Here is a 69,230-nt window from a genome sequence, read left to right as displayed (position 1 = left end):
CTAGGGTGCGTCTAGATCTCTAGGCTACATTGACTAGTAACATTGCTCAAAAAGTTGCCCTGTGCATAATCACCATAAGTGCATGTACTGTAAAATAAAGTGCAACCTTTTTTCTTTCATGAAGACTTTATAATCAATCTATTCGTGTTTATGAAATAACATGGTCCCACTTTATTCTAAAGCCGTGTTTCCACAAAATTTCCCAAAACAATTTGTCCCAGAACTTTTTCCCCAGACTTGATGCTGCCTATACTGTGGTTTAAAGTACTGAGAAGGTTAGGAAAATTAGTCCGGTGATGAAGGACTTCGCGCGATTTTCCTGTTCCGGCTGGATTTTGTCCTCCGCATATAAGTTTAAAGGTGTCATGAACTGGCTTTTTAATTTTTTTATACTGTTATATAACGTTCGCGTGGTTTTTACATTCAAAAACATCATAATGAACTGACTTTTAGGTTGAAATAAATCACTACGTGAATTCAACCAATCAGCATGTTCAGCGCCCAAGTCCCACCCCCGAAAGTTCCTAAACGTTGAAAAAGTACTACCTCACGAGCAGGGACTTTCTGAGGGGGAACTTAGGGCGTTTTCACACCTGAAAGTCCGCACAAAGGTCCGAACCGAAGTTCATGTTTTGATACTTTTTATATATTCGGTTAGTTTTGGTTTGGTTTCAAATTGCAATTATGTGAGCGGACTAAAGAACTTTACATGACGCACTTGCGTCCTGTCGTCATCATCTATGTGGGCGGCATCTGGACATTGATTGGTTTGTAAACGGACGTGCGTCTGACGTCAGCGTCTTTGACAAGTTGAATGAACGGACGCATATCGTTGCCACTATTGAAAAGTGCGCATTGCTTGACTATTTTTTTATTCGTTACGTTTAAAAGTGGACATTTCAAGCTTTATATACACATATTTCTCATGTTTGTGAGGCAAGTAGCCTGCTGAGTTTCGGTTTATTTGAGACGCTCCAGTTCATGTGTAAAGCATGTGATCGCTCCCGTGATTATTGTCTGCTATAGACTATTTGCTTCTTATTTATTAAATCCAGGCATTTATCTGATTAAACGTTGATTAAAATTAAGATACAATTTATACAAAACGAAATTCACATTAAAGAAATGCTTTCTAAGCAAAATCATACAAAATTTAGTTCAAAATTATTTCTGACTTTCTGTCTACTGACATATTGCGCATATTTTCACTTTTTTTATAATCAATGTAGCCTAGATTGAATTTAAAAATAACATTATAATATTTAAACATAAACAGGAACTTCCTGTAAATGGTCTGAAAGTCCGAACCATACAGAAAATGCTTTCACACTAGAAACAAACCGAACCTTTGTTCAGTTTGATCCGGACTGAGACTACCTCTTTTCGTCGGACCAAATTTCGTCAGTTTGGTCCGGACCGTGGTACGGGGGAGGTTTCACACCTGCAATTTTGATTCGGACCAAACTGAAAAGTCCGAAAATCCGGACCAAACAAGGTAGGTGTGAAAACGCCCTTAATTTATACCCTGGTCCTGTGGTCGAAACAGACAGAATACCACCCCAAAGTCCCTAGTTCCTGGGGAAAGTTTCTGTGGTGGAAACATGGTGTCTTTAACTACTAGGGTAACACTTTATTTTGCAGTGTCCTTGTTAGATATGCGACTTGTACTTACCATAGTAATAACAGTAAATTATGCATAATTACATGCAACTAACCCTCAACCAAACCCTAACCCTATAGTAAGTACATGTAGTTAATTATTATTACTCAGTACTTAAATATATAATTACACTGTAACAATGACACCTTACAATAAAGTGTAACCCCATGTAGTTACTAACCTTTAAATTAATAATTTGATACAATGCACTTATTGCGTACATGCATGTTTTACAGTGCATCCAATTAGAGCTGTATTTATTTTAAATATCTTAATTATCTTACTGTGTACTTACATACAAGGTGACTACATGGGTTAAGGTTGTAAGGTGTAGGTTCAGGGTTAGTCCCAGTTTTTGTAATAACTATAATAAGTACATAGTATGTACATGTGGAACAGGACTGTAAAATAAAGTGCAACCATGTTATCTGACTTAAAGGGTTAGTTCACCCAAAAATGAAAATTCTGTCATTAATTACTGACCCTCATGTCGTTGGACACCCGTAAGACCTCCGCTCATCTTCAGAACACAAATGAAGATATTTTAGTTGAAATCTGATGGCTCTGAAAGGCCTCCATTGGCACAATGCACGGTTCACTCTCAAGACCCTTAAAAGGTACTAAAGACGTCGTTACAAAGTCCATCTCACTACAGCGGTTCTACAATAACTTTATGGAGTGACGAGAATAGTTTTTATGCGCAAAAAAAACCTAAATAACGACTTATCTAGTGATGACGATTTCAAAACACGGCATCATGAAGCTTCGAAGCGTTATGAATCAGTGAGTCAAATCATGATTCGGATCGCGTGTCAAACTGCTGAAATCACGTGACTTTGGCGATCCAAACTGCTGAATCGACTTGCTGATTCATAACGCTTCGAAGCTTCATGATGCCGTGTTTTGAAAACGTCATCACTATACAAGTCGTTATTTAGGGTTTTTTTGCGCACAAAAACTATTCTCGTCGCTTCATAAAGTTATTGTAGAACCGCTGTAGTGAGATGGACTTTGTAACGATGTCCTGTATTAAAACTGTAAAGTTAAATATATTTGCATCCACACCAGCTGTTCTCTTTATTATGAGCAAATGCTGCCTGTCTTGCTTTAAATGCTCAAGCTCTTTAATGCAGGATGGATTCTGATTGGCTGTTCTGAAAGTGATTCCAATGATATTGTTTCTCTGTGCCGTTATTGTACTTGTGGTGTAACCTCTGCTCTTCTTTTATATTTATAATGATTTTTAGAAATGAAGCTATAGCGCAAGTTCTGCCAGGAAGATTCAATGTTACATCACTTATTACAATCAGACCTAAGCAATCATGTCCTAAATGCTCGGAGTATAAAAGATTGATACTTACACATGTCTGAGTTCGCAGATGCTGACGCCACCATTTACCTCCATCCTCCCCACCACCGCCAGGATGGTCCCCGCCTATACGTGCCGGGGGTCTAGATGTGAGCTACGGACAACGCCAGAGAAACTCTAAATACAATATTTGCTGGTCTGTTAATAAATGTGTTACTTCATTGTACTTTATCTGGCCTCCCGAGTCTTTCTGGTAGAACTATATCTTTATCGTCCTTGGTGTGATTGGGCCTTTAAGGTGCTCAGCAACCCAGTTGTCTGTAGATGGCATCCCGTCCAAGAAACCTGCATTAAAGGGATAGTTCACCCAATGGCAGTGAATGGCAGCCCAAAATTGCCCCATAAAAGTGCATCCATCCATTATATAAGTACTTCACACGACTCCAGGGGTTAATAAAGGCCTTCTGGAGTGAATCAATGGGTTTGTGTAAGAAAAATATCCATATTTAACACGTTATAAAGTAAGTTTTCAACTTACGGAAAAAGCGCAACTTGTGCGACGATGGCGCGTTTTGAAACGCGAGAGGCTTTACACCTTCTTTCTAAGTCGAATACAGATGGCAGTCCGCCGGAAGCTAGATATTTTACATTATAACATGTTAAATATGGATATTTTTCTTACACAAACGCATCGCTTCGCTTCAGAAGGCCTTTATTAACCCCCCAGAGTCCCCCCTGGAGCAATTTTATAATGGATGGGTGCACTTTTTTGGGGCTTCAAATGCCATTCACTGCCATTATAAAGCTTGGATTAGCCAGTAAATTTTTTAATATAACTCCTCATATACACCTAGGATGTCTTGAGGGTGAGTAAATTTTTGGGTGAACTATCCCTTTAAAACTTCCATAGTGTGTGCTAGACTCTTGCTTCCTTCAAGACACCACTCCCAAGTTACTGTTTACAGTTAAACGGTTTATTAGCGGCCGGCGTGAAGTCACTTCAGAGTCAGTCAACTCAGAAAATACACATTTATACCTTGCAGATAAGTTAAAAATACTCATGAGACGTGCATGTGCTCCACAGCATTATTGTGATTGGACCTTTTCACGTTTATCAATTTTTTTCCATCACATTCCCCCCTCTGATCATATTTCATCTGCTTGCATTATCTCACAACATGGATAATGAACATTTCTCTTACACTTACCGCTTAACCCTTCCTTGAACCTACACTGTAAACCCTAACCCTAAGTAGAGCCAACTCAAATTAAACAAATTAGTTCAATCACATGAACTTTTATGAGTATTTAGAACTCTCTTTTTCTTTTGAGTTCACAAAACTGACACATTTTAAGTAATCTGAATTGTTTAATTGTTTTGAGTTTTATGAACTTGTTTCTTTTAATTTAGACTAACTTAAATTTAACTGAAACTGGGCTGGGATTTATATTTCCCAGCATGCTTTGCCATGACATTCGAAAGGGAGTAAATGTTCAAATTAAGTGTTATATAATGTGCAAGATTAAGTCATTAAAAATGACTACAACATAAAAATCTGCAAGTTCTGCTTACCATACCTGTCAAGTATCCCGTTTTGGCCGGGAAAGTCCCGTATTTTACCCTTCTTTCCCGCCGTCCTCCCGTATTAGTATTTTCCTGTAAATCTCCCGTATTTTAACCTGCGTTATTAAAAAACAATAATACCGGAGTAAAAAAACAAAAACATTTCCAATCTGAGCTCTGTAACTAGCCTCGCGATAACTGGCATCTGCAGTAGCCTACAGTATAGGTGTCAGTTGTCGCGAGGCTAGTGTGTGACGAGTGACAATGCGGGAAAAAAAAAAACAGAGACGGATGATGATGGACGTAACGATAGAGACGGATTAAGGCACTCCTGCCAAAAAAAAACAAAAAAAAAACCCTCGTGTAAATACCGTGATCAATGGGACAGCGAATTTAATTATAAAATGTAAGTGACTTAATGTTAATTAATTGTTTATGGAACTGGCGTATGAAATCAGTGTCATTTCCAGTCGTGATGGTATTCTGGAAAACAACACTCTTGTTAGTGTAATGTTGCTTAACTGTATCATATGTTATATGAGTGATCATGAGTGATCATATGATCTGTTGCCTCTGTTGCCTCTGTTGCCTCTGGCTTGGCGTGCTCAGTTGGGGACACTAAATTTTTCAACTAAACATCGAAATACATCTAAATAATAAACTAAATTAACCATTTAAACTAAATTACTGATCAAATTATTGATCTAAAGCCCACACTGTCACTGTATGATACTTGAAATTTTTCCAGAATGGCTATACAGCTGAATAAAATTATGCTGCATTATTTTCCTGTTTAACACTGTAAAGCTGCTTTGAAACAATCTACATTGTTAAAAGCGCTATATAAATAAAGTTGACTTGACTTGACTTGACTTATAAATATAATAACTACACCATTTTAACCGTGTATGTTAACTGAGTTTCTGTGTGTGAGCGCCGCTCATTTGTTTTCGATTTTCTCTTCGAGAGGCTGCGCGAGCCTCAACCACTCAACATTGTTGTCAGTTCGTTTGATATTATTATCCACTATCGATCGCCACTTACACTAACTGAATGCAGAATCATTATTGCACTTTGGTGATTCCCTAGTTATTTTTTTGTTTTGACATTTTACTCAGGATACTTGTCTGTTGGTCAAGTAAAATTTTTTCACTTGCCCCTTCAAAAAATCCACTTGTCCCGGACAAGCGTACAAGCGTTCATGTCGAGCCCTGCCCATAGCAATGCAAGTTCAGAAAGGGTATTTAGCATGGTACGAAAGATTGTTACAGAGAATAGGATGACATTAGACAACAGAACTGTTTGTGCTCTACTCTCATGTAAAATGAACCACTCTGGCCCAGCCCACAAATACACTCCTTCCAAAACAGTCTTAAAGAATGCAAAGTCTGCAACAAATGTGTACAATAACTCACTAAAAGAGTAAAGAAAAGTTGTGTGAAATGAAAAGAAAAGAAAAACTGTAAAAGAAAAGCAATATGAAATGAAAAGAATGTGTGGAATGAAAATAAAATCTAAAGACAAGCAATTTTAAATGAACAGAAAATATGCAAATAAGCCTTTAAATAAATGCTCATTATATATACCCTTTTGTGTTTTCATTTGGGCTATAACACCTGTCTTAAAATGTAAGGGATACTGGAGCTTGGTTGGGGTGGTGGGACTGCTTGCGGTGGGCGCCGAACAATTTCCCTTATTTTCAAATCCAAAACTTGACAGGTATGTCTGCTTACTTTAACTTTAAATGTCTTAACTTAAATCATTTGTTTTGAGTTTAGCAAACTTATTTGGGTTTACAGTGTACCCACACTGAAAAAAATGATTCGCTGAATTTACAAAAACATTATCGTAAGTGGTCGCAATCAATTTATTTGATCTCAATTTAAACAAAAACACATGCAATTCCCATAAAACCAATTCATTTTTTAAATTAAAATCAAAAAACTAAATTTAAATTATTTAAATGAGCACAAATTATGCTTAATTTAATCGGGCCATAATCATTTCAGTGCATACCACCAAACCTGACATTAACATTACCCGTATCCCACCTCAACAGCCGCAAAAGTGTTTTGCAATACAACAAAAACACATTGAGTACATTCCACCTAACTAAATTGAAGTATATAGTGTTAAAGACACAACATAACGCATGTCCATAAAGCTCATTTCTTTCCTTCCAAAGTCAAAGACTGAATGATGTATGTAAATACAGTCTGGAGACGACGGGGCTCTTGAGTTTCGGGGGCGCAGACGGAGAGCTATGAAGATTTATCAGGTCACCTGGGGCACACTGACAGCCTTTGAGCAGGACATTCAAATGGCTGTTGGGAGAAGGAGCAGGTGATAACGCTCTCCAGCCCCCTCTCCCAGCATGCTCATATTGTGTGTGTGTGACAGAATGCGAGTGCTCTTTGTATGTCTACCTCAAGACAGGGGAAAAGAGGGTTACAAGGGCATTCAGAAGCAAATGAGCAGAGAACCGGCGTCCAGAGACTGTCAGAGACAGAGAGAGAGCAGTGCGAGAACCTAAAAGCAAGAGTAAAGCAGTGTCGTTTGTCAACTTACCGTCGTCTATGATATTCATGGATGGTGTTGTTAAATCAGCTGGTGCCATGAAGAAAAGAGCTCAAGTGATTCTCCTAGAAACCAATGAGAATAAAAGGAAAATTCTCTACTGAGAAATATGCTTGAAACCAAATGAACTGAGCTGTGATATCACACTCTAAAAAATGCCGGGTTAAAACAACCCAACCGCTGGGTTTGTCCATTTTCAACCCAACTTATTATTATTTTTAACCCAGCATTTTTTAGAGTGCAACATTCATTTAAAATTATTTCAACAATTTTAATTATTTCATTTAAGGAGAAAACATCTGAAAACTATTCAGAGCTACATTGATATTAATATTTAAAATAATTTAACATTGATCCTTATTATACAATACACTCTAAGAAATGCTGGTTTAAAAACAACCCAAGTTGGGTTGAAAATTGACTAACCCAGCAATTGGGTTGTTTTAACCCAGTGAATGGGTCATTTTAACCCAGTGATTAGGTTTATTTAACCCAGCAATTGGGTTGTTTTAAGCAAACATTTAACCCAACCGCTGGGTTAAAACAACCCATTCACTGGGTTAAAACAACCCATTCACTGGGTTAAAACAACCCAACCGCTGAGTTTGTTCATTTTCAACCCAACTTGGGTTATTTTTAACCCAGCATTTTTTTAAGTGCAACATTTATTTAAAATTAATTCATTAATTTTGATTATTTCATTTAAGGAGAAAACATCTGAAAACAATTCAGAGCTACATTGATATTAATATTTAAAATAATTTAACATTGATCATTATTATACAATACACTGGATTAAAAACAACCCAAGTTGGGTTGAAAATGGACTAACTTAGCAATTGGGTTGTTTTAACCCAGCAATTGAGTTGTTTTAAGCAAACATTTAACCCAACCGCTGGGTTAAAACAACCCATTGTCACAATTCCACTGGAGGCAAGTTGAAGGACCCATGTGCAGTTCTTTATTTAAACGTAATCCAAAGACTCGACTCGACTCGACTCGACTCGACTCGACTCGACTCGACTCGACTCGACTCGACTCGACTTGGAAACACTCACCAACAGCAGGTAACAACATCAATAACAGACAAGGACACACGGCAAACATGAGGGCTTAAATACACTGACTAAATGACAAGACAAGTGACACCTGTGAACAGTGATTAAACAATGAACCAATGACAGGACAACACATGAGGGCATGGGAATCACATGACAAAACCAGGAAACTGAAAGGACAAGACAAACTAGAAACATGACAGTAAACTTGATGAACTAAACACATGAAACATGAACCAACACCAAAACACCATGTGACACCCATTCACTGGGTTAAAACAACCCAACCACTGAGTTTGTCCATTTTCAACCCAACTTGGGTTATTTTTAACCCAGCATTTTTTAGAGTGCAACATTTATTTAAAATTAATTCATTAATTTTGATTATTTCATTTAAGGAGAGAACATCTGAAACCAATTCAGAGCTACATTGATATTCATATTTAAAATAATTTAACATTGATCATTATTATACAATACACTGGATTAAAAACAACCCAAGTTGGGTTGAAAATGGACTAACCCAGCAATTGGGTTGTTTTAACCAAATGAATGGGTCATTTTAACCCAGCGGTTGGGTTAAATGTTTGCTTAAAACATCCCAATCGCTGGGTTAAAACAACCCAATTGCTGGGCGTGTCCATTTTCAACCCAACTTGGGTTGTTTTTATCCCAGCATTTTTTAGAGTGTACATACTGTGCATGTATACATTGTGTAATATTATACAATTAATGTCTTTATGGTCCCACACCTTAGATTAGGCTACACATATTCACTATTAACTAGTATTTTCCCCCCAATAAAGTCCTAATTGATATAGTATATGTATACAGTACCGGTCAAAAGTTTGGAAACAATTACTATTTGTAATGTTTTTTTTTGTTCAAGTCTGCATTTATTTGATCAAAAATACAGAAAAAACAGTAATATTGTGAAATATTATTACAGTGTAAAATATATGTTGATTTGATACTCAGTTAATATCAATGTTGGAAACAGTTTGTGAAATCTGTGATGTTTTTTCAGGATTCATTGATGAATAAAAAGTTAAAAAGGACAGCATTTTGTCCCCCAATAGAAATCTTTTCTAACAATATAAATCTTTACTATCACCTTTTATCAATTAAACACATCCTTTGTGAATAAAAGTATTACTTATTTCAAAAAGAAGGAAAGAAATAACAGTAGTGTATATTGCTACAAAAGATTTCTATTTTAAATAAATGCTTTTCTTTTTTCACTTTTTATTCATCAATGAATCCCGGAAAAAGTATTCAGGAAAATATTGATAATAAATCATCATATTAGAATGATTTCTGAAGGATCATGTGACACTGAAGACTGGAGGAATTATGCTGAATATACATAAATAAATAAATAAATAAATAAATAAATAAATAAATAAATAAATAAATAAATAAATAAATAAATAATATTTTAAAGTATATTACAATAGAAAATCATTATTTCACAATATTACAATTTTCTGTATTTTGATCAAATAAATGTGGGCTTGATGAGCAGAAGAGACTTCATTCAAAAACATTAAAAATAGTAATGTTTTCAAACTTTTGACCTGTACATCAAAAGGAGGAATTCACAATTCTCTCACAGTGATCAGACTGATTATTGTTATTGATAGATTGAAATATTCTGATGGATGGATTGGGAAGACGACTTTTTGGATCTAATAAAGGGCATCACATCTGTTGTCAACACATCATGTTTGGTTCGCGTTAATGTCAGAATATAACATCATGCCCAGCATGGCAACAATATTTAACAAATTGCAATACACCGAAAAACTCCAAATGCAAATGGCTTATCCATTTAAGACCACCATGGCATTGTCAGGATGACTGGAAAACAAGATGGATGATTCCATTCCTCCATTCTAATTGGCTTTGAATGTTCTAATTCTCCATCTGGCCCTTTCGGAGGTGACAACGTAAACAACATTCCTAGAAGAAAGTGAACGGTGGCAACCCTGACTGGGAGAATGGGCCTGCCTGATCAATCAGCCAACACTGATCCCCTTTAGCACATGTGTAAATATGGCCTGTGTGCCTCTGTGTGTGTGTGTGTGTGTGTGTGTGTGTGTGTGTGTGTGTGTGTGTGTGTGTGTGTGTGTGTGTGTGTGTGTGTGTGTGTGTGTGTGTGTGTGTGTGTGTGTGTGTGTGTGTGTGTGTGTGTGTGTGTGTGTGTGTGTGTGTGTGTGTGTGTGTGTGTGTGTGTGTGTGTGTGTGTGTGTGTGTGTGTGTGTGTGTGTGTGTGTGTGTGTGTGTGTGTGTGTGTGTGTGTGTGTGTGTGTGTGTGTGTGTGTGTGTGTGTGTGTGTGTGTGTGTGTGTTTAGTTTGCATGTGTATATGTGATTGGGGGGTAATGATTGGGGAAAATTCAATGACCATGTTCAGGGTGTGAATTTTGGGTGGTGTCGAAACTCCTAATTAAGGCTTGAACCCTACTAATGAAAGACCAAACAAAGGATAGATAGATAGATAGATAGATAGATAGATAGATAGATAGATAGATAGATAGATAGATAGATAGATAGATAGATAGATAGATAGATAGATAGATAGATAGATAGATAGATAGATAGATAGATAGATAGATAGATAGATAGATAGATAGATAGATAGATAGATAGATGATGGATGGAGGATGGATGCATGGATGGATGGATGGATGGATGGATGGAAGGAAGGAAGGAAGAAAGGATGCATGGATAGATAGATAGATAGATAGATAGATAGATAGATAGATAGATAGATAGATAGATAGATAGATAGATAGATAGATAGATAGATAGATAGATAGATAGGAAGGAAGGAAGGAAGGAAGGAAGGAAGGAAGGAAGGAAGGAAGGAAGGAAGGAAGGAAGGAAGGAAGGAAGGAAGGAAGGAAGGAAGGATGGATGGATGGATGGATGGATGGATGGATGGATGGATGGATGGATGGATGGATGGATGGATGGATGGATGGATGGATGGAAGAAAGGAAGAAAGGAAGGACAGAAGACAATTGGGTGATGGGATCCCACAAGACATTTGCATTATGCAAGATGAACCTCAACCAATTGTGCCCTGAAAATCAGGAAAAATTCCTTTAAAAACTCAAATAAGCCGACATCACAGAATTATGTATAAAATAAAGCTTGACTGTGATTTTAAATTTAAAGTATGTCTTAAATGTTCAGAGGAGAGGAAGTGTTGGGGGTTTGTCTGCTATGTTTGGTCTTCACATGGCCCTCGGCGGCCTGTCCTGCTGCTGAGGTGCCGTCTCTTCCAACGACCTCTATTATGCGCTGGCTTTTTTTCCTCTTCTCAATGCCCTTGGCTTCAATACATGTGAAGGCCTGACGCAGGCCACCCCTGCACTGCGGCGGGACCCTGTTTCTCTTCATTTGCGGATCACTAAACAGGACAATCACTCTATCCATCTTTTCACGGGCTATTGTGGTGCCACCCTGCCTTCAGAAAAGGGTCCCTTTCAGTGGGGAACATTTTTTTTTCTCTTGTTCGATCTTTCCTTTCCTTTTGATGGGTTTTCTTGGAAGTGGGTGGGGAGGATTTTGATGGTGTAAAAGCCACACACCCCCCCCCCCCCCCAACTTTGTGTCTGTTATTTCTAGGGTATTTTTTTAGCACATGTCAAAGATTTGAAGAGGAGTCAAGACTTCAAAGCCGAAGATGGTCTTAGTGTGACAGTGACCTCCCCCCAACTCAACGATCGAGGTTGGATCAGAGGTCAGACTTTGGGGACAAATGGTTATATATTGACTAGTAGGCCAAAATAACCCTTCATGGCTACACTTTAGGCATTCGACTAACTGTAAGTAACTTTGCAACTACATGTCAACTAGCTCTCATTAGAGTATTAGTGGATGAGTAGAAGACTGTTATGTTAGGATTCAGGTTACTAGAATAAGTTGACATGTAGATGCAAAGTTAATTATAGTCGGTAGACTGTCTGTTGGGGAGCATCAACACAAAGTGTTAGCCGATATTAAGTAGACCGTCTACTAATAGCCCAGATCCGGCCCACATGTGGAATCCACACATACCAGATGTGGGCCGGATCTGGGCCGACACTATGTTGCTGTCTTGGGAGGACCATTGAAATAAAGTGTAACCCCATTCATTACTTTAAGTTAAAGGGTACATAACACACACAGTTTCTGCCAGTCTCATGTTAATCTTAAAGGGTTAGTTCACCCAAAAATGAAAATTCTGTCATTAATTGCTCACCCTCATGTCGTTCGACACCCGTAAGACCTCCGTTCATATTCGGAACACAAATGAAGATATTTTTGCTGAAAGCTGATGCTGAGAAAGGCTTCAGATAGGCCTCCATTTGCATTCAGTACATTTACACTCACAAGACCCATAAAAGGCACTTAAAATGTCGTTACAAAGTCCATCTCACCACAGTGACTCTACAATAATTTTACGATGCGACGACAATAGTTTTTGTGCGCAAAAAAAAAATCTAAATAACACCTTTATCCAACTTGTTCTTGTCTTCCGTGTGTGCCTCCACGACGCATGCGCGAGAATATGACGCAGATCCGAAGATGAACGGAGGTCTTACGGGTGTCGAACGACATGAGGGTGAGTAATTAATGACAGAATTTTCATTTTTGGGTGAACTAACCCAAGTAAGTATCTATAGAGTAGTCGTATCTCCAAAGAGTCTTTAGTTGTATCATATTTATAAAAGACGGATACGCTGTACAGATTCTTTCTGAAAATAGCCCAGCTCGTGCAGGCAGTGCAGTGGGCAGAGCTAAAGAGCACACACACACACACACACACATACACACACACGAAATACATCATGGCATTATCCCTGGACAACTTTTGATTCACTATATGTTCGTGTTGTTTACATTATATGTAGCCTAGAAATCTAGATGCACCCTAGCCTCAGGGTAGTCAAGCAACTCTCTGTTGGCTCGCGAGCTGGAAAAAACAAACTCTGGTCAGGCCAATCACATCGTGTATAGAGTCGGTGGGCGGGCTTAACATAATGACGGCAGAGTTGCGGCGGTTCCGCGTGCTACTCGTAAACAAAGAAGCTGGCGAACAGCGGCCTTTCAAATCGGCTTTGGCCAGGACTCTGGAAGACTTGGAGTTACGCTTTTCTATGAGAAAAGATCAAAAAAGGAAGATGTGTTGGGAGTTTTGCCGACCGGATACGGCAAAAGTTGAATCTATCAACTTGCTCCGCTTCATCTTCACCTTTTTCGTTGCTCTGGTTGGTTGTAGCAATATCCTATTGCGTGCAGAGGGAATTTGAAAGACAACCGTTTATCCCGCCCCTCGGATTGAGCCCTGCCAATGGTGTGTTCCCAGACCCAACATCTTGATCTGGGTCTGGCTTGTCAGGCTACAATATATGCACTTGCTCAACAAAACACAGACATTTGATGCAGTTTCACTCACCGCCTGCGGGTTTATGACCGGGAAACAAAAACAAACACTTGCAGAACTCCGATGCTCCATTATAAACCACATCCACTGTTCCCTTAACTCTGGGTTATTTGGGAAGCTGAACCAGGTTATCTTTCCCTCACAACCAGAAACACACTTCTTTAGTGACATTGTTGATTTCAAAGCCGATGGCTTCTGTAACCTGAACGATGCTTGTTGATGGACATGCTCTTGCTCTCGCTCTGGTTGATGTGCATGCGCTCATTCGGGAGAAGTGCCCATTCAAGGAAATCCGCCTTTATGACATCATACAGGGCCATACTCGGAAAAAACTTTCCAAAACGTGTTCGAATCCTGAAGGAGTGTATTTGGCACAGAAATACTCCGTCATACGTCCAACTAGTTTTTTTACACGTTGGCCATGTTTAGCATGAGAATCAACTCTTTAACAGTGTAAATAATGCTGCCTTCACGAGCTATCGGAAATGACCTAATTCCCACTTCAGAAGTCGTGATTACGAGCTTGTTGCATTCAAGTGCTTTGTTGTCGGAATGAACAGGAATCATGGAGGACACCAGGTTTATTCTTGCTTATTTATTGGGAAAATCTTATTAAAGCCAACATCATATGCACTGTGCACTGACAACTAAACCTTCCAGATTCTGCAATTTCAGTCAAATGCAGGCTATTTTCGCTGTGTATCAAACATACAATACACTTCAAATGATTACTCGTACATGTAGGCTAAATATGCACTACACTACATTAATGTCAAGACAAGACGATCTAGCTGTTTTGGGGGGGAAAACGAATGAAATCACACCTGCCACAGCAGTAGTATTCCCCGCCACCATGTTTAAAGGGGTCATGAACTGGCTTTTTCAATTTTTATACTGTTGTCTGAGGTCAACCTATGAAAATCGCGTGGTTTTTACATTCAAAAACATCATGATTAATAAGTAATAGGCTATTTTCTGCCTTGGTTTTGAGGCTCTCTGAAAAACGCTCTGTTTTGAAGGGCATGCCGCACTGAAGACTGTAAATGCCCACGGCTAGGATTGGATAAGATTTGCATATTTAATGAGCTTCAGCTCCCCTCAGTACATGTGGGGATTGTTTTGAAAGAGTGTGGGGAAACGCTCACAGGACTCGCAAAATATCTTTATCAAACAAACACAATTATTCATCTCTCATCCACCCGCGATTGATTGGCATGTTCTTTTTTTATTACTTGGCTGGCCCGATCGGTGAATATAACCGTACACACACACACACGCAATGTTATTTTTGTATTACTTGGCCAGCCTGATCGGTGAATATAACCGTACACACACACACACGCAATGTTATTTTTGTATTACTTGGCCGGCCTGATCGGTGAATATAACGCGAACCGTACACACACACACACACACACGCAATGTTATTTCACTATTTAAGATAGCCCGTTGGCAGGCTGGTGATACGTTTTGGTAGCCTGTCTGAAAAACACAAGTTGCGAGGCCTGGCCCATAACGTTACAAGTCCGAGTTTGATCACGAATTAAGCAATAACACTTCAAATAGAGGATCCTGTGACAGCGTGCTAAGGTATGTAATCAATAGATATCAAACGATCTGTAACAATGCAATACTAACACATATAAAAAAACATGTTTTACTCACATAAGTGTGTGTTGCACCGTTCCTGTCGGATCCAATATAGAAGGCGCGCAATGTCTTGCGCACGTGGGCTGGAACCGGCATGTTTATTGCTCGGTATCGACTCGTTTAGCTCCACGAGTCGGTGGCTGGCTTGAGGCGGCGCTTCTGCATTCTATGACGTCAATGGTCAACATATTCTGAGATGTCTCGTTTTCTGGGCCTGGTGTCAATAAAAGCTTTTCTTTGACTAACAAGGACGTTTTCAGCACCGAAACTTACAGGATATTCTTATATCACGATGAACTTTTATATATCAAAGGCTCAAAAGAAAGTTGATTCCTCAATTCATCACCCCTTTAAAGTTTATGGCACGCCAACTTCCCAGTGGTAAACATGACATCAGAGGGCGTTCATGTGCAATTTTTACCTAGGAAACTTTCCAATAGCATGTGAAGGCAGCATAAGTCAGAATGCATGAAATAACATCAGACCCCCCTTTAAAGATTCCAAGTCACTGCGTGTTACATGGCAACTTTGCATATTCTATATCCACTATAACTTCTTACCAACAGCGCAACTAACCATTCTAACCATACACTGTTCGTAAGGGAGATTAGACTTATGTATGTGCTTATGTGATCTCCAAATACACAGTTATTAGCATTCTTAAATATAGAATTGTCAGATAAATGGGCTAAAGCAAAGTACTGCTTTAGCAAAGCGGGAATTCTTTGAAGAGGCTCTCAAATCCTAATCTCATGGGCAAGCATTTGCACTAGAAGACGGTGCATTGTCTGTGATCTGGTCACTGAAGAGGCTTTTCTGCAGTGCAAGGTGACCCCTCGTGCCCCTGTCAACACCCACCCGGCAAATTACAGACTTAAGTCATACAATTATGCATATATGATAGCATGCATTGCATTCCTCACTTGATCGGAGGATGTAGCCAATGAAATGCAGTGTTACTGTATGTAGTGCATGTGTGCAAGACTTGCCCCTTGAACCAACAGATACTTCTGGTGTCAAATAATGGACATGGGATAATGCTTCCTCTATGTGTGTGCATTGACATATCTCCAAAGACCAAGGGTCCATGCACCCAGTTATCATCTTAACAGACTGTCTTTGTTAAGATGGCCAAAAAGCTGAACACAGGCATGTTTTAAGGCTTCTGGAGAGTTACATAACACCCCCAAACCATCTACTAAAAACATGAATTCATTGTATATCATGCATAATATCAAATCCCCAAATATCAACATTGTGCACAATGCATTTATTGATTCAAATGCCTTGAAAGAGTTCGAAATTTCTATTTTCTTATTTAAGGGTGACTCTACCGCTCTGCATGGGTGTTGGGAAATCCATTTGGCACCACATTCATCTTCATCACCATTAGTGGAATAAAAGGTAGCCACTGGGCGAGAGTGCGCTGGCTTTGGGATCGGAATGGATCCTGTCAACAAAGAGGTTTTGGGGGCTGAGACTCCACTTGGGCCTCATTTGACTTGATTGGCTGTTTTTCTGGAAATTTTGCTAGTTCTGCTCAAAAAATGTGCAGAAGAGCATTACGGAAGTGGTGTGAAATGATTGCAGAACTAAACAAGGGAATCTTTGGATTATATCATCATGATTATCTTGCAGAAAAAAAGAGGAAGCCTCCATCCTTCCTTTCTTCCAAATTTAGAAATCAGCTGTGAAAGAGCACTGTTGGGCCCTTAAAGTGCTTTGTGAATAGGCAACCCGTTCTCACTCCAAAGGCATCAAAATCTGAAGCATGGTCAAATGCCTTCAACGTCACAATGAAGACGCTAAAGGTACCCCTAGGCTTCATTTTTCGACGTGCAGGGCGTCATACACAGAATGTTATCGTCATGATGAAACTATATATTGGGTTATGATTTTGCCATTATGACATGTTGGAGTGTGTTTCTCAATTTCATCAGCCAGCATACTTTTAGTTACAGTTATTTTCTTTTTGTATTTACGCTATTTAGACACGTTTAACACGTAACCCAATCCCAAAACCGTCCCTAAACCTAGCCATTTGTGTATTATATGATATAAAACCATAGACTGTATAAAAAATATGGACGTAGTGTCTTTGACGTCACCCATAGGATTCTGAAGAGCAGTTTTGAAGTGTAAAGTAGGGACGAGCTGGACGTTGCCATCTTGGTAGCGCGTCACTCCCGGATAACAGAAAATGGGCAAAGAGGCGGGACGAGGGGCGGAGCTGAGGTGATGCGATAACTAACAGACAGCAGATAAATGGCTATCCACATGTCCCTCAAAGTGGCCACGCCCTTAATTATGCAGAACTTTAAGGCTTTATATAATGTAAACGAATGAGTTATAAAAAAATTCACCCCCCTCAAAGTCGTCATGAAGGGCAAAATTAGACATATAGACCAAAACCACAATTTGTACCGGACTGTAAACATGTTTTTTTCTGCTGTAAAGTTGGCCATTTCAACATGAGGCTCAATGAGATTCTGCTCCTTCTGGAGCCTCTAGTGGCCCGTCGATGAACTGCAGTTTAAGTCACTTCCGTATTGGCTTCAAGAGAAACTGCGGAAGGTTGCCGCTTGTATAAAACACAGGATAAAACAGGCAGATGCGACTGCAGGCGCAATTTATTCAGAAAGTACAAATATTCCAAGTGTTTCGAGGCCAAACGATTGATTTGTGTGAAGAAAATCCTCAAAAGCGATCAGCATCTCCATCCGCCGAAGATCATGAACACATTCAAATTTTAAAAATTTCTGCCCAAAGAAACGTTACGTCAGATTTCACAGTGAAATTGCATTGGCTCTTGTACGTCTTGTGACCAATTTACATTTACATTTATGCATTTGGCAGACGCTTTTATCCAAAGCGACTTATATTGCATTCAAGGTACACATTTTACATTTTGTCAATTCTTGCTTTCCCTGGGAATCGAACCCATGACCTTGGCATTGCTAGTGCCATGCTCTACTGTCTGAGCTACAGGAAAGCACAATTGCATCATTATGTCAGCTTTGATTGTAAAATGTCATTGGCTCTCGTGTGTCTCGTGACCGATCGCGTCATGTGTGTGTGTGTGTGTGTGTGTGTGTGTGTGTGTGTGTGTGTGTGTGTGTGTGTGTGTGTGTGTGTGTGTGTGTGTGTGTGTGTGTGTGTGTGTGTGTGTGTGTGTGTGTGTGTGTGTGTGTGTGTGTGTGTGTGTGTGTGTGTGTGTGTGTGTGTGTGTGTGTGTGTGTGTGTGTGTGCGTTCACGGAGTGGCAGGATCATCATTTCAGCGATTAAAACATTAAGATCAACTCTGTTCTTTACATGAAGAGACCACATTAGTGATGCTCGTCTCATAACCAGGGTAATCTGAAATAAAATAGTTTAGCCTATTAGATGAATACAAACACTTTGTTGAAAATGAAATGGTGAACATGTTTATCATTATCTTATTAATAATATGACCTGATTTATTGTTCATATTCATAATAATCGTATGTTGTTGCCAGTTTACAGGGCGATGTTTCAAAGCACTTTCAGGCTGAAATAAAGACTGTTTTCATTTACATTACAATGGCTAGTATGTCTATTTAATGGTCGCAGGTGCGTGGTGGGGCGGGGTGTAAAAATGGATACAGTGGTGCGGTGCGGGCTTGGGTGGGCTAAATAATTTCATAAAAGCGGGGAAAAAAGCCGACCCGCGCATCACTAGACCATATGACTTCAGAAGACTTGTAATGCAACATGAGTTAATACTTTTATTCTGTTTTTGGTCAGTTTTTGCAATAAATTCCTGTGACTATAGTTTTATTTGCCTGTTACGTGTTTTATATTTTTGAGAAGTGGGTAGGTTTAGGGTAGGAGTTGGGTTAGTTGCTCCAAAATATAAAAGTAGCCTATAAATATTCATAAAATCATGTCTGCTTTTACAAATGCAAATAATTAAATGTGTCTTGATCTGACATCTGAAAATGTACTTATTATAGTATTCAATTAAATTCACATTTATTTGTATAGCGCTTTATCACAACACATATCATTTCAAAGCAGCTTTACAGAAAATGCATCTGTTATCAGAGGTGACTGTGTCCAAGTAATGCATTTCAGAAATGTACATATGAGCGAATCTATATTTGGAGATACATTTTGCATTTCAAAAAGTTAAGGAAAAAAACTGTTCACTAACTTTTAATAATTCAGTGCTTGCCAAACACAACTTACTACTTTTTTACTTGCAATGAAAAATTATTTGTTTGACAACTCTGTTACTGTCAACATTGTCATTTGACAGTAACAGGATTAACAATTTTAAACTTTTAGCCTATCTCCACTTGCTAGCACAAATGCTAAGAGCACATGGCAGTAATGAAATCATGACTAAATGACAAAACACAACAATAGTAGCTATACTAAGTCAAGAGTAAATCTAAAGTAAATGATCAAGTACTCTCTACAGCTCTTTTGGTTACACTTTATTGTAAGGTGTCATTGTTACAGTGTAAATATATATTTAAGTACTGAGTAATATTGATTAACTCCATGTACTTACTATAGGGTTAGTTTGAGGAATAGTTGCATGTAATTATGCATAATTTACTGTTATTAGTACAGTAAGCACATTTAACATATGTAACAATGACACTGTAAAATAAAGTGTTACGCTCTTTTTTAGTCACTAGAACTCTTGTGTAAGTGAACTATACTAACTAAGCATTTGTCAGTACAACATACTATTCCTATTTCACGTTTTTTTAAGGCAATCGGTTTGCATGCTTTTTTAAGTAAATCTAACTAATTAGATTTTACAGTGTAGAGTTGATACAATTTGTGTTATATGATCATATTTTCTTGAACTAGTGAGAACTCTGGGACTAATTGTAGCTTGTTTATTGAGGATGCAGGACAACCGATTAGTGATGCATTACAGTAATCCAGTCTAGAGGTCAGGAACGCATGAACTAGCTTTTCTGCATCAGAACTGATAGCATGTTCCGTAGCTTAGAGATGTTTCTGAGGTGGAAAAAGGCTGATAGCATATGAAATATGATTTTCGAGACAAGTTGCTGTCAGATATAACACCCAGGTCTTTTACTGTAGAGGATGAAGTAACAGTACATCCTTCTAAATGCTAATTGTATTCTAAGAGATTCTGTGTACGGGTTTTTGAATAAGAAAGTCTTATACGAATTTAATAGAAGAAAATTATAGGTCATTGAATATTTATATATTTAACACACTCTGTCACTCTGGATTTCATCTGGTCGTGATGAAATGTGACCCTGGACCACAAAACCAGTCATAAGGGTACTTTTTTTATGTTATGAGAGGACAATATTTGGCCGAGGTACAACTATTTGAAAATCTGGAATCTGAGGGTACAAAAAAAAAAGTAAGTATTGAGAAAATCTCCTTTGAAATTGTCCAAATAACTACTAATAAAACATTTTTGATATATTTACAGCAGGAAATTTACTAAATATCTTCATGGAACATGATCTTTACTTAATATCCTAATGTTTTTGGCATAAAAGAAATATCAAAAATGTTGACCCATACAATGTATTGTTGGCTATTGCCACAAATATACCAACTTATGACTGGTTTTGTGATCCAGGGTCACAAATGTATACCAGGGTTATTCAACTTGGATACCTGTGATATGTCGCTTTTCCACTGGTTTTTATGAAGATTTTATCATGATGGTGCAAAACATCACGACTCTTCGTCGCAATATTCATTCGTTCTCAATTCATTGACATTCCGAGCTGTTGTGCCACACACACACTTCAATTTGAGAGCACAATGAAAGCACCTGGATTCAATGCTTGTGTTCGAGTAAGCATCCCATCCCAAGAGCTAGAGATTACTGGCCTGTTGTTTGCTAAAGGACGGACAAGATCAGTACTTGTACACCTGAGGGCACAGGACAAATAGCCAGGGCTTAATGAGAGGTAATATGTGGTAAAGGACGAAGACTACAGAAGAGGAGAGAGCCTGCAGGTAAAAGTGATTGGTGGAGGGATCAGCTTAAGTGATTGATGACCAGCAATCTGCTCGTTGGGTAGCCATTAGCTGCACGCTAACATCTGAGCATTGCAATACTGCTACGAGTCCAGTATTTATTACCCGATGTAATGCAGGCTGCTGTATAGTAATACGATGAATGTCACATTTCCTGAAATATATCTACGCCATCCGATAAATACGCACAGTGTCTATTATAGTGGTCATTTTTGTACCTTTTTTAGGGTGTGATGTTACATCTAAACCACAATGGATGATTACCTTCAACCTTTACACATAATTCTATATAAATGGAAACTCATTTTGTATGGCATCTAAATGAACTGTTTTTATTCAAGTCAAAAGCTTATTTAATGTAACTGAAACAGCCTAAATACAATAGGTTAATTGTACATGAGAATATGTTTAACAATCATCTCTGTTATTACAGTATGGTGATGCACACACTACCTCTCCGAGATCTACATATATATTGTTCCAGCAAGCAGATGTTTGACTCTCTCTCAAATAGATCGGGAATGAGATTGTGTTCCTGTTTTGAATTAATAAAAGATATATTTCCTTATGATTTAATAATTAATGCATCCAAACTGTAAATTGCATATGCGTGCATGGTAGAGTTTATGTGCCCTTGCCATTGGCATGATGGAGTGTCAAACTAAAGATATAAACGATCCAAAGTTGGGGGAGGAGATGGGCGCTTATTGGCAATTGACCAACACCCTGTTTGAATACTTGAAAAAAGATAGTCCTTTGTCTGGCTACTTTTGTTTCTTAATCTCAGTGCTCACCGGGAGTCGTTTGCCTCTAGGTAGCCAGAGAGAGTTATTTATTGTGCCCTCATCCCTACATTCATGCGCAGGCTTCCACATTCACCCTAAACCTCCCTGATGGTTAATGTGCTTAAGACTCCACCTGAACATTACCTGCTCTTTTGTTTTATTTTTAATCCCTTAACAGTTGTTTTTAGGGAGATCCTTAGGATGTGTGTAGATTACAGCTGTGCCTATATATATATATATATATATATAGTGCTGATTGAAAGTTTGTGAACCCCTTGCAGAATATGTGAAAACGTATATTGTATATGTATATACACTCACCTAAAGGATTATTAGGAACACCTGTTCAATTTCTCATTAATGCAATTATCTAATCAACCAATCACATGGCAGTTGCTTCAATGCATTTAGGGGTGTGGTCCTGGTCAAGACAATCTCCTGAACTCCAAACTGAATGTCAGAATGGGAAAGAAAGGTGATTTAAGCAATTTTGAGCGTGGCATCGTTGTTGGTGCCAGACGGGCCGGTCTGAGTATTTCACAATCTGCTCAGTTACTGGGATTTTCACACACAACCATTTCTAGGGTTTACAAAGAATGGTGTGAAAAGGGAAAAACATCCAGTATGCGGCAGTCCTGTGGGCGAAAATGCCTTGTTGATGCTAGAGGTCAGAGGAGAATGGGCCGACTGATTCAAGCTGATAGAAGAGCAACTTTGACTGAAATAACCACTCTTTACAACCGAGGTATGCAGCAAAGCATTTGTGAAGCCACAACACACACAACCTTGAGGCGGATGGGCTACAACAGCAGAAGACCCCACCGGGTACCACTCATCTCCACTACAAATAGGAGAAAGAGGCTACAATTTGCACGAGCTCACCAAAATCAGGCAGTTGAGACTGGAAAAATGTTGCGTGGTCTGATGATTCTCGATTTCTGTTGAGACATTCAGATGGTAGAGTCAGAATTTGGTGTAAACAGAATGAGAACAGGCTGGTGGTGGTGGTGTGATGGTGTGGGGGATGTTTTCTTGGCACACTTTAGGCCCCTTAGTGCCAATTGGGCACTGTTTAAATGCCACGGCCTACCTGAGCATTGTTTCTGACCATGTCCATCCCTTTATGACCACCATGTCCCCATCCTCTGGTGGCTACTTCCAGCAGGATAATGCACCGTCATAAAGCTCGAATCATTTCAAATTGGTTTCTTGAACATGACAATGAGTTCACTGTACTAAAATGGCCCCCACAGTCACCAGATCTCAACCCAATAGAGCATCTTTGGGATGTGGTGGAACGGGAGCTTCGTGCCCTGGATGTGCATCCCACAAATCGCCATCAACTGCAAGATGCTATCCTATCAATATGGGCCAACATTTCTAAAGAATGCTTTCAGCACCTGGAATCAATGCCACGTAGAATTAAGGCAGTTCTGAAGGCGAAAGGGGATCAAAAACACAGTATTAGTATGGTGTTCCAAATGATCCTTTAGGTGAGTGTATATGTGTATTATATTAACAAAATAAGAGGGATTGTACAAGATGCAAGCTATTTTTTATTTAGTACTGTCCTGAATATTGTACATAAAAGATGTTTATATACAGTCCACAAGACAAAACAACAGCTAAATTTATACAAATGACCCCGTTCAAAAGTTTACACACCCTTGTGTTGTTCCTTGATGATCGATGGCTGTGTGTGTGTTGTTAGTCTCTTGTTTGTCCTGAGCAGTTAAACTGACCAACATTCTTCAGAAAAATCCTCCAGGTCCCGAAAATTCTTCAGTTTTCCAGCATCTTTTGGATATTTGAACCCTTTGCAGCAGTGACTGTATGATTTTGAGATCCATCTTTTCACACTGAGGACGATTGAGGTACTGAACAGAACTATGAAAAAAGTTTGAAACATTCACCGATGCTCCAGAAGGAAACACGACGCACTAAGAGCTGGGGGGAGGGGGTGAAAACTTTTGCATTTGAAGATCAAGGTAAAATGTACTTCCGGGAAACATGCAAGTACCTTCTGTTGCTTCTGAAGGGCAGTACTAAATGGAAAAAAAGAAGACAAAAAAAAGATATTTAAACAAAATTTAAAAATAATTGGACATCTTCATCCTGATCAAAAGTATTCACCCCCGGCTCTACATGTAAACATATAGACGTTTGTGTGTAAACATCTTTTGTGTGAAATATCTTATTTAGGAGAGTACTAAATAAAAAATAACATGCATTTTGTATGATCCTCTTATGCTGTTCAAATTGTTCACATTTCCACAGATTCTGCAAGGGGTTCACAAACTTTCAAGCAGCACTAAATATATATATAGATATATACACAATCTCAGAAATAAAGGTAAAGCTGTCACTGGGGTAGTGCCCTGTAGAACTTTGTACCTAAAGTCTACATATTAGAACCTTCTAAAAGGGTACCGTCACAGGTTTTTGCCTTTTTTCTGAGTGTACAGTTGTAATCCAAATTATTCAACCCCCATGAACTGCAAGAGCTTTTGCTACTGAGAACAACATTTTGTAAAAACAATTCAACAAAGGCATCAGTGAATGCTTATAGAAGTTTATTAAATGATGTTTTATTAACAAGGTTCGGGAGAAGTACGTTCAGATAACTGACACAGGTGGAGAGCACTCAGCTAATCAACAATAGAGGTATATATATACACACGCAGCAGTCCTACCTCCTTTTGTTGACAGTTCTCAGCAACCCTTCCACCACCCCTTCGCCACACCTTTTAACTCTAAAACCACTTACATATCCGGGGGGTACTCTGGGTTCGGGCCTAATTCCGAGCTCAAAGCCCTCCCCCCGGACAGCACGCCAAATACGCATTGAATTACTCTCTATAAATTATATATAAGTGCAAACTCGTGAATACCCCATTGAGTGATTCTGAGAGTGTAGTTGAAGAAAAATTAAATTGACTCTAATTATGTACAAAATTATTCAACTCCAGTAAACTGTCTGTACGTTTCTGGCGCTTCTCTACTCGGCCCATTCCTCGCTTCCAGATCACTGATAATCTTTGGTTTTCACACTACCACAGCTCTCTTCAGATTCCACCAAATATCTCCACTCAAGAACGTCCTACAACTGATCCCTGAACCAAGCTGAAGGAGATTTGGCTGTATACTTTGGGATGGCTATCCTTCAGGAAAGTCCATTGATCATCAAGCTTCAGTCTCTACACCCAAGGCATCACCATCTTTGCCAAAATGGCTTGAAACTTCAAATAATTCATGAGGTCCTTCATACAGTCAAGATCCTTCCTGCAACAGCAAAGAACCACCATAATAAGACTAGACCGCCTCCATGTTTGACCATGAAGATGCTGTTCTTCTGCTCAAAAACTTTGCCTTTTTTTTTCTCCAGACATCCACTGGTCTATCCAGATGAATTTGAGTAAATTCAAGTCAGTCGTTTATGTTCTTCTTAGTCAAGAGTGCACAAGGCCATGCTTGTCTAGTGTTCTTGTAGTTTTCCTCCTTTCATCAAGTCATCATGCAAGTCTTTGGCAGTAAATTGATGTTTTTTTTCTCAGTCACAATCAAATATTTTATTCCCCTGAATGATATTGTGCTTTTTTTACCTCAATGGTTTTCTGGTACAACAAATCTTACACTTATAAATAAGGCTGCCAGCTGTGTATGAACTTAGTGTTTTGGAAATCTTCTTGTAACCATATTTTCTAATGTCTTTTGTGAGAGCTCGCTTGACTTTGCCGAATTTGCTATTCAACTTTAGCACATGCATGAGCTGAATGTATGTAACAGAACAAGCTCATTCAATTTTGTTGTAGAGTTTCCAAAGGCTTACTTGTGTTTTAACACAATTTACCATACTGTTGAAAAAAAAAATCCTATAATTCAAAAGCATTACATTATTACCAGTCAAAAGTTTGGTAACATTAAGGTTTTTTAATGTTTTTGAAAGTAGTATCTTAATCTCACCAAGGCAGCATTTATTTGATCAAAATACAGCAAAAACAGAATTATTGTGAAATATTTTTACAATTTAAAATAACTTATTTCTATTTGAATATATTTTAAAAATGCAATTTATTTCTGTGATTGAAAGCTGAATTTTAAGAATCATATCAAACTTTATATTTCAGATTCTTTTGAACTTCCTATTAGTTAGGCTAAATAATCCTGAGGAAAGAAAACATTGTACACAACTGTTTTCAACATTGATAATAATAATACATGTTTCTTGTGCAGCAAATCGGCATATAATTATGATTTCTGAAGGATCATGTGACTCTAAAGATTGGAGTAATGATGCTGAAAATACAGCTTTGAATCACAGAAATAAATTACATTTTAAAAGTTATTTTAAATTGTAAAAAAATGTCACAATAATACTGTTTTTGCTGTATTTTTGATCCAATAAATGCAGCCTTGGTGAGAATACGAGACTACTTTCAAAAATATTCAAAAACCTTCTTAACGTTTCCAAACTTTGGACTGTATATTGACATTATCACTTTTAATTTGCCACTAAACTGTTATAGATTAAAAAAAAACTTTATAAAAGCTTACATTTGTTAATTATTACAGTCTCTGAGGGGTTGAATAATTTTGATTGAAACTGTATAGGCTATACCATAAATGTAAAACATTATTTTAACACTTCTAACTAATCTAAAGGCCAAACGTATTTCCAGTGACTATTACAAATGACTTTTCCAGTCATTCATGATTTAGAATGAAGATAACTAAAACTAAAACACTTTTTTCCCACGTCTGGAACACCAATGTAATATTCCCTGATATTTCCAGGTTTTCATGACTGTGAGGGATGCTTAAAAATGTCAGTATAGCTTGCATTCATTGGGGGAGTTTAACATATTGGTCACTAAAACATGCTTAGCTAGGCTAAAGGGTCCTAAAAAGCTCAGTATAACACTCGAGAATGAGATCAATCTCATTTCCTCCGAAGCAATAGCACTTGTTGTCTCTGAGGCGGAAGACAAATGCTAGCCTATATATTGTGATCTTTTCAGTCACTTGCAACACCTTGCACACGCCATCAGTAATCCTCACCAAACATTCAGAAACATGAGACTAACATTTTCTCTAGTGTTTAAGAGTGAGCCCGAACTTTAACTGTAGGCTACATGCGCTGTGTAGGCTACTGCTAATAGGGAACGAGCGAGTTCCGATTGTGCACGCGCACTGCAACTTCCTATTGGTTTGCCGTATTCGCGGTAATAGAAATGCAGGCGAAAACTCACATGGTCGGTCATTCATTGTTAGCAAAACTTCTGTAGCCCAACATAGCTTTCTGTCGAGTTGAAGTAGATATTCCCCCTTCATTTACAGGAGTTTAGCTTCGAAATGTTACTATAACAACACTGTAATTGATAGGTGGATCTCAAAAAGAGGTCAAAAGACTTTCTTTAGGAGATAACTTCTTTATTTCTTTTATTATTATTATTATTATTATTATTATTATTACTATAGTCTACATGTTCCAAAGTCCTGTTTTCTTGAAAGAGTATTCAACATAAGTGTTCAGCATAACTTCACAATATTTTACATATAGTCCATTATGATGTAAAAGTGGCCTACATAAATGTAAATAATATTTCACTTATAAAAGTAATGTTTACAAATATCTGTATGATTTTTTTTGTTCTGATATCGACGCTTAAAATGATCTTAATCTTAAAAAATATAAAGTTACACTTTATTTTAAGGTGATATCGTTAATTTTGTACTTAGCCTACTCAAATAAGTTGCTACTAATTAAAAATAGCCTGTAGCTATGCACTACTTACTACAGAGTTATGGTTAGGGTTTGGTTTAGGGTTAATTACTTTTAATCATGCCTAATTTACTGTTATCACTAGCCTATAGGTAAGTACATGTAGTAACGTGTAACTACGTCTCCTTAAAATAAAGTCTTACCAAATACAATATAATAATGTTCTAAGTAGCAAATGATCTCAAGACTGTTTACTACAAGGGTTTTATGGATTAGGAATACGTGTGTCGTTGATATCTCCGTCTTTAGCAAAATAATTAAAGAAAACATACAGTGTAATGTGAAGAAGGTATTTCTTTGTTATTTCTAGCTTCTCTCTTCAACTCGAAAGTTTTTGGCGCACCCAAATCCTACATGTTTTACGGTACTGAAAATGGAATTTGTGGAATTTTGTAAAGCTCCAATTCATCCTGAAGCGACAGCAGTGAAGCAGCGAGCTCTTTAAAGTGAGAGCGCCCCTATTTGATCAAACTCTATCAAACAATTTGTGTTGTGGACGCTTTGTGCGTATGTGTGTGTTTAAACTCCACTGACTATACTGTTTAAAATGAGTTTGTTTGGGATTCTAAAACGCACAACGACGTTCCTTGTGTTTTCTGGCATATGTAATGTGCACTTTCAATCGAAACTTTAGCCATTCAATTTCGTTAGTTGACAAGGAGAAGGCATCCCGTGATATCGTCTACATTTTGTCCATTTGCACGAGGAGTTTGAGATGAAAGCTGGGGCCGCAGTTCTGCCTGGCAACTGGTGCTCTCGTTCATTGGCTTAGGCTAATTTGTGCTTCCTTCTTTTAGAATAACCCCCAAAAAAAGTTGACTTTTTTGTTCTACCACAAACCACACATTGGTCTCACACTCTTAACGTTCCAAAATGGGTGTTTTAGAATCCAGTCAGTTTTTTCATTGGTGTGAACGTTCTAAAAGAACTCTTTTTCCACTGTATGGAACGTTCAAGTTTCTTCATGGAACCGCCAATGCCCATAAATAAAAACTTGCGAAACGTGTTGAATAAAGTTATCGCGCCAATCTTTTAAACGATCTACAAAAGGTGTCAGGGCAGAAAACGATTCGGCTTTGAAGACGAACCGAATAAAACTTTGGCTAATGCGCGCTACACTGTGTGAGGGCAGCTGAGTTTCTTAACGCGACAGCGCGTTGGACACCTTGATTTGGGCTATTATACCGCCCCCTACCAACGCTTCAGCAATACACATCCTCGGACCCTTTTACCCCGTCTTTTCCGCCCCCGATACCCAGCCTGCCCCCTGCACCCCCACCCCATCCTACCCCCCTCGTCGCCCGGCATAGGACCTCCTATTTCCATAGTGCTAAAGGAAGGAGCCCAAACTCCAGAGAAGATAGTTCTTTAAGACTGATCCTCCGCCCTGAGCAGACAGCCTCTCGCGCGCTCTCACAGGCTCGCTGCTGCTTTGATCTTCCCTTAACAACAGTCACGTCATAGGGGAGTTTTGTCGAGCGGAGCTGCAGCGAGACTTTTAGAGGGTTCAGCAGAGGCAGCAAAGCATCCACGGGACCAGTGTCCGAACACGAGCTCCAGTTTTCTTCCTTTTGTCAACCGCTAAACACTGAAGACATGGAACACCAGTTGTTTTGCTGCGAAGTGGATACCATAAGAAGAGCTTACCAAGACAGCAACCTGTTGAATGACCGAGTTTTACAGACAATGCTCAAAGCAGAGGAAAACTATCTCCCATCACCAAATTATTTCAAGTGTGTTCAGAAAGAAATTGTCCCTAAAATGAGGAAAATCGTCGCCACATGGATGCTCGAGGTATAATAGTTGTCTCTCTTTTTTTGTATTAGTTGCACAAGTTTGATTCTGCTCGTGCTCTTTGGACCCCAAGAACTGTGTAATAAACGTAGCCTAAATATGTTTTTTAATGCAACTTGAGTTATCCATCCCAGAACTTTCACACTCATACTAGCTATTTTTTTTGTAATAAAAAAAGTAACATGTTTTATTATTGCGAACCCAATATTAATCTTAGACACGAGACGTTTTCTTTGCTTTCCGACATCGCATTTTTATTTAAACCGTTCCCCATTTATCTGTTCGGTTTCCTATAGTCTAAAGAAAATATAAATACATTTCGTTTTTATTTCAATTTAATACCAATGTACACGTATGCATTCTCACTCGTGCCAGTAGCCTATTATACGCCATCTTTGTTGTCGTTTGCTTAAGTTTTTTATATCTCTAAATTCTAAAATGGAATCATTGTTGACATCGCGTGCGTAAAAATTCCTACTAGTTGTCCTTTAAATTGCGGCTATCATTTGAACCTATTTTTTGCAAGAAAACGTAGATTTTGTATCTTAAAAGTTTTGTTTCAGTTTGCCATGCCTCCCGCACGACGGTCTGAAAATATAATATTTTTCACATTTCTAAATGCGACATCGTGATATAAACGTTCGGGTTATGTAGCCCGTCGCTGAATTTAGATTTACAGACGTTTAACGTTCGATTTACTGCTTTGGAATAATTTATATTAATTTTCTAAACACCCGCTTCTCCGAAATGTCGCATGCTCGTCTTTGTACGTCGGTGCTTTCGAAATCAATTGATTTCACGTCGTTTTCGTCCGTGAATTCGAAGAATTTTGCGCTTGTTTAATAAAGCATTCGCCGCGCTACATTTACATGCGTTTTACGTCGAGCGAAACAATTTTCTTACATTTTTAAATATTTTTTGAAAAGATGGCGAACTAGAAAATTGTTTCCTGGACCTAGCTTGGACGCCACCTTTTTGCCTCGGAAAGCAACGACCACTAGCATCAGCAGCAAATTGCAATATTTATACTTTGTGCAACGCGTATTAACGAACTGATTAAATACTCTATTTAGCATTCGCACGTGTCTCTTTTCTAATTTAACCCTTTCCATTGCACGTGCACGACTGAGCAGATGCTAAACACGTGGGATAACTCGATTAGATCAAAGCATAGCTAGACAAATCCTTTCACTTCGTTTACTTCATTCGAAATATTAGTCGATAAAACCGCGAATTGAGGAAAATGATCTTTATTTATGTGCTTTGTTTTCTTTCAAGGTCTGTGAGGAACAGAAATGCGAAGAGGAAGTTTTTCCACTGGCTATGAACTACCTGGACAGATTTTTATCCGTGGAGCCCACCAAAAAGACCAGGTTGCAGCTTTTAGGAGCAACTTGTATGTTTTTGGCCTCTAAAATGAAAGAGACTGTGCCGCTGACAGCAGAGAAGTTGTGCATATACACGGACAACTCCGTGCGTCCCGGCGAATTATTGGTAATTATCCAACATTGCATAATCACACAGCTTATTGTTTTCTCATATCACTGTACTCCAGAGTGAATTTAAAGCATGCAAGAGATGCACAGGGAAGCCTTGCATCAACAGCTCATTTGATTGCACTGCAAGAAACTTTTTAGTAGGCTATGTGGCCGTTAATTGATTCTAGTACGCACTGCGTGACTGTGCAATTAATCGACATCTCCCTCTAGCGGTCAAAGAGTGTAAAATCGTGCATGGAAAATGGTCTGAGCCCTAATGTAAACTCAGGCCTTTTTATATCTCCCTCGCAGCAAATGGAACTGCTGGCACTAAATAAACTGAAGTGGGATCTAGCCTCAGTGACGCCGCACGATTTCATCGAACACTTCCTCGCCAAGCTGCCTATACATCAGAGTTCCAAGCAGATACTGCGCAAGCATGCCCAGACCTTTGTGGCCCTCTGTGCAACAGGTATGTTTCACCATTTGTGTGCATTATCACTTTGTTATGTGTGAATTTGCTGACCAGGCACAAGCATACTGTACTGGGAGCATGCATTGCAGAACCTCCCCCCAGTGCGGACTCCTTTATTGCAATGGAAAGAGCCATCTCGCTTGCCCTAATTCCTCACTCGCAGTTATTGTAAACCAACGTGAGCCTCTGCAAGAGAGAGAGGAAGTCTGTTTCCTTTTGTGGTGATTGCTGTGACTGCACTACGGCTCCTGAGAAGCCCTGCCTGCTTCACGACACCACCGCTAGTGCATGTGAACTGAAAAGAGGAAACTGACATTTTCGTCGCGAAAAGGGCCATGTCTAGACCTCTTGATATCGTGGGCACTTTCTGGCCCTTGCACCTCATTGTCGAGCAAACCTACAGCATTGAGTTTATCACCAGCCAGGAAGGAACTACTCCGCTATATTAATACTCTTTTTTTTTTTGTCCCTCCATTTACATGGTGGGTATCACCTCAGCTCGCTCCCCTTTTATGTTTATGACCTGCATTTCTTTGGGAAGTAGCCTGGGATCTCAGCCAGGGAGAGTGTGGTTGGACGGATACTGGGAAGGGGGTGGGCGCTGGTGAATGAAATGAATGGGTCGGGGTGAAGGCTCCCGTGCCTTTATGCTCAATTTGTCTTGACAATTGCCCTCTCGTCTCTGAGCTAGCAATGCTAGACGACTTCCTATGAGAAAAGGCAGTTGTAATTCTCTATTCACCATGTGTGGGCCAAAGCGCAAAGTGAGAGTATAAGGCTTTGATTTAGGAGCGTATTGTCCGTTCAAGATATCAGGCGTTTTGAAGAAGTTGTGGCCTGTGTTTTCTGAAGTAGGAGTCCGAAATACCTTGAAAACCCCACCATTTCAATGCACTTTTAGCTTCAATGTGCATGCAGAGGCATGATTTATGGGACGTTTTTGGGAATGAGGCTAGGGGGTAGCTGGCCCGGGACCTACAGCAAAGTCCTCCGCTTTTGAGCCCCAAATGTCACGGACTGTCCCCTACCAACCGTGCTCTCATTATAGTTTAGTCATGCTATGCTTCATTATGAGCTCAATCCCCACCCCAGCTTCTCTATTCCTCATTTTATCCCTCTCCAGTTACTTTTTAAGAATTTGCTGACCAGGTCCGTTTGTTGTTTTCAGATGTCAACTTCATCGCAAGCCCTCCCTCCATGATCGCGGCCGGCAGCGTTGCGGCAGCGGTGCAAGGCTTGTACCTGAAAAGCACCGACAGTTGCCTCTCGTCCCAGAACCTCACCAACTTCCTCTCACAAGTCATCAGAAGTGACCCTGTAAGTGTGCCACCGTTCGTGCATTGTTTTGGTTGCACTTTATTTTACAGTCATGTTTGCATGTACATACTGTGCACTTATTATTGTAATTGCAATAAATGGGTAATAACTAGGTACCAACCCTGAACCCCTAAACCGAACCTTAACCCTTATATTACCCAGTACTTTCTTATGTAAGTACACATAAGTGCATGTACTGTAAAATAAAGTGCACATAAAACACTGGGTTAAAAACAACCCATTTTGGGTGCTGGGTAAATATAGGTCAGAACACATGTTGGGTTAATTTTACCCAGAAAAATTTGGTTGTTTATTTAACCCAACATAATGCGTTAATTTTTACTATGATACTAGCTTTTTTGTTTTAAATACTCCACACAACCACTGGTTGGCATGATAATCGATCATATTTTATATACATATTGGCAATATTTAACATCCTAAGCATTTATACACTCTAAAAATGCTGGGTTAAAAACAGCCCAAGTTGGGTTGAAAATGGACTAACCCAGAAATTGATTGTTTTAGCCCAGTAAATGGGTTGTTTTAACCCAGCGGTTGGGTTAAATGTTTGCATAAAACAACTCAATCGCTGGGTTAAAACAACCCAATCTTTGAGTTAAAACAATTGCTGGGTTAGTCCATTTTCAACCCAACTTGGGTTGTTTTTAACCCAGAGTTTTTTAGAGTGTATGCTGTTTTTTTTATTTTTTATAAAATCATAACATTTTATGCAAGGCATCAGGTGAAGAAAAGACAGACGCGACACTTGTGTGACTCACATCACACCCCGTATAAGCCCCCTAAAATTATACGATATACAGATAAAACACTCTAAAAATGCTGGGTTGTTTCAACCCATGTTTGGGTCATATTTGGACAAACCCAACTGTTGGTTTAAATTTTCTAAATACATTTTAAACCCAATGGTCTCCTGCAGACGTCGCAAAAAGTCTTTGATAAATAACACAACCTCTGGGTTGTTATGTTTGACCCTGGATCTGGGTAACACAAAAACTACCCAAACACTTATAAATAAATAACCCCCACAAAAAAGGCACAACCCAGGATTACGTAAGATTTTTAAGATTGAACTGTCAGAAAAAGTGTGCGGAAATTTTACCTTTAGGGGTACAGCAGCTTTTCACTGGACATCTTTGTTTTTTTGAACCCTAAAGGGTTCATACTAGTAACTTAAGGTATACTCGAATATACAGAATAACAAATGTATAGATCAAATCTTTATTTTACAGAAGACATGCACCAATTTCACTCTAAATATCAATGGGTTTGTCCATATTGGACCCAGACATGGGTTGAAACAACCCAGCATTTTTGAGAACTGCTCTCTCCTGAAGAGGTCGCAAAAAGTCTGGGATAAATAACTCAACCCCTGTGTTGTTTTGTTGGACCCAGGGTCTGGGTAACACAAAGACTACCCAAACACTTGAAAAATAACCCAGAAAGGCTCAACCCAGGATTTGGGTAGAAAAAATAACCCAAGATTTTTAAAAGAAAATGTTACCTTTACCTTGTCATTGGGGCAGTACCCTTAAAAGGGCATCTTTGAACCCTAAAAGGTTCATAGTAGTACCTTAAGGTACATACTGCTAATATAGGGGTACAAAAGGGGGTAACATTTTTTTACAAAGATATCCTTCTGAGACTGTGCAGCCACTTCAGAAGACTCCGATCTGTCGAATCTGTTGCTAACTTCCCTGTTTTCCTCCAAAGGACTGCCTGCGATCGTGTCAGGAGCAGATCGAGTCCCTGCTGGAATCTAGTCTCAGACAAGCTCAGCAGCACAACATCTCCACAGAGACCAAAAGAGTGGAGGAGGAAGCGGACCTCTCTTGCACCCCCACAGACGTCAGAGACATCAACATCTGAACGGATCGCTATTCATCTCGTGCGTGCGACGAGTCTCTTCATCTTCGATTCTGTTGGGTATGGGCTTTGGCCAAAGGCTTCATGGGACAAGAGGGAAAACGGGCTCCCACCTGCACCCCACCATCCGACCATTACCTCGACAACTTGCCCCTTCAGCATGCCCAAACTGTTGAGTGCTGAGCGGCATCCCCTCGTGTGGTTTTGACGACCGGGCTATCGCTGGCCCGGACCACCACCAGCGGAGGACGGGGAAATCTCTCCTTTGGCCCCTACGTCAAAAAAATAAAAAGAGTATCTAGGATTTTGAAATGGTATAAACGACAACAGTAGTTGTGACTTGCCTTGACTTGTCGCTAAAAGACAACCGTGGGTATTTTTGTTTTCGAGCATGTCAAAAACTATTTTGGAAAGAGAAGAGACGTTATGCGTATGTCCGATTCCTTTCTCTCATAGATAGTACCTTGTTACACTTGAGTGCTCCCTGCTTTTCCCGCAGTCTAGCCGTGTAAATATATCCCCGCTTGCTACGCGTTTAGTCACTTTATTGTAATTCCTAGACCGATTCCCTAACAAGATTCTCTTCTCTTCCAAAATGGTTCATGTAACCGTAGTATATATTTTGTACGCATGTATTTTTGTAATGATCTAGAAGGCTGTGGATTGCATTCCTTCGAATCACTGCCTTGACTTCACTGCCATATTAATGTATAACGTCATCACTGCCATGACACGATAAGCTTACGTCGTACCTAAAGCCTGCAGTGCGGTCCACAGTCTGCTTTCTGTTTAGATTCATGTATTATCTAAAAACCATTCCATTTAAAAAAAGAAAAAAAGCACTTTCAGTCCGTCGTTTAAGGCTGACTTTTAGAAAGAAAGAAAGAAAGAAAGAAAGAAAGATGGAAATCCACAGTTGTTAAAACAATGGAATGGAGCGAGGGTTGACGGAGCAGGTCTCTTTATCTGAGGTTAGAGGAGGGAGAAGATACTGAATGCTGGGGAGCGTTTGAGGCATTTCGAAACACTACGATGTTAAATCAAAGATTAAGAACTATTTATTTTTGTCAGTTCCCCTCTTTAAGGCCAGTATGCACGGATGCCCGAGTGTACCTAAGTTCGAAGTATGTCTAATAATGACCCGCTAGTTGCTAACTCGTGACACCATAGTTAACGTTTTTCCCTCCCGAGTCGATGTACTCTGGTCTAGTAATTGTTGTGGCTTCAAGTAGATTTTGCACAAACCCAGAGATGTCAGATGATCTCTGGAAGGGGAGGAAGACGAGGAGAGATGTTAGAGACGGCAGAGGGAGGCAAAAAAGGGTGATGGCTGGACATCAAAGAGTAAAAAAAAAAAAGCAGAACTTTAAGAAAGGAATTGAAAAAAGAGGAGAACCTGGGAGAAGACACTCCTCATATTTAGCTGCTATGGAGGGATTTCCAGCAAGTATGAAACTTTCAAATGGAAAACAACAACGACAACAACAACAAAAAGAAAAAAAGAAAAAGACATGCTTCTTTCTCTTGTCTTGTTTTGCTGCTATTTTTTGGTTTTGTTTATATAAAATGTCAATGCCATGTAATAGGTTTTAATTTTCTCATAGAAAATTATGATATTATTGACAACTTTTTGGTAGTTTTTTTTTTTTTTTATGTGATCAATTTTTGTTAATGTGATTTCTACGCTATGCTATTCCCAAAACAAAGAAACAAACAACAAAAAAACCGACAAAAAACGACAAAAAAGCCGATGAAAAAAATAGTCAAATGTTCCTGTTATACCCACAATACCTCAAACTACAGTCGTGATTTAGCATTGATTTAGTCTGGGATTTTTTTCTTTAGTGCTATTGTTATTTTATTTGATTGTTTCTTGCCTGTTAGTCCTGTTGTAAAATGTAAATGAACATGTTAATCATCATCCTACTGGGTCCTGATGCGAGCGAGTAGAAAGCACATTGAATGGAATTGGTGCCATAAACTCTTTGGAGTTTTTTAGCTGTTTCATTAAAGGAGACTTAAGTCCCATCTTGATGAGTTTATGAAGCTTTTATTTGAAAAATGACACCGTTTGTGACTGCCTTGTGTACTTACAAAGCCATAGTTTTGTCTTGTAGTAATTTAACACAGTGCAGATGTTCATGTATAAGTGGCTGCCTGTCTTGTTCTGAACACAGGACGCTTGGTATGTCCCCATCAATAAATGTGACGCAGCTACAATCAGCAGTGATGTTTCCCTTCATCTTTTTTTTTTTTGCATCAAATTGTAGAGATCCACATATTCAGTACTCGTGGGATTCTTCACTCGGTCGTTTGTTTCATTCCCTTCGGTCTTTGACATGGTGCTGCTATATGTTTGTATGGAGTGATTTGCTGAAAGAGATGCGGCGATAAGCTAGGAATGATGGGGACCCAGGGGACGCAGATATATTATCCTCTGTAGTATCAGGAATATTTTTTTACCTCAAGGTGGAAATTCAACTGAACGGTGAAAACTAGCATGTGTTTCGGTGCGATTGTCAAACACACACACCAAGAGACTGTCATGCAATCGAGGAAAGGAGGCCGCGCGGGTCCCGAGCTTTTCTCTTGAATGTGTTTAGGGGGAATCGAGAAGCGATTGACTGCATCCTCCCATCCCCGCATGATAAAAGCTGGGCCTTGTGTGTCTCAAACCTGTAGTCTTTTAGTTCAATATGGTATTCATTCCCAAGGATCAAAATGTGGTGATCCTGAAATACAATGTTTGATTTTTTTTTGTTTGTTTATTATTGTTCACAAACCGGTCACTGGTCTGAAATGCACAATCTTGCTGACCCATCTTAGACATGAGGTTAACTAGAATAAAACTTGAGCTTCAAAAACCACTCGTCTTGCGTGATTTGTATTTTTATTTAAAGGGACAGTTCACCCAAAGTTGAAAATTCTGTCATCATTTACTCACCTGCACATTTCGAACCTCTTAAAATTTTGAAAAAATATCTGTTTTTGTGTCTACAATGGAATACTTTCATTGTTTTTTCTCTTTAAGTCGTGGTATTTTATTTCCCAGTCCTGTTTCCCATGTACATACTATGTACTTACTATAGTAATTGCAATAACTAGGTAATAACTACTAACCCTGAACCTACTAAACCTAACCTAAACCCATGTAGTTACCCAGTACTTTCTTAGGTAAGAACGCACGTACTGTAAAATAAAATGCAACCAGAAATAAAAAAATGTGGAAAATGTTGATCCTATAATAAGCATGAAAATGTCTTTCAACAAGAACCACCTTAAGAAATGCTGAATATTAAACCCAGTGTTAACGTTCTGACATGGTTCTCCCAAAGTTATGAACAAATGTTCTTCCAGTAACGTTAAGAGAAAGTTTGTTCAAAGTTGTTTGGTCTTTCAAAATGTTCTCAAAACGTTTGCACAAAACATTATTTATACACTATAAAAAGTGATCAGTTGACAGGAAACCTGTAGCCTTAACCCTTGTGTTGTGTTCGGGTCTGTGGGACCCGTTTTCATTTTTTATCAAAAGAACATACTATATCAGAACACATTTTCAATGACCACACACTGTACACCCCCCTACACATTTATATTACATACAGGATGTCTGGGTCAACAGGACCCGGGACTAATAAAAGTGTGGAAATTATAGGTCCTGTGATGTTATACCATTTATGATGTTTATATTGCTTGTAATTGGGATGAAGTAAAGATCTGTAGAGTACTTTAGCACAAAATTGTTTGATTGTGTTGAATTAAATACCCAAAAATGCAGTGGGTCCGCCAGACCCACGAACACTGGCTGAATAACAAAAATATGAACACCACACAAGGGTTAAATAAACTCAATGCGTAATTGAAAATTTATTTATGTGGAATTGTCAAGTGTTCACGTAACTTAATTTTTTCAATTATGCATCAAGTGTATTACTTAATAACTTTAAGGCAATGGGTTTCCTCACTTTTTTAAGTTAAGTCAACTGTTGACTACATCAATGACTTGTTGAATTTACTCCAAAAAGCAGCGTCAAGTGGTTCCTCACAACTATATTGAGTATTTTTTACAAATAATTTAGTTATATGAACAAAAAAAATTCAAGTAAAGCTGACAAAATTTGAATTTGACTTTGTCACTGTTACATAATATTTATAAGTGCAGTTTACTTAAAAATGTTATGTTAAATTGATAAAAGTTTATTATGTTAGGTGAACACATTTATCGATTTAATGTACCTTATTAAATTAACTATTTGCTCTACAAGTGTAGTGGAAAACTATTAAATAACAACAAGCATATTTTTAGGAACAAAATTCAAAAATAACTAATTGGACAAACATAATTTAATTAAGGGCAGGAATTCCATCCAGTAAATGTGTGTATATAAGTGCCTACAGCCTAAACACATGCACTCTTCTGCAAAATGGTAACCAAAAAAACTCCTCTAAATGTCCAACATAACTGAACATTATACACTAACATAAACTAACAACATCTTTCCCTTCACTGAAAACACATAAAATAACACTTTAATCCCTAAATTTACTCTCCTAATGCAGTCCCTTGCAAAGCATGCTGGGAACTACAGATCCACTGCCCAGTTTGTTCGTTTCACTCAGCAATGTTAAGTTGACCCAACAAAGACTTATTAAGTAAAGCTGACAATAATCATTTTTAGCAGAAACAACTCAGGAAATTTAAGTTCATGTAGTTACATGAGTTTTTGAGTAATGTAAACAAGGATGATTTGAGTGCAACTAACAACAGTAAAAGTTCTTTTTTTTTTTAGTGTGGAACATTTTTAAATGGCACTACTTGTTCGGAATGTTTAGAGAACGTTCAAATGTAACATCCCATAATGTTTTCAAAATGGAATGTTCCTTAACATAACCAAGAAAAAAAAAACTGGTTATGTTATCCGAAATAACGTTTTCATAACCTAATGGCAATGTTAGCAAAATGTTTGTAGCAACTCATTATGTAATAATGATGTAAAAATTGCACATAATGTATATTACATTATTATTATTATAATAAAATGTCCATAATGTAATCGTTTTCTCAAAATGTAATAAAATATTGAGCTCATAATGTAATAAAAATTTGTGCATTATAAACTAATTCCATGCAATTATTATTATCATTATTATTATTTGTTTATTAAACATAAAGCACTGGTGTTCCTTTACAGTACATTTTAAAAATCTAAATCCAGATAACTTTTGCACCTTTAAACTAATAGTAGTAGTAGTAGTAGTAATAATAAGAATAGCATGAAGATTTAAATCGAAGGTAGTTTAAGACTGGATTTAGATTTTTTTTTTAAAGTACCGTAAGGGAATACTAATATTTTTAATGTTTTAAAAGCTATTACAATAATGAAAATATGACATGTTTTTGGTGAGTTTATAATGTAATTGTCACAGTTATGATCCGTTTGTTTTAGTTTGCATGGACATTCAGTTTGTTTTCATTGGTCACATGACTTCCTTTGTTCAGTTTTCCCGCCGCCTTTTTGTTGTCATGGTAATTAATTTAACCATCACAGGTGTTATGATCGTTATATCCCTTATTTACCATGCATTTAAGTTGCTGTCTGTTCACTCTTCAGTTGTCTGGCATTGTTTGTGTCGCATGTTGTCTGTTGTTTTGGAGTTATATATTAAACGTTGTAGTTATTCTCGTCATCATTGAAGTAAAGCTAACAGTCATAGATTTCTCATAATCCAAAAACTATTACATTATGAGCTCAAGATTTAATTGTACGTTTTGAGAAAATTATAATATTATGAACGTTTTATTACAATAATAATGCAATACAGTTTTTACATTATGTCAGTTATTACATTATGAGTTGCTACAATGTTCTTGGGACATATTTTTGTTAGCTTGGAAAGTTGCCAATTTCTCTTAATTCGCCCTTATTTTATGGCACAACCATGAAATTAAATGCTTAAGATATGAAAAAAAATATGATTGCTTAGAAATAAAAAGCTTAAAAAGTTTTGATGTGAAAAAATGATTCAGAAAATAATTCACATAACTTGTTTATGTATGAATGCATTAAATGTTTTACTTAATTGTAAGTTAAGTCAACTGATCACTTTACACAGTTTATGGTTTTGAACGTTTGGCGAACATTCCGAAATAACGTTTTCATAACTTAATGACAACTTTGGCAAAAATGCTCTAACATATTTCTGTTAGCTTGAAGAGTGGCACTTATTTTATGACACAACTATGAAATTAAATGTGCTTAAGATATGAAAAATATCAGCAATAGAGACAGAGCGACATGCGTCACAATCTGAAGACCAAAAACAGAACAATGTCTAAAAGCTGATATGGCTGATAAATTGCTTTAATAAAAAAAAATTCGACAGCTTATAAAAACTTTTTTTTTAGCTTGCTTGCTGTACACCCGGTCACATATTAGCTTTTAGACATTGTTCTGCAAAATACGTTTCTATTGCTTAGTATAAAAAGCTTTCAAAGATGAGCAGCTGGAAGCAGGCCGCTCTTGTTTTTGCTTCAAAACTTTTAGATTCACTAAATATTAATCACACAGGAAATTGAAGATGTTTGTGTACAGCTTAGCTCAGAAATGAACGGCGTTCTGGAGGAAGTGAATGTTGAAGCTTTGCTGAGGTGAGAAAGGATTGGTCTGTTGAGTAAATGGACGCTGTTCTCTCATGTATCAAGCAGGTGATAGCTACCCTTCTTTTATTGTCGAAGTATTATCTGGCATCCCCGGCAGACGCTCTTTGATGTTGTGTTTTGAAACACACTGCAGACATCAGTGAGGAGACTGCAAGAAAGAAAGAACTCGGGCTATTTCACGCACCTTCGCTACTGACTGAGGTCTGAGATAATACTGTGTCTTTGGCTTTTGGCATCTCGGTGTCTGCGGTTTCAGAGGAAGGAGCAACATTGCTCCCCTCATACACACGGTTCCAAAGGCTAAAGTGCTACCTTTCGAAGGTTTGCCTTTCCAAGATCTGACATTGTGGCTGCATGCAAAAACTAAACTCTGTTCACATGTGAAAAGTGCATATTGTGGGTAGACTCCAGGCCAACGTTTTCATGGTGGAGCCAATGTACACAGCTAACAAAAATATGTTCTAAAGCCCGAAGAACTAGCGGCGACGAAAGCTGACTGTGTTGTCGCCTCTCGCCGGCCGTGTCTCGGACAAAAAGCTGCGCTTGAACACACCAAAAGGACTAAAGGCGACTGACATGTGCATTCTGTGCCGGTGTGCAAGTAAATATCTGTCTAGATCAGCAGGTATCAACAGTCTATATTCGTCATTCAAAAAAGGAAACCAAAACTAGGACTGCAGATATACACTGAACAAAATTATAACCGCAACACTTTTGTTTTTGCCCCCATTTTTCATGAGCTGAACTCAAAGATCTAAAACTTTTTCTATGTACAGTAAACGGCCTATTTCTCTCAAATATTGTTCACAAATCTGTCTAAATCTGTGTTAGTGAGCACTTCTCCTTTGCCGAGATAATCCATCCACCTCACAGCCTTAGGCTGGCCACAATAAAAGGCCAGTTTTACTGTATTGGGGGGTTCAGGGGGGTCCGAAAACCAGTCAGTATCTGGTGTGACCACCATTTGCCTCACGCAGTGCAACATGTCTCCTGTGGGATGTTGGTCCACTCCTCTTCAATGGCTGTCCGAAGTTTCTGGATATTGCCAGGAACTGGAACACGCTGTCGTATACGCCGATCCGGAGCTTCCCAAACATGCTCAATGGGTGACATGTCCATGGTGAGTATGCTGGCCATGCAAGAACTGGGATGTTTTCAGCTTCCAGGAATTGTGTACAGATCCTTGCCACATGGGGCCGGGCATTATCACGCTGCAAAATGAGGTGATGGTCATGGAGGAATGGCACAACAATGAGCATCAGGATCTGGTCACGGTATCTCTGTGCATTTAAAAAAGGAGGATGGATACCCGACCCGAGCCCGATGGGACCCGTCCGGAACCGCCGGGCCGGGCCGGGTTTGGACAGATATTTAGAAATGATGTTCAGGTTCGGGTCGGGCTCAGTCACGTCAGCGCGATAAGGCATTGAACATTTGAAATTTAAAACAGCTTATTATGTAGGTAGCCAATGGGCCTGTTTAACTTGAAGCAAAGGTATGTTTTTGTGATTAAAATAAATGAAAAATATTACCCTAACATCCGTCTTCCTGTGTGCGGAAATTTGTTCATGTGGCTGTGACAACGCACAACAAGTGCGTGCATATTGCATATTAGGCTACATGTGACTGGCAGGGTAACTTCAGCGCTGCTGGCAGGACCGTCGAAAAGGGGAGGACAGCCTGTTGATGCAATCTTTTTCTGCATAAAAACATGGATTAGCCTAAACTTTGATGGATGGATTATGTAAATAGATCCCATGTTGCAGTTTAGTAGCCATACAGTTTTCGAGAAAATTGGTAAGAGTGATTTTCATTTCAATAAGCCGCATTTGTGTTACGTTAATGTTCTGTTAGCTTGGGCCATTTTTGGTAGACCTTTGTTCATTTAATTTTAATTGGTTATTTGATTGGGCCCCGTGTTAACGTGTGTATTTGTTTCCCCGTCTGCGCGCTGATGTGCTCATCTGTAATCATTTCAGAATGCCTTCCTTCAGTTGCTTAATAAAAGCGGGCTTTCCCTTTCCACACGAACAAACGTACATGTGTCATTAGTATGAGAAAAAAATAGATTCAGGTTCGGACATAAATATTTTAATGCCTGTCGGACTCGGGTCGGGTTCGGAAAGAGAAATTTGGCCCGATCCGCACTCTAATTCAAAATGCTATCAAAAAAATGCACCTGTGTTCGTTGTCAATAACATACACCTGCCCATACCATAACCCCACCGCCACCATGGGCCACTCGATCCACAACATTGACATCAGCAAACCGCTCACCCACACAACGCCATACCCGCTGTCTGCCATCTGCCCTTTACAGTGAAAACCGGGATTCATCCATGAAAAAACACCTCTCCAAAGTACCAGACGCCATCGAATGTGAGCATTTGCCCACTCAAGTCGGTTGCAGGTGAGCTTCCCTGAGACGGTTTCTAACAGTTTTTCCAGAAATTCTTTGGCTATGCAAACCGATTGTCCGAGTGGCTGGTCTCAGACGATCTTGGAGGTGAAGATGCTGGATGTGGAGGTCCAGGGCTGGTGTGGTTACACGTGGTCTGCGGTTGTGAGGCCGGATGGATGTACTGCCAAATTCTCTGAAACGCCTTTGGAGTCGGCTTATATGGTAGAGAAATGAACATTCAATTCAACAGCTCTGGTGGACATGCAAGGAGTTCACATACTTTTTCTTGCAGCTGTATATCTTCTTTATGTTCCACAGAAGAAAGTAAGTCATACAGGTTTGAGATTTCCTCCTCTTCTTTATTGGCATTCAAACATCCAAGGAACCTTTCAAAAGGTACTTTATGGAAAAAGTTTCTTTAGATAATTAAAAATGTCTTCAAATAACAGTTCTTCATTGGTATTGATGGTTCCATTTAGAACCTTTTAAGGGGTGATGAATTGAGAAATCAACTTTCCTTTGAGCCTTTGATATCTAAAAGTTAATCGTGATATAAGAATATCCTGTAAGTTTCAGAGCTGAAAACGTCCTTGTTAGTCAAAGAAAAGCTTTTATTGACACCAGGCCCAGAAAACGCTCGATCTCAGAATATGTCGACCCTTGACGTTATAGAATGCAGAATCACCGCCACAAGCCCCGCCCACCGACTCGTGGAGCTAAACGGGTCGAGCAATAAACATGCCGGTTCCAGCTCACGTGGGTAAGACTCATTGAGCGTTTGTTCATTTCATTTTACAGCGGAATCGATTGTAAACAAGATACAGGTCGAGATTAGCAGACATATTGAGATTAAAACACAATGCTGTTCTTCTATATTGGATGCGACAGGAACGGTGCAACACACTAATGTGAGTAAAACATGTTTTTTATATGTGTTAGTATTGCATTGATACAGATTGTTTGATACCTGTTGATTACATACCTTAGCACGCGGCCACAGGCTGGAGAAGGTGCTATTGGCTCATTCGTGATCAGACTCGGACTTGTAACGTTATGGGCCAGTGCTCGCAAAGCCCAACATCCCGGGGCTATGTGCTTTTCAGACGGGCTACCAAAACGTATCACCGGCCTGCCGACGGGCTATCTTAAATAGTGAAATAACATTTCTTTCTTGCACGAGCGTGTGTGTGTATGTTATATTCACCAAGTAATACAAAAATAACATTCCAATCAATCGCGGGTGGATGAGAGATGAATCATTGTGTTTGTTTGATAAAGATATTTTGCGAGTCCTGTGAGCGTTTCCCCAGACGCTTTCAAAACAATTTCCACATGTACTGAGGGGAGCTGAAGCTCATTAAATATGCAAATCTTATCCAATCCTAGTCGTGGGCGTTTACTTCCAAGTCTTCAGTGCGGCATGCCCATCAAAGCATTTTTCAGAGAGCCTCAAAACCAAGGCAGAAAATAGCCTATTACTTATTCATTATGATGTTTTTGAATGTAAAATCCACGCAAACGTCATAAGTTGAACTCAGACAACAGTATAAAAAAATTTAAAATCCAGTTCATGACACCTTTAACATCCACGGAATCTCTGCATTCAACAAAAGTTTCTTTATAATGGAAAAAGATTTTTCAGGTTATTTCACACTAATAAAAAATATGGGTCTTTTATGATCTGTTCACTGAAAGCTAAAAAATGGTTCTTCCTTATTTCTAAATGCAAGCCACAGAACCTACATAAGGTGACGTCATAAGGCATTGTTTTGCTGTTTGTTTTATTATGGCGATTATAATTTTACTACTTTTTAAAACTTCACTCATTTTGCAAGACACAAATGGTCATATTCAGGTCTACTGCGACCCCGACCAGTGTTAAAGGACCATGAAGATTGATGTTGTCAGTGCTCATCGAGATCCTTACATCAGAAGTGTAATGTTATATTAGCGGATACAGTATATGAACACTAGCCAAAACTCAAGCAGCCTCCCTCATGGCCACATGCTGCCCCCCACCCCTTCATCTGAGTGAAGTGGCTGAACCTTTCTTGTCTGTGCTGTGAATAGGAATTGCGCATTTATCATCCACATCATGAACCATGCGAGGAAGCGAGCAGCTCAATGCTGAGATTGGAGCTTGTGTGTGTGTGTGTGTGTGTGTGTGAGGGAAAGAGTGGGGGGTATGAGGCACCAAGGCAAAAAAGGGAGATACTATGCCACCATTCAACTTGGGGCCTGTTTTTTCAAGTGCCCGTCGGTTGCATTTGTCACGTCCTCCTTTCATGTCACCACTCGCCACCTGCTCCTGAAATTCCTGAACATTTTCTGAAACCTTCCAGCGTCCTGCTTCGTTTTCTCGGCCTCCCTCCCTTTCGCTGGCCCCATCCACTCTGTTCCACAACTGAAAGGAAACCAAAGAAACATTGCTCCTCTAACTCTCTTTCACAGACTCGGCCCTCTGTCTTACACCCCCCAAGTTCATGTTCTTCTGTTCTGCATTTGGAATTAGCCTCTCCCTCGCTCACACACACACACACACACAATATCTGAGAGACATGATGTATCATGCAAATGCTAGAGACACCTGACTCTACAGCCGCTCATAAACTTGAATTATACGAGATCACATTTGTGCAGAATAAACAAACAAAGTTCCCTTTCTGTCATCATTTATTCACCCACATGTCGTTCCAAACCTGAGCAACAATATTACCTCCATACAAAGAAAAATCAGTGGCATTCAACGTCGTTTCAACCCCCAAATATCCTACAGATGATGAGTAAACAATGACAGAGTTATCATTTGTGGATGACACAATATCCACCTTTATTTTTAATGTAGAAACAGGTGCGGCCACTTGTAAATTAAATATGCGAGGCTTCCGGAGTGGTCAGCTTCCAGTTATAATTTTAATGCATTGTCATAATTACAAACACTCTGGTTTGTAGCGCTAATAGTTTTACCGTTTAATGTTATTTACACCTAAAATAGCTTATTTCCGCATTGCAAAATTAAGGGGGATAGTGGCTCCAAAAGATATTCAATATATTACAAATATATTAGAATTATTAAATCATTATATTGGATACAAAAATATCAAACCAAGAAAGGAAGGACAGAACAAGCAAGATTTCAAGCAAAGCATTTCTCAAGAAGGATGATAAAACAATAGAGAGTGTGACACTTTGTGTTTGTGAAACATTATTGGAACACTTTAGTGTGACGAACTATGAGTGAACTCCATACTGTACATCCATAAAATCACTTGAAGTTGGCATTAAACGGAAGTTGCGATAGTATTTTCTTCTCTGTTGTGGCGTGAAACAGCTTCTCGTACAAGAACAAATGTAGGGCGGGGCTTGATTTTGTCCATTGGGAATTGATTGGATGGTTGTGGTTTGCTATTGGTCGATCTCATGTGAGTGACAGGTTGCTCCGCCCCCTCGTGCCAGTAAACACATTATCAGAGAAGAGATTTCACTGGAAGTTATTTTGACTAGATTACAAGGCCACATGAATAATGATGAGTATGTATAGGGTCCTATGAAATCCGTTTTTATTTTTTCCCAAATTCAGTTTTTTTCCCCCGTTATAATTGTTCTGGATTCCATTTAATGGTTAAATGAAAATTTTTGTAATCAAAAAACATGCCTAATTAATTGAAATCATGAAACGTATACAATTTAACAATAATTTATTAAACGTGTAACAAAAATGACATTTTCAGGGCCCTATGAATTTTTTCAAATTCCTTTTTATTTTTATCAAAATCTGTGTTTTCTGTTTTCTGGATTCCTTTTTAATGGATTAATGAACTTTTAATAATCAAAAAGCATGTCTTATTAATTTTAATCATTGAAACTAATACAATTTAACAAAAATGTATTAAACGTGTAACAAAATTTTTTTGAGCGCCCTATTAAATTTTTTTTCTTCTAAAATTCCATTTAATTTTTTCCAAATTGTGTGTTTTCATGTCTAATTAATTGAATTCATAAAAACATTAATTTATTAATTTAAAACATTCATTTATCTTTTAATAATATGAAATTAACTTTTTGTCAAACAAAGTTTTAGCCTAATATATTATTATTATTATTAGTGTTAGTATTATTATTATTATTATTACATTGTGACGTAGCTAAATTCTACTGTAAAACAGTAATATATTTTTGTTAAAATTTCAAGTTAAACTGAACTTTTATTTTGACGGGTTGCCGTGAAGACCTTTTGAGTTTCTGTGCATTTATGATATGATGATAGTTTTATCAAATGAAAGGGTATAATACTGATGAAGTGACTCTCAGAGCGGCTTTGGAGAGGAAGTTCATGCATTCATGTCCTCATATAGTGGCTGAAAACACTGCGAGCGCCACGCTTGCTTCAGTGTGTGTGTGTGTGTGTGTGTGTGGTAGGCTAAATGAAACAGAGACGCGCAGAACATCAATGATTCATATTTAAATAGTCATTTTGCAGTTGAATATTCACGTCAGACCCTAGTCTACATCGCAATTTGATGCTTTTTTAATTTATTCATCAAATTTGACAAATTCCGTGAAATTCTGTCGTTTTATGACTGGATTCTGCGATTTCGTCCGTGTTTTCCACATTGCGGAACAATTTATAATACTGCAATAATTCATAAATAATAATAAAAAAATTATGCATTTTGATTTCATGGTGACTTTAAAGCAAACGAGGCTCTGAAAAGTTCTGAATAAACCTGACACACACTGTAAAAAAAAATCCCCATAAAATGTACGGCAAGAAAAACGGCTGCTGTGGTTGCCAGAACTTTACTGTAAAAAATATGGCAGTAACATTTTAGGTTTTTATGGGACAGCACCATATAATTTAAAGGTTTATGATGTAATAATTACGGTTAAAAAAATTATTTTACAGTTCAAAACCATATCATTTTAAGGTTTATATTGTAATAATTACATGTACACTATAAAAAATGTACGGTAAAAAACCTATGTCATTAACTGTAACAATGTTAAATTACCAACCTATTGAAATACTAATATCTGTAATGCACCTTTGATACTGACAAGCACCAATCACAGTGGAGATGAGAGTCACATGATGAATCAAAGCTCATCACAAGCAGCTTTATAAAGGACAATACTATATAGAAGGTGCAGAGTCATTCACACAAACACTAAACACCATCATGGTAACACACAAGAAATTTTAAACATTAATTTAACAACATTAGATGTAACATAAAACCCTAATGTACATAATTGATTAGAACAAACTAAGATGAAACAGTTATTTCAACGAAAATACATCAAATGCGAAGTGTCAAACAGGGAAATCTGGGAATGTCAATTTACGTTTTTTCACTGTAAATTACACAATGACTTGTTCTTTTTCACTTCCAAAAACTACAAATTTAACGGTATTTTACTGTAAATTAAATGTAAGGTTAGTCACCGTATATAGTACGGAAACTTTCTGTTAACCAATTAACTGTTTTTCACTATAGCATTTTTACAGTCTTTTACTGTTAAAATCACAATCATTTTTTACAGTCCAGTCTTGGGATCACTCTTTTTTTTTTTAATGACAAAAAACAGCAAAATACAAAACTCTCGTTGGGGAAAGAGAGTATACACATACAAAATGTAGTCAAAATACAAAAGTTAATAACTAAACAGAAAACAACAACAGAACAAAAAAAAAACAAAAAAAAAGAAAGGGGCTATTTATAAACAAGTAATTGTCAAAAAGGCTATTTTTTCCCTTCTTTTCCATTTTTTCTCTTTTTTTTTACTTTATACACACAATTCTGACTTTATACACACAATTCTGACTTTATATCTCAATTCTGACTTTATATCACTCTGACTTTATACACACAATTCTGACTTTATATCACACAATTCTGACTTTATATCACACAATTCTGACTTTATATCACACAATTCTGACTTTATATCACACAATTCTGACTTTATATCACACAATTCTGACTTTATATCACACAATTCTGACTTTATATCACACAATTCTGACTTTATATCACACAATTCTGACTTTATATCACACAATTCTGACTTTATATCACACAATTCTGACTTTATATCACACAATTCTGACTTTATATCACACAATTCTGACTTTATATCACACAATTCTGACTTTATATCACACAATTCTGACTTTATACACACAATTCTGACTTTATACACACAATTCTGACTTTATATCACACAATTCTGACTTTATATCACACAATTCTGACTTTATATCACACAATTCTGACTTTATATCACACAATTCTGACTTTATATCACACAATTCTGACTTTATATCACACAATTCTGACTTTATATCACACAATTCTGACTTTATATCACACAATTCTGACTTTATATACACAGTTCAACTCTGACTATCACACAATTCTGACTTTATACACACAATTCTGACTTTATACATGCAATTCTGACTTTATACATGCAATTCTGACTTTATACACACAGTTCAAATCTGACTATCACACAATTCTGACTTTATACACGCAATTCTGACTTTATACACACAATTCTGACTTTATACACACAATTCTGAATTTATACACAGTTCAAATCTGACTATCACACAATTCTGACTTTATACACACAATTCTGACTTTATACACACAGTTCAAATCTGACTATCACACAATTCTGACTTTATACACGCAATTCTGACTTTATACACACAATTCTGACTTTATATACACAATTCTGAATTTATACACAGTTCAAATCTGACTATCACACAATTCTGACTTTATACACACAATTCTGACTTTATATACACAATTCTGACTTTATACACGCAATTCTGACTTTATATACACAATTCTGACTTTATACACGCAATTCTGACTTTATATACACAATTCTGGCTTTATACACACAATTCTGGCTTTATATACACAATTCTGGCTTTATACACACAATTCTGGCTTTATACACACAATTCTGGCTTTATATTACACAATTCAAATTTGACTATCACACAATTCAAATCTGACTATCACACAATTCTGACTTTATACAAATTCTGACTTTATATACGCAATTCTGACTTTATACACGCAATTCTTGGGATCACTTTATAATTTGTGTGATTCTGGCTTCCAGTGAATGCCTCAAACCTTGACTCCCAACAGCAGAACAGACTGATGTAGACTGGAGGTCTTCAGGGAAGAGCAGGGTTTTATCTGTCAGGGCTCAGAAGGAGCCGCCAACGGGTCTAGTGTTTACCTGCTGCTGCCCACGGCGTAGACCAGCTGCCATCTCCAGAAACGCCTCTAATACTCTGCCAACTCCTGTCCGCCTGAATTCTGATCTGCACCTCAGGCTTCAAGTGCGAGGGGAGCGGAACAAAACCGGAGTGCGTGGCGCAGCCCCCTGGCCTCTCGCACGGGCCCCACTGCTGCATTGTTACGGCCACAGCAACTGTCCCCGTTCTGGGCCCTGGAGAGGGGAGGAACACTATCTGTCAGGAGACTCTGCTGACCACCCCTGAAACAGCAGAGGAATTCCTTACCATTCAGGGCTGCTTAACGAAAGGCCTGCTCACACCAACTATAATTATAACTATATCCCGACCAGCGGATGATATCCTTCTGTTTATTCTAAGCGTGCACTGCAGTTTTTGTTGTCATGTCACTTTAAAGGGTTAGTTCACCCAAAAATGAAAATTCTGTCATTAATTACTCACCCTCATGTCGTTCGACACCCGTAAGACCTCCGTTCATCTTCAGACACAAATGAAGATATTTTAGTGTAAAGCTGATGGCTGAGAAAGGCTTCAGATAGGCCTCCATTGGCATTCAGTACATTTACACTCACAAGACCCATAAAAGGCACTTAAAGGGGTGGTAAAACATATTCTTTTGAAGGCTTGATTGTGTTTGTGGGGTGCACTGTAACATGTGTTCATGCTTCGTTTAAAAAAAAAATTGCCTTATTTTTCATATATTTGACCTTTATTCTACACTGCTCTGTCCCTCCTTGTAAAACGGTCTGATGCTTTCCGGGTTGTATGAAGCCAGTCCCTCAAAAATACGCAGTGGGCTCTGATTGGTTAGCTGGCCCAGTGTGTTGTGATTCGCTAACCGCAGTGCACGTATGTCGGAAACGTCACGCCCCTTACCGGAGGCTGTGCTTTGGTCAGTGTTAGAAACAACGCCGTCAATAAATACCAATCTGAGCCCGAATCAGACCCAGAACATTTGAGTGAAGATGATCGAGCAGAACCTGTTCAGTCCTCAAGAGTAAAGACTGCGGATCTATAATGATCGCTACTGAATGGCACTTTAACTTTTGTATTTTTAGAACGATTATAGCCAAATATCTGTCGCAAGAACTAACCCAAAACAAACACTAAGCACTGGCTTTAACTAGTAAGTTAGCCAAATCACACACAGAAGCATGTTTAGCAAGCCTGTAGATAAACAATACATAAAAGCTCTAATCAAAGAATCATTTACACTAATGCCAAGTTCGCTGTTGAGATTTTAACGTTAGTGTTTGTAACGTTAGGTGTTCGTCGGATAACGTTAAGTATGAATGAGCATTAACAGACTGGTTTGCAGAACAGCGCTGTCATCTGTTTACTTCCTTGCTACAACCTATTACAGGAAAACACCTCGATGAAAAATAAATCAGACTTACAGGTTGTGGCCCGTAAACAGCTTCTGTTTGTAAATCCAGCTTTCAGGTCAAGCCGTTGTGCATATCCTGTATTGAACTCGCGAAGTTTGTGGAAGTTTGTGTTGTCCTCCGTGAAATGTGCAGCGCGCGCGTCGTGCATCCACGCACCGGCAGTGTTTTTTTCACGCAGCTGACGTTCTGCAAATCTGGCATTGAAATCGCGAAGACGGTGGATGTTCTCCTCCGTGGATGTGCTGCAGAGAGCCCTGCGCGCGCCTGATTCCCCGCTGACTCAAACACACGTGCATATAACATGCTGTATGTTAAACGCTCTGCAACGCACCCCCGTCCCAAGGAAGGCTGAACAGAGCAAGTACCCCAGACCTGCAATCCGGATGAATATAACAGCGTTTCCTCGGCATCGCGGCAACAACACTCCAGCCTAACTATACCACAACAGCGCCGCGATACAAAATGGCCTCACCCCCCCCTTATATAATATTCTCGGAGGAGGGGTTTATGTAAATATTGAGCCTGTTGATGTCACCAACCCTGGAGGAATGTGTGTAGTCGCCTACTGGCCGTTTGCTGTAGTTCTTAGAAACTGATTTCTTTAAAAGCAAATATCTCCCTTTGCTTTAAACTTTGAACGTTGTAACTTTGCAGATGTTGTTTATGCTCAAGCAGCAACATTACACGTTAGCTAAAGTTAGAATAGTGAAATCGTGGTTTACCACCCCTTTAAAACGTCGTTACAAAGTCCATCTCACCACAGTGACTCTACAATATTTTACGATGCGACGACAATAGTTTTTGTGCGCAAAAAAAATCAAAATAACACCTTTATCCAACTTGTTCTTGTCTTCCGTGTGTGTCTCCATGACGCATGCGCGAGAATATGACGTAGATCCGGCGTTCGGACACATGAGCCAGAAGCGATTTGTTTACAAGCAGAGGAAGACGCGCGTATCTCAGCTGTTGAATTCTACATTGATCGTGCTTTAGGTCTCGGCGTAGTGCTCAAAATGGGGTTTAAGTGTGCATTTCATGGATTCCCGAACGCCGGCGCTACGTCATATTCTCGCGCATGCGTCGTGGAGGCACACACGGAAGACAAGAACAAGTTGGATAAAGGTGTTATTTTGATTTTTTTTTTTGTGCACAAAAACTATTGTCGTCGCATCGTAAAATTATTATAGAGTCACTGTGGTGAGATGGACTTTGTAACGACGTTTTAAGTGCCTTTTATGGGTCTTGTGAGTGTAAATGTACTGAATGCCAATGGAGGCCTATCTGAAGCCTTTCTCAGCATCAGCTTTACACTAAAATATCTTCATTTGTGTTCCGAAGATGAACGGAGGTCTGACGGGTGTCGAACGGCATGAGGGCAGACCTGCCAACCTTGAAGAAACTTTATGAGTACCCCCCCCCCCCCCCCCCCCCACCGCAGGCGCCCAGCGCACCCGATAGCCCACCGCCAATGTACGCTCCACCATTGTCCACCCACCAGTAAGTAATCTATGAGATACCTAACACTAAAATACATAATATACACAATATACTTTCACCAATTACGATTTATTAGTTACTCCATAACCAAATACAAGTAGACCATAAATGTTATACAGTTACTGCACACCCATTATTGTGTTCACGATATTATATACAAAAAAGACTGATAATGGTTAAACGTCATACAAAAATAGAACCAAAGACAGATTAAACACAAATAGTAAGATTAATAACAAACTACCGTATTCAATAGCAAAAGTGTTTGTTTTCCAGTAGATGGCAGCAATCTTCCACTAAACTATGGCACATTTCATATTTTCACAATGAATGAAACTGAGTAGTAGATATTTTATTTGAATTTGACATAAAATGTTGCTATTATATAAATAGACTATTATTACTAATTTACATGTACATTTAATTTAATATTTAATCAAATTAAATATGAATTTTAATTAATAAATAAAAATGTATAAAATTTAACACAACTACACAACTGTAGAGTAAAAACATTAATAAAAAAATGATATTCCATGCGTTTAAAAAAATCTGACAAGATTAAGGTAAAGTCACACTGTCTGGTGCCTCTCTAGACAACCCAGCACAATTGTTAACATAAAGTTTAAGGTAAAAATAACTGCCATTCATTTACTAGTATCTTAATACTATGCAATTAGATAAACTGTTCATTCATTACATCACTTTACCTCTGTCTTTATCCCCATTTTTCATCTTCCCTGCATCAGAGGGCTTTGGTCTTTTTGATACTGTAGGGTAGGCTATGGCAGACCATAATGCTAATTTATAATGTGTCATGTGAATTCGACCATCTGTCACAATCAGGTAACTTTTTGTCTACTGACGCGAGTTAAGCACCCTCAAACGAAAGCAATGTTTTCTACATTGAATGTGGCAAGACGCGACGCAACACAACCGTTACTTTAATTCATTTTATACCAGCAGGTCAAACAAAATCATACAAGAAAAGAATTATGGAGCTTTGATATTACAGAAACGCAAACTCTATTCATTCACTAAAATTCGCTGAAAGTCAACCGCACAACTGTGCAACGTGCATGTTCACATTTTAATTATCCATAACAACCCCAAAACTTGCCCGCTTGCCTTGCACATCTGCTAATAAACGATGGGCAAAGTTTTTCGACTACTTTTTTACCTTTTTTTTTTGTGCTGTGGATGTTATTGAGCTTGTAGAAGTTTAGCTCTTGCGTTCTTGAACATCTCGCGCTGCCATTGCCCGATGCCATTTTTATATCACTCCATAATCTGTCTGTTTAAATGCCTATTCCCCGAGTGGTAGGCTGTTTTAAAATATCTACGAGAAGTAACTTAGCCTAGGCCTCCATACTGACAGCTGGGCTCATAGCTTGCAGGTTTGCTTAGTGCACTGTAACATTATTTAAGAATGCATATATTTTTTTTCCATTTGATTGGTTCAACCGCCACTCGCCCAAATTTAAAATATAATTTTTCGTCAAGTCATCCGCGGCTGTAACCGCCAACAGCGTATCTCTGTGAGGTGGTTCAGCCATGGCATGCAAGCCTGCAGTTATCCGGCCTGCCTAGCTTGCTTGAAGCACTGACTGAAATGAAACGAACGCGCGCGGCGCGGGCTCGAAGCATTTGTCTAGGAGGGGCGGGCATGTAAGCGGAGGGTTAAAATGAAGCGCTCTGATTGGCCGAAAGCTTTTCACTCCACTTTCACGCTGTGGCTCAGCAGCAGAATCAACGTCATAGATTGCACTGAAACCGGCGAAATGCAAGATGCAACAAAATGCGTACATAGAGAGCAGCGAATCGTACAAGCGTACCAAAGGGTCAAAATGCGTGCCGAGTACGAAAAATGCGTACATGTTGGCAGGTCTGTGAGGGTGAGTAATTAATGACAGAATTTTCATTTTTGGGTGAACTAACCCTTTAAAGCTACACTATGCAATTTTCGCCACTAGGGGTCGCTAACTTCTTTAAAACAATAACAAAGGCGTAGATTGATGATGCAGTGAATGAGCGTGGAGACATGGGACTTGTCGTTATACCGAGGGATCTAATAATATTTACGGGGAAATAATGTTTATGGATGACTGAATGCATTGATGTTTTTTAAAGGTCTTGTTCTTCGTGATCCCATTTTTCAAACTTTAGTTAGTGTGTAATGTTGCTGTTAGAGAATAAATAATACCTGTAAAATTATAAAGCTCAAAGTTCAATGCCAAGCGAGATATTTTATTTAACAGAAGTTCCCTTTCAAAGCCTACAGCGAACGGCCGGTTTGGACGACATCCTGGTATTTCCTGCTTTAATTACGTCAGTAGAGCAGTTTGTTGACTAACCTCCGCCCACAAGAATACGCAAAAAAGGGGGCGTGGTCTTGTTGCTCTCCCACGTGGAGAAGAGGAAGTGTTGCGTTCGGTTCGGTTGCGTTTGTCGCCATGTCGTTCAGATGCTGTTATTTTCATCCCGGAGTCAAATCACCTGTGTTTGGCCTTCAGGGGCTGTAGTTTGAGTGCGTTCATCTCCCCGTTATGGTAAGAGGCGTGACCTCTCCGGTCAACGTGCGCTAAGCTGCTGTCCAATCACAACACGGGAACCGCTGGCACAATCAGAACTCGTTACGTATTTCTGAAGGAGGGACTTCATAGAATAAGGAAATCATCAAGCCGTTTTTAGGACAGTGAAAACAGCGGTATACAGATAAGTAAATTGTGTGAAAAATACTGTTTTTTTTTACACGCGAAACATGAACACATGTTATATTGCACACTGTAAAGTGTAAACACAATCAAAGCTTCAAAAAAACAGGAAAAACGGGACCTTTAACATGACTGTGGTATGAAGCAGACGCGATTACTAATAAGAGACAGATATGAGCGCCACACACACACACACAAGTCCCGGGGGATACAAAGAAATGAGGGAATTTCATTCTACCAAACGACCCACAAGTGCTGAATCACTACTCATACAGGTCAGTTTATTTGACCAATTAAAATTGTGAGGAAACGCAATGCTGACTGACTTGGGGCCTGTACCAGGATGGTAGTTTAACAAACTCAGGGTTACAGGATTAGTTTTTGTTGGTCCCACGATGCTTTCCCTGAGTTTCTCGGGGTGGATCTCAATCAGCTCCCTAGTTTAGTACTCAGGGCACTGACCAGGGGCCAGTTGCATAAACTAAGCCATTATGTTAAGATCTAGTATGAGCCACTAGCAGTTAGGCAAGTGGCATTCAGTCTTACTTTTCGTATCAAATTAGGCCAGTCTATGTTTTTATGTAACTGATTTTAAAAAGTTATGAACAGTCTTAAAGAAAAAAATGTATGTCTAACTTGTAAGACTAGTCTTAACGGTTTATGCAACCGGCCCCAGGACATAAGTCAATGGGCTGACTCCCTACTCAGTGCCCTGAATACTGAACTAGGGAGCTGATTGAGACGCACCCTCTGGCTTTGATCCTGAGTTTAGGAGTTTAGCTGTGACATCTATAGTGAACAGCCAATCACATTTAGTCATTTGTTTGTATAGCTTTATTTATTGATTTTAAAGCTTATTTGTATGACCTTTATATAGGCAGCTATTTATATTCATTTTAACTTAGTGCCTATTAATGATTGATTAACTAAAATGATACATGTGTAATTGACTAAGGTTATAATAATTGTATAAGTGATATCTAAATCATTCAAAATTTGAATTATTATGAATAAGCATTGTTAAAAGCCAGACACTGTAGTCTTTAAAAACCCTAAAAACAGGGGGAGTGACTTTATTGCATCAGAGGTGTGTCACTTTGCTCACAGCTGAAGCATTAATATTTTTAATGTTTCTGAATGAAGTCTCTTCTGCTCATCAAGCCTGCAATTATATGATCAAAAATACAGAAAAATACAGTAATATTGTGAAATATTATTACTATTTGAAATTATGGTTTTCTACTTTAATATACTTTAAAATATAATTTATTCCTGTGATCAAAGCTGTATTTTCAGCATCATTACACATTTAAATTAATAGTAAAATTCCATCAAATTGAACCGAATAATCTTTACATATTATAACTGACGAATCCTTAATCAATTCCATTAAAAAGTGTAAGGATTATTCAGTTTAATGGAATTTTACTATTAATTGAAATCTGTAAATCTTATTTTAAAAAAGGCTTGAATCATTAATCCAGCAACTCTTAATTATATGATCTTCAAAAATAGATATTAAAATATCTAAAAGGAGAAATAATAAAATGTCAGGCATCTTGAACTAATAAAGGACCAACAACATGTAACATCAACAACACGTATTAATAACAAAAATAATAATTTGTTAAAGTATATTAGTATTATTATTGATAAAATAAACGGAACATAATATAGACAGGCATACAACAAAAATAAGTAACAAATGTGGGTAATTAATATTGAAATAAAGACTTGCCAATTTTACTAATAAGCATTTTTAAAATATACTTTATTATGTCTTTCCATTCAAAATAAAACACAAAAACATTTCCTTTAAAGACATTTTTTTAAATAATAGTCCCTAATTATATAATAATTGTTCCCTAATAGGCATCTCCTGCAAAACTGTCTGTGCTGCTTGTATCCATTGTGGTGTTGTTATTTCCATGACTTTAATTCATTTTAATTCAAAAGTGTCAGTCCTGCTGTACTTACAGTTGACCAGCAGGCGGAGACACACGACTGCCAGAACAATTCTCCAGTTTCACCACAAGATGGAGCTCTTTGAACAGCACTGGCCCTTACAAATGCAGAAATACACTTTGTATGCCATTCTTCTGCATACCGGAAGGGTTAGAAACATAAAATAAAAATATTTTTTCAAGATGGAGTATTCTTTTAAAGACAGTGACTTTGTGGTTTGTCTTGCGTATTAGATTGACTCATAATACCGCTATTGCTATTTCACCCCGTTAAATCTCACTTTAAAACCACCAAACCACTCAAACTCTCCCATTCAGTGTCCAGTATTGAGTGTTAAGAACTGCTGTACGACTCTGGTGAGAGTGAAGCGGTCAGTCCACACCTGTACACACTGCAGGTGAACACCAAACACGAGCGGCGGTCTGCAGATCATCCTCATCAGTCTCAGAAAGACATCCCTGTTGATCCACTCACATATTCTCTGAAGTCCGTCGACAGGTTCAGTAAAGAGCACACCTGTAGAGATGAGATGTGTTAGGAAGATGTCATATTCTCCCAAGGTCTTGTTCTCCATTCTGTCCGCTGATGGAGTTCTGCTTGCTCTGTTGGGGACACTAAACATTCAACTATATTACTGATCAGCTCATTTCAATGATCATAAAGTCATAATTATAAGATAAAATGTCGAAAATATGATTTTAAAAGTCCTCATTATTAGATAAAATGTCAAAAATATGACATGCTAAGTCATAATTATGATAAAATGTTGAAAATATGATTTTAAAAGTCCTCATTATTAGATAAAATGTCAAAAATAAGACATGCTAAGTCATAATTATAAGATAAAATGTTGAACATATGATTTTAAAAGTCCTCCTTATTAGATAAAATGTCAAAAATACGACATGCTAAGTCATAATTATAAGATAAAATGTCAAAAATATGATTTTAAAAGTCCTCATTAGATATAATGTCAAAAATACGACATGCTAAGTCATAATTATGATAAAATGTTGAAAATATGATTTTAAAAGTCCTCATTATTAGATAAAATGTCAAAAATAAGACATGCTAAGTCATAATTATAAGATAAAATGTTGAAAATATGATTTTAAAAGTCCTCATTATTAGATAAAATGTCAAAAATACGACATGTTAAGTCATAATTATAAGATAAAATGTTGAAAATATGATTTTAAAAGTCCTCATTATTAGATAAAATGTCAAAAATAAGACATGCTAAGTCATAATAAGATAAAATGTTGAAAATATGATTTTAAAAGTCCTCATTATTAGATATATGAATATAAAATAAGACATGCTAAGTCATAATTATAAGATAAAATGTTGAAAATATGATTTTAAAAGTCCTCATTATTAGATAAAATGTCAAAAATACGACATGCTAAGTCATAATTATAAGATAAAATGTTGAAAATATGATTTTAAAAGTCCTCATTATTAGATAAAATGTCAAAAATACGACATGTTAAGTCATAATTATAAGATAAAATGTTGAAAATATGATTTTAAAAGTCCTCATTATTAGATAAAATGTCAAAAATACGACATGCTAAATCATAATTATAAGATAAAATGTTGAAAATATGATTTTAAAAGTCCTCCTTATTAGATATATGAATATAAAATATGACATGCTAAGTCATTGTGAGATGAACAGTTGAAATTAGGACTTTAAAAATTCTGAGATAAATGGATTTAAAGTCAAAATTATGACTTAAAAATCTAAATTATGATTAAAAGTCCTAATTATGAGATAAAAAGCTGAAATTAAATTTTAAAAAGTCTAAATTATGACCAAAACACACAATAAGACATTTAAGAGATGAAATCATGCTTGTTATTTTTTTTAAATGCTCTTTTAATTTTTTTGATTCACACTTATAATAATAATAATAATAATAACAATAATAATATTTACATGATTGTTTTCATTTTGTGCAATATTTGTTTTTTACATGCGTCATACAATCAAAAACTTACTTTAGCTTTTCATCTAAAACTAAATGAATTTCCCATCATCTCTGTAAAGCTGCTTTGAAGCATGAAAATAGCTGGAGAAATAAAGCTACAGACTATTAATGACTAAAATGTACAAAAATAAATATAAAAAGCAGTTTGGAAGCATTACTATTTTTAATGTTTCTGAATGAAGTCTCTTCTGCTCATCAAGCCTGCAATTATATGATCAAAAATACAGAAAAATACAGTAATATTGTGAAATATTATTACAATTTAAGATAATGGTTTTCTACTTTAATATATTTTAAAATATAATTTATTCCAGTGATCAAAGCTGTATTTTCAGCATCATTCCTCCAGTCTTCAGTGTCACATGATCCTTTACAAATCATTCTAATACCGGTCATACTTTTTTCAGGAGTCATTGATTATTAAAAAGCTACAGCATAAAATAACAGCATTATTTAAAATCTAAATCATTTTGTAACAATATACACTACCGTTCAGAAATTTGGGGTCAGAAATGTTTTCTTTTTTTTGAAAGAAATAATACTTTTATTTAGCAAGAATGTGTTAAATTGATAAAAAGTGATCACAGGTTCCAAAAAAAATATTAAGCAGCACAACATATGATAATAAAATCATATTAGAATGATTTCTGAAGGATCATGTGACACTGAAGACTGGAGTAATGATGCGGTAAATACAACTTTGATCACAGAAATAAATTATATTTTAAAGTATATTAAAATAGAAAACAATTATTTTAAATTGTAATAATATTTCACAATATTACTGTTTTTACTGTATTTGTAATCATATAAATGCAGGCTTGATGAGCAGAAGAGACTTCTTTAAAAAAACTATTTATTAAACGTGTAACAAAAATTACATTTTTAGGGCCCTATGAATTTTTTCAAATTCCTTATTATTTTTTATCAAAATCTGTGTTTTTTGTTTTAAGTTTTCTGGATTCCTTTTTAATGGTTTAATGAACTTTTAATAATCAAAAAGCATGTCTTATTAATTTTAATCATTGAAACTAATACAATTTAACAAAAATTTATTAAACGTGTAACAAATTTTTTTTGAGTGCCCTATTAATTTTTTTTTCTTTTCTCAAATTCCATTTTCTTTTTCAAATTGTGTGTTTTCATGTCTAATTAATTGAATTCATAAAAACATCAATTTATTAATTTAAAAACAACATTTATTTTTTTCAGATATTAATTAAAAACATTAATTTATCTTTTAATCATATGAAATTAACTTTTTGTCAAACAAAGTTTTAGCCTAATATATTATTAATATTAGTGTTTATATTATTATTATTATTATTACATTGTGACGTAGCTAAATTCTACTGTAAAATATTAGAATGATTTCTGAAGGATCATGTGACACTGAAGACTGGAGTAATAATGCTGAAAATACAGCTTTGATCACAGAAATAAATTATATTTTAAAGTATATTAAAATAGAAAACCATTATTTTAAATTGTAATAATATTTCACAATATTACTGTTTTTACTGTATTTTTAATCATTTAAATGCAGGCTTGATGAGCAGAAGAGACTTCTTTAAAAATAACATTAAAATAGTACTATTTCCAAACTTATATATATATATATATATATATATATATATAATATATATAATCAATTTGAAAAATAAATGCAATATGGTTGGAGAGATTACCTGTCTAAATTTGGCACGCACTCTTTCCATGTCCTCTTGAAGGTTTTCATACTGAGGGTCTTCGTACGGGAAGTTCTGGATCACTCCGATCAAAGACTCCATAGCTTTCAGCCTTTTTCTAGGAGAAACTCTGGAAAGTTAGCAGGGAGATGAGTCTTTTTGTTTGGTTTTGTTTGTTTTGTGCTGCAGAACATACCTTCCTTTAACATCACTGCTGTTCTGAAGGAGACATTTCCACGCAAGAGCAAATCCATAATAAAAAGACACCTGGAAAAATAGGACATCTGCCATTTAATGCATTTACCTTTTCACAGTAACTAAAGTTGATTAAAGTCAGCGTAAAAATTTAATACTTTTAAATTCAATAGACACTAGCGTACAAGTGTTTTAATGTTTTTGAAAGAAGTCTCTTATGCTCACAAAGGCTGCATTTCTTTTTATGATTCAATACAGTAATATTGTGAAATATTAATACAATTTAAAAACTTTTTTATATATTTTAAAATGAAATAAAAAATCAGCAGTGTCGCATGATCCTTCAGAAATCATTCTAATATGCTGATTTGCTGCTAAATTATTGTTGAAACTTGACTATTAATAATGGCTCTTATATTATGATCAGTTATATATTGAAAGCAGTTCTTGTTGCGTAATGTTATTGTGGAAATGTTTATTTTCAGGATTCTTTGATGAATAAGCAGTTCAAAAGAACAGCATTTAATTTAAATAGAATCATTCATAGCATTATAAATTGATATACTGTCACGTTTGATCAATTTAATACATCCTTTTGAATTTAAGTTATTTTAATTGTACTACTTACCCCACATTTTTGAATAGTAGTCTATTAAAATATGATGCAGAAAAAAATGTTTTCATCATTGATAATAATCAGAGATGTTTCTTGAGCAGCAAATCATCATAATTAGAATGATTTCTAAAAAATCATGTGACACTGAAGACTGGAGTAATGATGCTGAAAATACAGGCATGAATTACAAATTAAAATAGAAAATCTATAATAACATTTGCACACTTTTTTACTGCATTCATCAAATAAATGCAGCCTTGTTGAGCACAAGAGACTTCTTTCAAAAACATAAAATTATTCTAAACTTTTGACGGGTAGTAGTGTAGAAATTTTTATGTTATTCAAAAAATTAGGTTTAAAGTCATTTAGATGAATTACTGCTGTCACTCATGTCAACTGCCTGTTCAAAAGTCATTGTAATAATAACACAAGAGAAAAAACCTGACACTGCTTTTCCAGAACAGTCGGTCAACATGAATAGGCTACTGAAAGGATGTGAAAACTGTTACTGCTAGAGTTCTTCTAAATTAAAATTCAGATGATATTTCTTTGATTTAAAGCCACTGAAAATGCCATCGTGTGTGTGTGTGTGTGTGTGTGTGTGTGTGTGTGTGTGTGTGTGTGTGTGTGTGTGTGTGTGTGTGTGTGTGTGTGTGTGTGTGTGTGTGTGTGTGTGTGTGTGTGTGTGTGTGTGTGTGTGTGTGTGTGTGTGTGTGTGTGTGTGTGTGTGTGTGTGTGTGTGTATTAGTCCATATTTCACCTCGGCACTGAGTTTGGCTCCGTGTAGCCGCCCGTGGTTTCGACCCTCGATGGTTCCCTGTCGAGTTCCCTCCGCAAACCCTTCCTGATATCCTTCAACATGAAACCTAAAACAAGAAAGCATTCATAAGACTAAAAACATTAACAGTGACAGCCACTGGCTCAACTAACCCCCACTGACACACTGAACAACTGAAACCAAAACACCATCACGTGACGCACAGTTTGTGTGTTTATGTTTATCGTTGACTTTACCTGTTATCGGCCATGATAATGGAGTCGAATAAATCATCGCTAGTGGACACAAAAGCCATTTTTTACATAAAACGAGTTGGTTATCTATACCAAAGTCTTTTCTCTGGCTAATTTCTGGAATCGCTCTTCTTCGTTCTAGTTGCCCGGATGTTGGTATTATTGATCATGTGACTGAACCACGGCGCCATCTTCTGGAAGGGAAGCTAAGCTATAGCATATGGTTCATATCACAATGTTTAACAAAATAAAAGATGTCATCATATACAGATTCGTAGCTTATTCTGCGAGGACCAAAACACTGTTTTTGGGCGTGTCTGTCAATCAAATAGGTAAACTATTAATTTCCTTACTCTTCTTTGATTTTGAAGAAATGTCTTATCATGTAAACAAACTATTCTTGCTGTAGTTATTGATTTGAGTTCTTCAAAATAATGTTTTTTGGGACATGCTAGCATGCTAGTTCTCAGAAAATCAGTTGAGAAATCATCAGTTGAGGGAAGACATTTGGTCTCATATTCAACTGTGTTCTTTATGGGATAGTAAAGGCCTATATCTGACCCCACTGGGAAAATTACGTATAATTAAGTCACAAAACTATAATAGTACTACCACTTATTACATTCAGAATAGGTGAAAACAATCAAGAGTATAAAATGTGTCAACATATTTCACTTAATATACACCGATCGGGTATAACATTATGTTATGTTAAAACAACAGGTGAAGTGAATAACACTGATTTTCTCTTCATGAGTGTACCCGGAATTGGGCTTCAAATCCTTAATTGTGGAAAATGTGAATTGTTTATGGACATTTTCATTTATTTTGTTTGTAGACAGATAAAGGCATTAGACTACATCACAAGAAAACATCCCATTTTAGCCGTACAGCAAAAGTGAAAAACTATAGTTTACCCTACAATAAAAAAATATAGATGAACTTACTTCTAAAACAATTCAAGTCATTAATACACGTACTCTGTGTGCTTGCAGAAGACACCACATTATATATATAGTGATAAGCAACATTACAGCATACAGAGAGATCGCTGGGGTATCTCTTTTGTGGCTGGTATTTCTCTCGTATAGTCTCTATATATACATGGGCTCTTTAATCTTCCAATTGAGTTGAATAAGACACTTTTGTTTAAATTACATTTAAAGGGATAGTTCACCAAGAAATTAACATTTATTCAGTCTCATATTGTTGTGTGAACATAAGGGAAGATATTTTGAAGAATGCCATAACCAGGTAGCCATTTACTTCCATAGTGTATGGGGGGAACACAATGGAAGGCAATGGGTTTGGTCATCAACATTCTTCAAAATATCTCCTTTTGTGTTCAACAGAAGAAAGAAACTCATACAGGTTTGGAACAACATGAGTTTGAGTAAATGATGACAAAATGTTCATTTTATGGTGAACTATCCCCTTTAACACCATTATCTCAAAATGCAATTTGCCAGTAGAGGGAGCCACAACATTACAAAAGCCTTTCAGGCCCACAAATCTTCACAATATCCATCATCAGTATTTTGTGAAAGTAATCATGCAGTCAACAGTATCAAGAAAAAAAAAATCTTGGTACACTAGAAGAAAAAAAAAGTAAGCCTTTTTTAAGATTTACGCATTTCAATTAATAGTAATATTCCATCAAATTGAATTGAATATTCCTTACATATCTCAATTGAAGAATCCATCATCAATTATTCAATTAAAATATGTACAGATTATTACATTTCCTTTACTGGAATTGTACTAATTGAAAAGAGAGGCTTAACAAGTGTACAAGATATAAGATATAAACACGTCTTGATAATGTAAGAGGAAGATATGATCCTTATATTTAAGAATTAAAAACCTTTGTCTTAGTTGTGATTTCCGGTACATTTTCGACACATGCATTTGTTAGAAAACCAGGTAACACTTTACAATATGGTGCACTAATATGCATTCATTTAATGTATGACTCATGAAGAACTAACCCATTTATTAATGATCCCTGCAGCAACTAATGAACATTATATGTGATTAATAGATTAAGTAATATATGAATTGTTATTAGTTAAATGTGTCATGTTAATTCCCTAATAACATATTATATTAACTAATAATGTAAATTAACGTGTTAATTACCATAACGGGTCGAAGCCATGCATTTCAACTTCTAGTTGTCTGCTTTAATTCATTATTAGCTGACGATTTGCAAAGGTATCATTATGTTATGGCTTTAATTGTTGAGGCACATGACTGTTAACTATTCAAAATTAATTCAAAACCCATAACCACAATGACATTTTGTGTCAATAGTCATGTGCCTCAACAAGCAAAGTCATAGCATAAATCGTTAACACCTTAATTTACATTATTAGTTAATATAATATGTTATTAGGGAATTAGCACAATATGACACATTTAATGAATAGCAATTCATACTTAATCTATTAATCATATAGAATGTTCATTAGTTGCTGATGCAGTGATCATTAATTAATGGTTTAGTTCTTCATGAGTCATACATTAGCTCTTGTTTACCTGTGCATTAGTTAGAATTAATGCATATTAGTGCACCCGTATTGTACCGAAAACCATTGAACCACTTTTAGCATGCAAGTAATTACATTTCACAGTAATTTAGGCTTTAAACCAGTGTTCAGAAAGAACAAATAACTGTATAACAAAGAATACAAAAATATATAAAATATGTTTTTACAGTGCATTAATACTGTATTTAACTATAACATTTGAAACAATAATTAGACAAACAAACAAAAATAGAAAAATAAATAAATTCATGCACCGTTATGGTATTTCTTACAACAAACCTCAACATTTGGAGTGATTTTTGTTTGTTTGCTGTCACTACATTTTGTCCTGTGACTTGTCCAGTGCACTTTCTGAAAGTCTGGCCCCTGTGCTGTGGTTCATGGCAGGACGGATTCTGTTTTTTGACCTCGGGGTCGTTTCCTCTGAGAACATCCACAAGTGATTGTTCGCTCCTCATCTTTTGTTGAAACTGGGACTCTGGATCACTATTTTAGAGCTCTTTCCAAACAGGTCCATGCTGTCTATTTGCAGGCCGAACCGATGGTCCTGTTCGGCGTGGACGGGAGAGCGCTGTTCCCTGGGTTCCTGAGAAAGTGTGTTAACCATGGGCAGGAACTGGGATGCTGCAGTCCCTTCGCTACCCAGATTCACAAGGAATCCATATTCGCTCGAGATGTAGATGTTGTAGCCATCTGGCAGGATGCGTTCCACAAAAGAGCAGTCCTCCTTAGAGTAAGTGTGCTGCCAAACAAAACAAACGGCAAAAACAATTCGTTTTTTGTGCATAGGATCACAATATGGAAGTATCATCGACCTGCCCTGCCCTGCTTGTGTTTTAAGTTTTTTTGATAGCTGTTTGCACACCACATGGAGAGGCCAAGGTTGTTATTGCTGTTTCTTTTCAATGAGGTTTTAGCTATGCAAACATACTCCGCCATGGGCAAAGGTTGCTGCTGTGACACCACTCGTATTTGGACAGAATCATTTTTTGTATGTTCTGTTCATTCAAGCAAATTCAAGCACTACTTTGCACTGTTCATAATTTGTGATCACACATTACAAACATCTGTTCAGTAGGATATTTACTCAAACTCATTCATGTTTAGCGTTGTTGGTCGTGTCCGAAAATAATGTTGGGTTTTAACGTCAGATGGGAGGAACGACCCATGACCAGAACATAATGTCGATAAAGCTAGATGTCTGTGGCGAAATCGGCTTGTCTACACTTCCTCAGTCATAGAGGGCATCCCGAGGTGACCTTAGCACAACAAGGTTATCTCTGATGAATGTGTGTAGTTTTATTATGATTGGTGGCAGAGTGCCAAAGCTGCACTCTCTACACTGTAAAAAAAAAAAAAAAAACAAAGTTGAGAAAACTTAAAAGTTTAAGGCAACCAGCTGCAGAACATTTTTGAGTTTTCTCAACTTGGGGTCAATTAGTTGTACAAACGTTTTTCATGTTAAATAGTTGAATAAACTTTAAAAGCTGAATTTGTCATACAAAACATAAGTTGGATTTTTTACAGTGTAAGAATAAAATTATTGTAATATGCATGTCATTGTTCTAAAGGGAGAAAATCTAAAAAAAATTCTACCTGTTTTTGAAATATTGGATTTTAGACAGACAGGAATTTAAATCGTGCATGAATCAATTGTGTGGCGAAAATTGTAAAAGTGTCTGATTTTTATTAGGTTCCAATTCTGTAAGTGCATGCATGTGTCAAACAAAACAAAACAAAAACAACAACCTTCCCAGACAGCAACACAGTGTCAGATCCGGCCCACATCTGGTACACATGGATCCCACACGGTCCAGATGTGGCCCAGAGCTGGGCCAACACGTCTGGGCTATGGCAGGTTCACACAGAAAGTTTAAAATTTGAACTTCTTTTAACTTGAGCGCCGCATTTTTAGAATGCAGTCATGCGTCAGACGCAAGCCACCAACTATTAAAGACATCCATAGCGTGTGTTTACATTGAAAACAATTGAAAAACAATAGAAAAGTTAAATAGAACCGACCGCCAACCAGTGTTCATAGGGATGCACGATATATCGTCACCATATCGGTATCGTCATATATGTTAATTTTTTGTTGTTGTTGTTAATTCGATATCAGCCTGATAGGAAAATTTGTCCGATACGATAAATAATGTATTATTTCCTTCAGCTGGGGCACAGCAGATGCGCACTGTTCACCATGATGGTTTTGAATTGCTTGAAATATAATAAAAAAAAAAAAAAAAGGAAAATATAGTTGCAAGTGCAAGTCTGTCATATAGGCTAGGCTAAAACGGCATCCCTATCAAATAGTGTTCTATGGGTAGATATGCTTCTAAATAGAACTGTTACAAATAAAGAAAGTATTATCCTACATCTGATAGTCAAACCTACCGATCCATACAGTTTTCCCCTTCTGTCCATGCAGAGAAATCTGGAGCTTGCGACTCCTTTAATGGCAACACTGCCCGTGTCCACCGG

At 37.4% G+C, this 69,230-nt stretch overlaps 3 protein-coding genes across 6 annotated transcripts in view; 1 reads left to right on the top strand and 2 right to left on the bottom strand.

The window, feature by feature from the left end:
* The first annotated feature begins 29,189 nt into the window (after nucleotides 1-29,189).
* Nucleotides 29,190-37,641, top strand: ccnd1 (cyclin D1). Its single transcript, XM_079811163.1, has 5 exons — nucleotides 29,190-29,625; nucleotides 30,904-31,119; nucleotides 31,416-31,575; nucleotides 32,747-32,895; nucleotides 34,630-37,641. The coding sequence occupies exons 1-5, from the start codon at nucleotides 29,428-29,430 to the stop codon at nucleotides 34,783-34,785; spliced, it is 879 nt and encodes a 292-aa protein (XP_079667289.1). The 5' UTR covers nucleotides 29,190-29,427; the 3' UTR covers nucleotides 34,786-37,641.
* Nucleotides 37,642-58,485: 20,844 nt separating this feature from the next.
* Nucleotides 58,486-64,342, bottom strand: lto1 (LTO1 maturation factor of ABCE1). Of its 2 annotated transcripts, none has more exons than XM_079844552.1 (5): nucleotides 64,204-64,342; nucleotides 63,950-64,055; nucleotides 62,575-62,645; nucleotides 62,379-62,496; nucleotides 58,486-59,310 (listed from the first exon to the last, which is right to left on the bottom strand). In XM_079844552.1, the coding sequence occupies exons 1-5, from the start codon at nucleotides 64,260-64,262 to the stop codon at nucleotides 59,242-59,244; spliced, it is 423 nt and encodes a 140-aa protein (XP_079700678.1). In that variant the 5' UTR covers nucleotides 64,263-64,342; the 3' UTR covers nucleotides 58,486-59,241. The 2 variants fall into 2 exon arrangements, with proteins under 2 accessions (XP_079700678.1, XP_079700677.1); XM_079844551.1 differs by having other exon boundaries at nucleotides 58,486-59,212.
* A 667-nt stretch (nucleotides 64,343-65,009) lies between these two features.
* The window catches only part of fgf19 (fibroblast growth factor 19), a 5,582-nt gene continuing 1,361 nt past the window's right edge, over nucleotides 65,010-69,230 (bottom strand). Inside the window, exons 2-5 of one of the 3 annotated variants that reach the window (XM_079841783.1) lie at nucleotides 69,144-69,230; nucleotides 66,739-67,491; nucleotides 65,242-66,183; nucleotides 65,010-65,181 (exon numbers count right to left, since the gene is read on the bottom strand). The exon at nucleotides 69,144-69,230 is cut by the window's right edge and continues 17 nt beyond it. In XM_079841783.1, the coding sequence (XP_079697909.1) occupies nucleotides 67,204-67,491; nucleotides 69,144-69,230 (375 nt within the window). In that variant the 3' untranslated portion in view covers nucleotides 65,010-65,181; nucleotides 65,242-66,183; nucleotides 66,739-67,203. Of the gene's footprint in view, nucleotides 65,182-65,241; nucleotides 67,492-69,143 lie in introns of all 3 variants that reach the window. The other 2 variants (XM_079841784.1, XM_079841782.1) reach the window with 2 other exon arrangements.

The sequence above is a fragment of the Gobio gobio genome, assembly GCF_949357685.1.
Source record: "Gobio gobio genome assembly, chromosome: 2".
Classification (NCBI taxonomy): domain Eukaryota; kingdom Metazoa; phylum Chordata; class Actinopteri; order Cypriniformes; family Gobionidae; genus Gobio; species Gobio gobio.
The sequence above is the reverse complement of the archived record's forward strand: the minus strand, read 5'-3'. Positions and strand labels throughout refer to the sequence as shown.

Bases quoted from the DNA above. Each gene is read 5' to 3' on its own strand.
- ccnd1 (XM_079811163.1), top strand. From the start codon at position 29,428: ATGGAACACCAGTTGTTTTGCTGCGAAGTGGATACCATAAGAAGAGCT. The intron at 29,626-30,903 runs GTATAATAGTTG...TTTTCTTTCAAG, and splicing joins TCGCCACATGGATGCTCGAG to GTCTGTGAGGAACAGAAATG. The intron at 31,576-32,746 runs GTATGTTTCACC...TGTTGTTTTCAG, and splicing joins TGTGGCCCTCTGTGCAACAG to ATGTCAACTTCATCGCAAGC.
- lto1 (XM_079844551.1), bottom strand. From the start codon at position 64,262: ATGGCTTTTGTGTCCACTAGCGATGATTTATTCGACTCCATTATCATG. The intron at 62,646-63,949 runs GTGAAATATGGA...CTATTTTTCCAG, and splicing joins GAGCCAAACTCAGTGCCGAG to GTGTCTTTTTATTATGGATT. The intron at 59,213-62,378 runs GTAATCTCTCCA...TCATCTCTACAG, and splicing joins TGCGTGCCAAATTTAGACAG to GTGTGCTCTTTACTGAACCT.